This window comes from Ruditapes philippinarum, unplaced genomic scaffold (assembly GCF_026571515.1).
Source record: "Ruditapes philippinarum isolate M1 unplaced genomic scaffold, ASM2657151v2 ctg684_1_1_1_1, whole genome shotgun sequence".
NCBI classification, from domain to species: domain Eukaryota; kingdom Metazoa; phylum Mollusca; class Bivalvia; order Venerida; family Veneridae; genus Ruditapes; species Ruditapes philippinarum.
Window position 1 is genome coordinate 60,372 of NW_026855648.1, and position 72,089 is coordinate 132,460.

The 72,089-nt window shown below is 32.2% G+C and overlaps 3 protein-coding genes across 3 annotated transcripts; 1 reads left to right on the plus strand and 2 right to left on the minus strand.

The window, feature by feature from the left end:
* Positions 1-212: 212 nt before the first annotated feature.
* LOC132744005 (uncharacterized) lies at positions 213-37,358 on the minus strand. Its single transcript, XM_060732605.1, has 7 exons — positions 36,973-37,358; positions 33,708-34,085; positions 15,471-15,851; positions 11,596-11,739; positions 8,642-8,725; positions 4,663-4,750; positions 213-2,302 (listed from the first exon to the last, which is right to left on the minus strand). Exons 1-7 carry the CDS (start codon positions 37,055-37,057, stop codon positions 1,387-1,389), a joined length of 2,076 nt encoding a protein of 691 aa, XP_060588588.1. The 5' UTR covers positions 37,058-37,358; the 3' UTR covers positions 213-1,386.
* An 11,082-nt stretch (positions 37,359-48,440) lies between these two features.
* On the minus strand, positions 48,441-53,610 carry LOC132744006 (alpha-(1,3)-fucosyltransferase C-like). Its single transcript, XM_060732606.1, has 3 exons — positions 52,353-53,610; positions 49,950-50,040; positions 48,441-49,505 (listed from the first exon to the last, which is right to left on the minus strand). The coding sequence occupies exons 1-2, from the start codon at positions 53,550-53,552 to the stop codon at positions 49,981-49,983; spliced, it is 1,260 nt and encodes a 419-aa protein (XP_060588589.1). The 5' UTR covers positions 53,553-53,610; the 3' UTR covers positions 48,441-49,505; positions 49,950-49,980.
* Positions 53,611-59,431: 5,821 nt separating this feature from the next.
* On the plus strand, positions 59,432-70,329 carry LOC132744007 (probable flavin-containing monoamine oxidase A). The gene is made up of 10 exons (XM_060732607.1): positions 59,432-59,702; positions 59,896-59,983; positions 60,910-61,087; positions 61,387-61,501; positions 62,178-62,335; positions 65,780-65,957; positions 66,450-66,550; positions 67,240-67,419; positions 68,152-68,339; positions 68,966-70,329. Exons 1-10 carry the CDS (start codon positions 59,585-59,587, stop codon positions 69,237-69,239), a joined length of 1,578 nt encoding a protein of 525 aa, XP_060588590.1. The 5' UTR covers positions 59,432-59,584; the 3' UTR covers positions 69,240-70,329.
* Positions 70,330-72,089: the final 1,760 nt, after the last annotated feature.

Consider the following 72,089-nt stretch of genomic DNA (forward strand, 5'->3'; position numbering starts at 1 on the left):
CAAAACCAACATAATGGGTTTGCGACCAGCATGGATCCAGACCAGCCTGCGCATCCGTGCAGTCTGATCAGGATCCATGTTGTTCGCTATCAGTTTATTTACTTGTTATAGAGTATGTAAGCGAACAGCATGGATCCTGATCAGACTGCGCGGAAGCGCAGGCTGGTCTGGATCCATGCTGGTCGCAAACCCATTATGTTGGTTTTGTCGTTTTGTCTCTCTTCGCTGATTCAGAAATCATGTAGGATAAGTAGTTAGTTACTTGTTGTGACATTGGTAGTTACTGGTTAGTTATCCAGGCAAGTTGGTTAGGTGGATCAACCACTAAGATATGATCGAAAAAATTTAAAATTGCCTTAAAAATCAGATAAACAAATAAACATGTATATATGTACATAAAGTGCTCACTATTGGCAAGTTTATCTGTGCATCATATTATATAAGTGAAAAGTTTTTACAGTAAAATGTTGTAAAATTTCAAACATTCCTGGATTTAAATGAAAATACCTTTCTTTCATTATAGCTAAAATATACTACAATAAATTACTATCAAGTAGTGGCCTTAAATACTTTGTTACCTTTATTGATAAGGAAAGAGATCACTTTAATATGACTTATATTTAATCAAGAAGAGCAAAAAAATCATTACTGGAAGAAAGCAATAAACCTTTCACTAATCTTGTCTTAAATGTTTCAATTATATGTGACAAAATAGTGTATAGAGCAATTTCTTAGATTAGATTATTAAAGTTAAAGGGTATTTCTACAGTATGTAATTCAATAAAATGCCATAAACTGCAAAACATCAGTGCTAACTTCTAATAAAATTTTCAAAAGATAAACAACAACTGAACTATAATACTGTGTAGAATCCGATCTTATATAACAAAATATAAAAACACAACCACCAAAAATATAAGATATGCTTTTAATTTTCTGCTTATTATAAAATGGTAAGTTTCTATTCATTATGTACATGTACACTGGTACACCTGTAATTAGCTGTTTTTAGTTGAGTATCTTTAAAGAAAACATTAATGACTAAAAGTTTATCATTAAAAAATAAAGAATGATTTATAATAAATTAACATCTTTATGCAAGAGGATCTTCTCCTGTAAGTTCCACTTAAATCAAGTTCAGATAAAAAACCTACATTATCAAAAATGTCAATTCAATGATATATAATCACTCTGAATTTCTTTACTAAAAATATTCACAACATTATTAACAATATACAATATTCTTAAAAGAAAACAACAGCTTTGAAGAAAATCATTAATTGACAATTGGCAATATGCTTTCATAATATCAATAAAAAAGTTCAATAAAACATAAATAATCTAACAAGTAAAACAATTCACAACACAAAAAAAATCAATTACAAATCACAATTTTGTGTTTTCTTTGATTTCATCATACACAGGACTGTAAGGGTGATCACTCTTTGTGTCCTTTTCTGAATCAGTGTCCATAAATAGAAACTCATTACTTCCCTTTGGTTCTCTATAACCACCTAGAGTTACTTTCCCATCACTATCAGTGCCGGACTGACTTTTAACAGCTTCAGAAACAGGTGGGGCGTATTCTTCTGGAATGTCCAAATCAGACTGGCTGTCTTCTAATATAACAGCTTCTGGATGATAGACATAATTCTGAAACTCTGACGGAACACTCGATCGCACGCTCGTCCTAACAGACTCAGTGGCATCTGATGGTTGACAACTGCTGACTCTTGGAGACTCGTACCCATCGTATGTTGCTGACACAGTCTCAGACTCTGCCTTATGGCATTCTGTATCAGAATCTATTCCCCTATCTGCTTCAACTTTCGAGTCTTCAGATTCTAATTTCTCTGTTCCACAATTTTCTGAAGCAACAGATTCTGTTTCGCTTTCATTTTTACTTTTTTGTTCTATAGCACCTTGACCGTCTGGAGAATCCTTCCCATGTGGTTTGAAAGAAAATGTACTTATATGTCTGTAGTAGGTGGGGTCTGGTTCAGAGTAATGTTCATCGCAACCATCTACTATACTTTGCCGATCTTTTTCCATTTTTTCTATAAGAACTTTAATTTCTTCGCTTGTAGCGTAGGCAAGATCGGCAGGTTTGGCACGATTCTGGACATTGACTCCAGGCTGGTTCCCCCACGGTTGATGATATATCACATGTTTACCGGTTTCTGGTGTAGCGACAGTAGACTTGTCATTAATCTGCTCGTAGTAATTTACTTGATGACTTTCCTCCACATAAGGATGACATTCTTTGGCACTTGGTAAACCCTGGTGATCCTTGTTCTTTTTCCTTCAAACAGAAGAAAATAACTTTTATTTAAACACTATGTACTTATTCCACAGGAATACATATACTATACTTTAAGATAACAGACTGTATTTAACAGGTATGTGAGAGGCCATGCTGATATTTCTCAAAAAATGATGTCATAGCTAAAAACACCTTCAAACATGACAAAAATTTATAACAGAAACTCTCAGAAGAAAGCAAGAGTAGCTTTGGTTTTATGATATTACCCGATAAAGTTTAGAAATATCTCTTTTATTTATTGTCACAAAAATTATTTCTAAGTTTATTTAGAACATGTTTTATCTGATCATATTTTCATTAGCTTTGTAAAATTGTTAGAATCTATTTTAATCCCTGACCCTCTGATTCTGATGACTTTAACTTAAAGAAATACCAATGTCCAACTGAGTATTATCTAACAGAATTAACCTCAGAAACAAATCTAACACATCTTTGTTCTACATCATTTCTGTTTATCATGCATGTAGTAGTCACATGTTCTAACATCAATAAAAAGTTTACATATTCAGAGATAGGGAAAGCGAACATTTTAAATATTTAATATCATTTTAACATTTTCATAGCCAATATCCTTGCTAACAAATTTAATCAAATTCAAAATTTTATTCAAACAGCAAGCACCGTTAAAACTGTCATCCCTACTTAAAATAGAAGTATGATCCTGACAAAATGAAAACCATATTACATTTCATATTTATTATGTTATTTAAGCAGTCACTTTTCCCAGAATACTTGCATTTTCATATATATGTATGTGTGTGTTAGATTTTGTAATGTAATTACTACAAAGTGTGTTCCAATAATATAAAACAATATAAAAATGTAAGCTGCTAAGACAGGTGGTCTAAAATAACTTGTAACAAATTAAAACAAAGGCACAGGCAATCTCCTGGACTATACCCTCAGTTTTATAATTCAGGAGAAAAACTTGTATGTAATAAACTAAAGAAAATAAACTAAAGAATCATTATGAGCCCTATATATACTGGTTTAAACCCTGTCATGCTTTGTTATTTAACGTTCCACATTAACATTATTGTATTAAGTCTAATATTACTTTAATGAATTATCATAAAGAGTACTTCGATATAATATTAAAAACATTTTTTCTGCCCTACACATTTTACAATAATTTTAAAAAAAAATGTTTCAGCAGTTTTAAAACCTTAAGATTTACTTCTATCACTTACTCACCAAAGTTTTCAACATTCACATTTCTGGCTAGAAATTAAAATAATGCAACAATCAGTTATAAGTTATAACCATTGAGCCAGGAAGTGGCAGAAACTTGATTCCTCAAAACCCCTGGTGAAGGCCCTACACTGCAGAGACTTTCAGATTGTAAAATTGTAAAAAAACAAAACCATCTCATTGACATGGCAGTGTGAGACAGACAAAAAGGTAAAAAAACCAGTTTATTTCCTTCCTATTCAGAGATTAAAAATTCCACTTGTCTACTGGTAATGATGCGTAGAATTTATAAGAATTGATGCAGGGCGAGTAGAAAAATGTTGCCTGCACATTGGATTTAGAAGTAGTTTTTTTTAGTACTCATCCTGCAGGATGAGTGACTCTGAAAATGTTTTTTTATGCCTGCTATTTACACCACCATTCTGCAGGGGTAAGAGTTGTGTTTACAAACAGTCATGATGCGCCACAAAAAATTCTTTTGTCATTACAGTCTTTACTTATCTTTTCAGTAACATGTCAGGCAATGTTCAGCCACAGGCTGTAGTCTTAACTCTCATACATGCACATGCTTTCATTCTCAAAAACACATGCTTGACTCTAGTAAATTTCTGAACATTTATAAATTAAAATTTGGGTCCAAGGGTAATTTTTTAAACAAATGCTTTTATAAACATCAAAATAAACACAAATGTATCACCCATGCACTTGCATGTTAAACTTTAACTTAGACACCTACCAACCAGGATTTACAACTTATATATGTAAGGAACTCTTCTGAAATATCAAAGTTTTTTAAAATTATTTCTTCAAATCAAGGGAGGCAATTTTTGTGAACTACTTTTATCTTGTTAATGGCAGTTGTTTCCCTTTAGTAGGTTCAAAATTTTCAAACTGTTAGAATTCGGATTGCTATATAGTTTAAATGCGAAATGGTTATAGCACAAAAATCAATTCTACTCACTGAATTCTAATCTTAAAGATGACATATTAAATTCTCTTATATTTATTTTCAGACAAAGATTTCTACTCTCATCTAAATAAAATGACATCAAATTTATCAAACACACTTTTGCAATATCAGTGATAAATTGGAAAATATAAAATGTAAGTGAATAAAGAGACAATAATAAATAAAAAATATATTTTACTTTTTCCTGATGATGAGACAGACCAGTACAAGTAGGAGTATAAGAACCACCACACCTGCCACGATACCACCTATAATAGCCGCCATAGCTGTAAATATAAAATATACACATTGTATCACCTTACTGAACATCAGTATATATTTCCCAGGAGTGTAACTTAAGTAAGTAAAATTGTTTACAATTAACAATAATTTAAGTTTAGACCATTTAGAACATGAATAATACAACAAAAATATTTTACCATTTATTGAGTCTGACATGTTGGTCTTTTAAAATGCAGTAAATTCTTTACTTTCACTTATATTCACTTATTTTCATACTATGAACTATGAATTATGTTAACCAAGAGTTTATCTAGGTATTCAAACCTTCAACTTTCACGTTTCACTTTTTGGATACAGTTACAGTTTATATAAATTATTCTTTTGAATGAAGTAACTTAACCTCTAACTGTACCCAGTTATCTTATCTGACATTTAACAAAACTTTTCCTACAGTTAAACCCTAAAAAACATACATCTTAATAACATCTGCCAAGGCAATTATAGATTTTAAAGATTTCATAAAATTAAGTTTGTTTTAATGGCACGCTAATAGCATTTACTTCTTTGAAAATATGAAGTTAAAGTAGGCAAAGAAAAAGAAAAGGTTAAGTACATCAATAAATTACAAACTTCCATAAAGTCACTTCATTTTAACTGAAATCAATGAAAAATCACAATTTGAAAATAAATCATGAAGTCTTAGAAAAGAGATTGTTGCCATGTTTTACATTTATCCTCAATTTAGAATTTTTTGTGACTGTTCCTGGCAAATGCAGAGAAATATTCAAATTGCGCTATTTTACTTAAACCATGTATTTATATTGTTTCCAAGTTGAATCAAATATGGACCTCTGAGTGCTAGTAGGAATAAGAAGAAACCAATACCAGGCCATCCTTCACATGTATGTAGTGTGACCCCAGCTGTGCCATTTTTGTATTTTGATAATGAAACCCCTTAAACACTAATGGACTGTTCTAAATTTAAAGCTGGGCAAGTCCATTATACAAAGTTATAAAGTAGGGGTTATCAAAGTCCTTGCTTGTTTGTTTCATTTTACGCCTTTTCCCAACAGTATTTCAGTCATATAGGCGGGTAGTTTCCTAACCATTGTTCCTGGAGAGTTAACCCAGAACTAGACTACCTTCCTTCGCGCTAAACTGCCAAAGCATCTCCCTAGGATCGAACCCACGCCAGAGAGGTAACTGGATTAAAAGTCATCGACTCTAACCCTTGACCACGGAGGCGGTTACTATCAAAGTCCTACTACATAAACAAGGCAAGTTAAACTTTACTGAAATACTGTAAAACCTGTACAGTAATGTAACACCTCTGTTATGTGCATATGCATGTACTGAGTTATTGTGCCAATATTAGCGTCATGTTAGCTTGACGCTCCTTTTTATATGTTATTGACGTCATTATACGGGTTGACTTCCGGTAATGGGAAATTAAACAACGTTATTGAAGAACCAGTGCAATCGTTTCATTATTTAGTCTTTACACAACAAGCTCAATGGATATCAAAACATCTAAACAATATGTAAATTCATCATTTTCAGTCCTGTTTTCAATATATTTAAATTGATATGCATTGTAAGACTACATATTGACACAGACTTTCATTTACAGACCAATGGTCTTTGAAGATTAAGATTGGAATGTATTTACTTTACAACTACTGTCGTCCACAGTTTTAGCAAGGGAAGTATTGGGGTGACAGGAAACACTTATCATATGATCAATTAGGCTGTAGACAAGCTGTGAAAATACAGCAGATATGACAATTACACAAATGCACCATTAAATATTTAGAGAAGTAATGCACTCAATACATGTCTATCACATTAGCTGTGAGTGCAGCCATTAACAATCAATGATGATTAAACTACCACATCTCATGATTTATAGATACTATAATATTTCTTAAGCCAAATGCAATTCATGAAATTTGCCTGTTAAAGGCAGGAACTATGCTCTAATTCAATTCATAAACATTAATGATTACTATAAATGAGCAATGTTTTTATTTCAAACACATGCAAAAATTCTTTAACATTACTCTAAACTAGTTCATAAACATGACCATACATTTAGGAACTTACCAAACCATAACCATTGTGTTTAATGTAAACACTACACCAGTTCATGAACATAACTATAGATGTAGAACCAAATTTAGTAAGTGTAATCAGTTAATAAATTTCAGTAATTTAATTCATAAACTTTACTGTAAATGTAGAACCAAATTAAGTAAATGATCTTTAAATGTAGACCCTAATTTTTTAATTCTAGTTCAAAAACTTTACTGTACATGAAGATATAATTTAGTTCATACATTTTGCTGTAAATGGAGATCTTATTTAGTTCATAAATTTTGCTGTAAATGAAGATCTAATTTAGTTCATTCATTTTGCTGTAAATGGAGTTCTTATTTGGTTCATGAATTTTGCTGTAAATGTTGATCTAATTTAGTTCATAAATTTTGCTGTAAATGGAGGTCTTATTTAGTTCATAAATTATGCTGTAAATGTTGATCTAATTTAGTTAATAAATTTTGCTGTAAATGGAATCTTACTTAGTTCATAAATTTTGCTGCAAATGGAGATCTTATTTAGTTAATAAATTTTGCTGTAAATGTTGATCTAATTTAGTTCATAATTTTGCTGTAAATGGAAATCTTATTTAGTTAATAAATTTTGCTGTAAATGTTGATCTTATTTAGTTCATAAATTTTGCTGTAAATGGAGATCTTATTTAGTTCATAAATTTTGCTGTAACTGGAGATATAATTTTAGTTCAAAAACTTTACTGTAAATGGAGATCTTATTTTGATCATAAACTTTACTATAAATGTAGGTACTTAGTTCATAAACTTTACTCTATATGTAGAACTAATGCAGTTCATAAACTTTACTAATTGTAGCTGAAAACATTTTCAATTGCATGATTAATACTTTAAATATGCAAATACCTTATACAGTAAAACCTGGCACATTAAAGGCCATAGTTTATTTCATAAAATGAACCTCTACATATTAATTACTTGTTGTGGTACAAAGACCTATTGACTTCTATAAGATGGTCTTTATCAACAAGTTGTACTGTATATTATTTTAATGTTGTAAATTGGTGCCAAATATTTTGCCAATTAAAATAACAATATATACAATCAGGTGTTATTTATATCTAATTAAGAAATAAACAGTGATTTCAAGGTAAAATCTCTAGTGTGCACACATGCCCAATAACTTGAGTTACTTGACTGACTTTATTCATAATTTAGTATGAAAACTATCCCACAATTGTCTTCTGTATTGTCAAATAAAAATATAAACTTGAAGAAAAAAACAATACAAATGTCTGTTTTAATTTGTCTATAAGTGCTTTTAGCTTAGTTCATTTCATATCAAACCTTCATTTTAAAATAAATTGACAATCAATTTCTCTCAAAACTGCAATTTAAAACAAAACATCATAAAGCATCTGTAGGGGTTTTTATTTCAAAGACAGACTCTGTCAATTACTTCAAGAGAGGGTCACCTTGGTAGAGTCACCCATAAAGCTATATCTCATTATTGAAATATTTCTATAAAGTTTAATATTAATATAAATAAATGTTTTTCAGATTCTTGAATAGAATGTCTGTGTTATTCAACACACATAAAAACTGTACATGAACAGCATAAAATGTTCTGATGATGCTATGATTTCCTGCATGTGTCATTGGCCCCTCAGGGATATATTTCATAAGGTATTTTGGAATTATTCATTGTCAATGATAAAACAAAACAACAATTATTGTAAACTATAGACAACAGATACACAGCTTTATAAACTTAATTCATATATTAAATATTCAAGCTTTAATTTAAATAATAGTGTAGAGATGACATGTACACAATGTTGTATAACATTAGTGATATCATGAACGTACCAGGATTTTGTTTCTCCCTAGGTTCATCCTTTTCTGGTCTACCAATGTCATGGTCAATGTCATCAGGATCTAAATGTATTATAGCTGTAATATATAAATACATACTCTTATATATACACACAAGTATTATAACGTAAACATGATGTAAATATTGTGTATAATATTATGTTGAAAAATATAGAATTATAAAACAAGGACAAAGGAGCAATGACAACAAGCAATTATCATAGTATTGCAAGCAATCCATAAGTCCCCTACCGGTTAGAACCCCATCAACATTCTGAAGGGCCATTGGCCATTCACTAATGTTTCAATTTTTCTCTATTTTAAGTAAATTTGTTGGAAAAGTTCTTTAAAAGTGATCACAGGAAATAGTTTTTATGAACAGACAGACAGACGGACTGAAGGACACTCTAAAGTTAATATTTGAAACATCCCTGTTACCAAAATATAACATTTTAAAAGCAAAATTCTTAAAGAGGAGATAACTCTTGAATTAAAGATGCAATTTCATAAAAAAATTTCATCTCTTTTTTACTTATCACAAATATTGTTATATTTGCCATGTTTTAAGCCTATTTGTTGCCAAGGCAACTGATATTTTTTCAAAATAGGAAAAACAGATAAGACATGCATAATCTCAAGACTGCTATCTACCCATATGTCAAGTTTCATAAAAATATTTCCAGTACTTTTTGAGTTATCACTGGATTCAGTTTATGTGTAAAATTTGCCATATTTTCAGTCTATGTGTTGCCATAGCAACCAGAATTTTCAACATAGGAAGAAAAGAAAAAGACGTGCATAATCTCAAGACCGCCATCTACCCATATGTCAAGTTTCATAAAAATATTTCCAGTACTTTTTGCGTTATCACTGGATCCAGTTTATGTGTAAAATTTGCCATAATTTCAGCCTATTTGTTCCCATAGCAACCAGAATTTTCAACATAGTAAATAAAGAAAAAATGTGCATAATCTCAAGACTGCCATCTACCCATATGTCAAGTTTCATAAAAATATTTCCAGTACTTTTTGCGTTATCACTGGATCCAGTTTATGTGTAAAATTTGCCATATTTTCAGCCTATTTGTTGCCATAGCAACCAGAATTTTCAACATAGGAAGAAAAGAAAAAGACGTGCATAATCTCCATACTGCCATCTATCCATATACCAAGTTTCATAAAAATATTTTCAGTACTTTTCAAGTTATCGCGGGATCCAGTTTTGTGGACGGACGGACTGACGGACGGACAGACGGACGTCCGGCCGAAATGGAATAAGGGGCCATTTCTTTTGTTATTTTCTATTGTTTAATAGAGGGCCAATGGCCCCTTACTCTATTGTTACGGAATGAACTCTATTGTTCTCTTTTGTTATGTTTACAGTTAGATGGCCCCCTATCCCTTTTCGGTAGTGCGGACGGACTGACGGACGGACGGACAGACGGACGGAGGCGGTAAACCGGTAGGGGACTAAAAAGTGGAGGTGGGGTATACACATGGGTGCAAGTTCAAAATATAAGAAAACCCTGAATAAGGCATTTCTTTATTTGGTTTGTATGCAATGTATATATTCAATTATATGAAAAAGAGCACTTTCAGGATGCCTGAAAACTTGTACCCATGTATACATCATGTATATGAAATATAATAAAAACAACCTGTTGTATAATGTGTCAGTAAGCCTAAACCATTCTTATAGATAGAATCAAGCACTCAAAAACATTATGCAAAATAATTTCTCATTAATTTCCCAGCATACAATTTTTGTTACATGGATGCTGACAAATATCAGGTTAAATGGTCCTTATGTTAACTTTATCTTCTGTTTAAAATAAGATTTTTTTTCTAATAATACCATTTAAAAAATTCTAATTTGCATGATTGCATGACTAGAATCACAAACTTGTTATTTATCTAAACCAGCTGACAGATAGAAACAACTTTAACTAAATGAAAACAGTCTGATAGTGAACATTTGCTATAATAAATTGTTATGTAACTGTCACTTTGTCTACAGAGGACTGTAAATTGCTGTAATCACAGTAAAATGGTTTCCCCTCCATTAATTGAATTACTTTCTCCATCATATTGAATACTTTTAGTTTTAAAATACAAATGGAAAATGTCCCTATGTATACAAACATTACTGATATTCTATTACACATCCTAATATTATAGGTTCCAACCTAAATTGATTTTCCTCTAAAATATGGACTTGCTTCTATCAAAGGTACATGTATGTTGTTTATAGTCTGATAAAATAAGGAAATATAACAGACTGATTGTTTTGTTTAAATGATCTGTAATACATGTAGCTAATGTAACACAATCAACAACCATTATCACTAGCACAATGATTAATGTCCTTAACTAGAAGAATTTCAATCTACAAAACTGAATGTTTGGTTTGATTTTGTTCGTTTTAAATCACAAATATAACTGTAATGGTAATATGGCAAACTTTAAGCTTTAATGGTGGAGTAAGACCTCAGGTGCTCCTCTCTGTGCATTATTTCAGTCACAAGTCAGCACCCGGGTAGAACAACGACCTTTCATTAGCTAACAAAATACATGTAGGTTCCTAAAATGAAAGAATCCAAAGTCTCTGGGCAAATTAAATCCTTAATTAATGAGGGGAAAGTTATTCACAGCAAGTGACATCAACCACTTAGCCACTGAGGCCCTGCAGAAAAACAAGTTGCTTTCAATAGGGTGATTTGGAGTATTCTCACCACCAGTTAAGTTATATGTCAATTATCAAGATTGCATAGGTTGTCGAGGACAATTTAAGATGGCTGTCTATTAACATTTTGTGAATTCCCATTTTAAGAACAATCAGCAGCATATGAATGACTTAAAATCAGAAGCTACAATCAAAAACACACAGAAGACCCTATTACTACTATTATTTTTCTAACAAACAAACAGGTACAAATTTCAGTATCATACTTGGTTTATTATTTTTCCGTTCTGGGACATCCTCCACTGTGTCTATGGTTTCTGATTGGCTAATTGGTATGGCAGGACAACGAGGGGCAGTCTCCACACTCCGAGGGCCACATGTCACCCTGACCTTCACATCCGAAAGAGAAGCTGAAATTTAACATCTTCCCGACATTAATATGACAAACAAAACAACTTAGAATATTTGTATACATGTAAAAGCACATAATTTTCATCAAAATTTAAGCTCTATGCTCAATATATATATTCTAGTCATATGTATAATATTGACATTTATCTTAGAATTTGTTTATACAGAAATATATATATCTTTTTTGTATATAAATGAAATAAAAATACAAATTTAGTGATCTAAATATATATAGGGGTTTGGGGGCAGAAGGATAACATTTTTACCTTGTAGAATAAACCTATGAATTACAGTGAGTATCTATTTTCAATAAATAACTGACCCCATTCTTAACCTCAATATCATTTTTTCATACTCATCATCTAAACATACTATACTTTATATATACAATATATATTTTAACCTAGGACAGTAACTCCTAGTTTATATGGTTAGAAATAAAAAAGCTGCACCTCTGATAAGATATTTAGTGAGATATTAGTTTAATTTGGTTGATAAACAATCATAATTATGGGGAAGATATTTTCCTACAGATAACAATCTGCTTTATTTAAAGCATATACCAGTACCTTATTCTTTAAAGTATTGTTTATCTAAATAATTACCTACTCTAATGTCATTTTAATTGTTTTGATATTTTACTATTACCTGTATAACCTATTTTATTTATATATGATATATCAAAATGAATGAGTAAATAGATATATATCACTGTGACCTCGAGGCGAACTATTTAAAATTACTAATCTGTACACTAGATCTATACATTATGATGTGACGTTAAATAAATCTGATAAGTAATGTCTTACAATGTTTCGTAATTTTCTTAACCATTTACTGACAATAACATAATTTGACAGCTTAGAAAGTATCAAGTATTGACACCAGTTTAAAAGTCACTAGTGTAAGTCCTATTCAAGCAGGTAAAATTATTTGAATTTCACATTCAGTTGGATTATAAGACTAACTTGTTCTGTTCAAGCATATAAAAGTCTTTATAAAAACATACTTCTTAAAAAGAACTTATAAGGGAAATGACCAGTGAATTGACATATCCAATACCAGAAGAATTGATATAAAAACTTACAGCAAAATGCCTCAAGACAAGTAAACAAATTTCTTAAAAAAAAATCAAACTTAAGAAATATACTAGTATATAACAAGTTTGAAAAAGGTATTATAAATAACAATAAGTTCTGTGATATTTTGTAAAGTCAATGTAACATGTTTTATATCCAAATTTACTATTATTATCATCATCTTTTTAACACCATACACACTGATGACATTTTTGCATACTCGCACACATTAAAAATGTAAATTTTGAGAATAGTAACTGCCTTTAAAAGACTAGCTCACATGACAACAGCTTCAACATTTTTTTACATTAAATTTTTCTCAATTTTTATGAAATTCAGCATGACTCTTGATGCATGCAGCTTAAAATTTAGCTTTATAAAAAGTCCTGATTCCTATGAAATTAAGATTTCACAATCTGTAAAAAATGTGTCTAAATCAGATATAATCTTATTAAAGATTTCACAAATTGACAAACAGTTATAATATTAGCCTCTAGATTATCTTGTTCACATTTTTTTTTGTCAGTTTTGATCTTCTGTAAAATTACATTGATTTATGATAACGCAAACCCTGTAGTTGTGCAAGATGTATAATAATGTATTCCAGCATTTCAGTAAAGACATTAATTTTATCTATTTGTTCAGGCACACACATACATTTATTGAACCAGACAGTTTAAACATATATTTTTTTTTCAATGTAAACAACACCCTGGTCTGTTTCTATCTAAATTCTCGTTAGCATCTTAAGACCTTTACTGGTTTTAGCATAGTGAAATGTTTGCCAACAAGATTTTCTCCCAACATCTTAATATTATGTCTGGTTACATGATCATTTTTCATATTCAAAACTTTTCCTTTCCTGCAGCTAGTGATATAAATAGAATTGATTTTTGGAAGTTTTTTCTTTTGAAACTACATTATCTGTCTTATGCTTTTAAGAGAAATTCATAAATTACATTAAGGTTTGTCATAAATTACATTTAAAGTTTTAAGCATCAGCGTTTTTCCCAAAATATCTGCCAAGCTTTTATAAGGAATCCTTAATATTGATAAGAAATTACTTTATAATAAAAAAACATCTTTGCTACTTTAGTGAATCAAACTTCAAAATATATAACGTTGGCTAGTTTAAAAACATGAAAAATAGGATTCATTTATACTCAATGTTGAATCTCTCAATTTGGATAGAATGTCACTTCTTTGAAAATAGTAATGTTGTTTTGAATAAACATTTAAAATAAACATTTAATTTTCCAATTTCAACCTGACATCATGGAAATATAATGACAAATCTACATTTACAGAAATTTACTCAAGACTCCTCATACATTACAATTGAAGGAAAGATTACTCTTACCTTATTTTATAAAAAATAAATGACAATTTTTTTTAAATGCTGCCATTAAGATTGGAGCAATTAATATAAATCATCGCATTCTTCCCAAGATCTCATAATTATTCAAATATTTTGTTTTTTCTCCTAATGCCAGGGATTATTATAAGATACCTTCAGAGACAAATACTTGAAGACATGGAGGAAAAATTTACTGTTCATAGATACTGAAAAATTCAAGCCTAGAGCTACTGGCATTGTATTGTGTATACTACTGTAGAATGACTCACTCCAGTATGCTAATGAATTAAATTATAGTATAATTATGACAGAAGGTGTTTCCTAACACAGTTAAAACATCATAAAATCAAGAATTTAAGAATTTAAATTATGCTTTCAAGGCAGATGCTGAATGAGGAGATTTCCTTTTAACCCAATTAGAGAAACTTTGAAAATTATTTAACACAACTAATTTGCAAGTTTTGACAGATGGGGTGTACTTCTAAGGGGCATACTTCTTAGAAACATTTACAAATTTTACTGAGAATGTGCAAGATAATTGACAATAAACTATGTGTAAAAAAACTAGTATTTCTTTCCTCTTGGAATAACTTTTCAGAACTTCTGAGCTAAAAGATGGATTCACCAATCTAAAATTTTCTAATATGCCTTTTTGTCTTCTAGCCTATCCTTACATGATGTTAAAACACCACAATGTTGTGTATTTCTCAAACTGAATTTTGTTGTCACAGGACCAGACATTTGTCCGTGATTAACTTTTATATATTAAATTGTTTTACTCAGAAATATGACATTATATTGTCCATCATTTATAAATGGAAACACGTTTATACAAAAAAATCATTCGTGTTCATAATTTATATAAGACAATTACAGATACAAGCTGTCATAAGGTGACAATAATTATTATCAAATTAATTATGAAAAAATAAATTTATCTTTACATCTGTTACACAACATAGTTACTTACATTGAATATATGTATATTTGAATATATAAACATATAAAAAGACAACGTTTCTGGAGAATCGAGTACATAAATACAACATTATTTCAAATTTACATTTCTTCTGCAAGCTCTTTCAGAATAAATACAAATTTAAAATAACTATATTTATGTACTAGCTTGCCCAAAAATGCCCTATATTTAGTCCCATATTTGGTACTTATGTCTGGCTACGAAATTCATCAGGACACAGGTGGCAACAAGATTGAATTTTTCAGCAAGTTGTACAATTTGTTTATATATTTGACCTTTATGTATTTTCATGTAATGTTTAACATTAAAATATACCTTGAACTTCAAGCCAGACTTTTGTTGGATAAACTCTTGGCATTTTATGGAGAAACAGCACCATGTTGTTTTCGCTGCTAATATGAAAATCTTCAAAACCGTGCAGAAATTTGCCCGACTCGCAGCTATACAGTTTCTTATCCCATTGTCCAATCAGTTCCATCCTGCTGTCAAGTGAACATTTGGTCAAGTTGTCTTTATCTTGTAACCTTATATCTACAGCTCGGAATTTCAGCTTCGCGGTGGTGTTGCAGACGTCGGGCGAGATGAGACACGAACATTGGTTATAGTTATATATACTAGGAGGAATAGCCGAGTGATGAATGTGTACAGATTTTGCCGTCACCGTATGCTGGGAACAGATGTCTATGAACGAACGATCTAAAAATAGAAAAATAATGATTATTTATTATTTTGCTATACCCTATCTCCAAAAATATAAAAAGAAAATTCATATTTATAATAAAGGAAATGGTAGACCAATTGAAGTTTTTCATGCCGGAACTTAGGCACATTCAAGATCTTGGTTTAAATGAATTACATGCTGAACAGTTGACATCTTGTATGAAATAATTTCTCTGTTTCTTCTTAAATTTAAATCATTCTGTAAATTAGTGATTTTTTGTGTGTGATTAATACATCCTGACAAATACTCCAATGATTTATGTTTATTTATAGTGGCAACCGGAAATCCAAATGGGCCACTGACACTTCAAAAGACTGTTAGATATAGTAATTCTATATTTTGGAGCTAACAGCTACAGAAATCACTCTATTTCAGGAGGAAGCAACATTTGGACCTTTTTACATGCAAGGAGTAAAGCATCATTACAAAGGGCCTCTGTTTTTTATAGCCTTATTTGAGAGACTTGTTAATAACTTAAGTTGGAGTAAATGTAGATCATTCCCACAATCCTTTATTCTCAAAATTTCTAAGCTCAGCAAATATCCATCATATTACTTTTAAGTAGCCGTACTCATTACAGTCAATTACTGAATTTATTCTTTACAGAAACATTAAATTTAATACTTGATCTTTGAACAAAATATAACCTCATAAGAAGTATAATTATAAAAGTATTTAAAATGAATATAAAATGCTCATTTCATAAAGGGAGGATTTAAAGTCCTCAATCTCTAGTTGGCCACATATTTAAAAGATTTGCTAAAATTTGAGATACACTAAAAATATATGACATCTATAGATACATTTCAGTAATCTATATGTAACAGATTACTTGTTCATATTATAATATAAGCTGGATTTTACAGTCAATTGTTGTATCTGTATTCTACGAATTAAACAGAACTTTATAATATCTTCAACTACAGGCACATTGTCAACATTTTCTTTAATAAAGCTAAACTAAATCGAAGTTCTTCCTGCAAATTTCATGCAGTATAAACATGTACTGATGTTAATTCTGGGTAAAACTGATTGCCTCTAGAATACATTATTTGAAAACCACAAGCTAATTTGATAACACGACAAGAAAACTGACAATAAATTGGATATAACTACAGCTTAATTAGCAAAATGAGATAATCAAATGAGATGTTTAAATAATTCAATTTATCCACCTTTGTTTGTTCTTGAAATAAACATCAACAAAAAAAATGGTGATAAATTATACACAGCCCCCTTGCATCACAGTCAATCCATTTCCTAATTGTCAGATTATTTTTTTTCACATTTCACAGATTAGTATTGATGTTTTAATAATGCAAATGGAGATATTTCTGGTACATTTCAGAATCCTGAACTCTGCTGAGAAATATGCAAAATTGAATTTCACTTGATCATGGATCTATTTTCTCGCTGACGATTTCCCAAGGGTGAGCGCGTATGAATGAAGTTTTCACAAAATGCACAGCTCAGCACTTTTTCCCTACTTTAACAACAGTTCTGCAGATAACTGATTTTACAGATTTTATTTCCCATAGAAATTTGAAATCTGGCTTATGAGACTAAAATCAGTGCAAAAGAAAAGTCCAGACTAAATTAGTAAAATTATATTATGTCCCGTTATTATCTCCCCTTCCCGGGTGAAACATACATAACAACATTTATATAGTACAATAACTGAGAGACCAGTGAGAAAATCCAACAAAATTTTTCAAACAAGAAAGTCATATAATGATCACCTTTACCATGTTGTATCTAGTTTTTTTGTTGTTGTTTTTTAAAATTCAACAGAACAATTGATACTGTAATGAGAAGTAACTCTGATTGCTCTTCATTTACCACTTGTGAAAAATTATCAATTTCATATTTTCATGATTTTTATTTTCTATGTTGACTATACAGCATTTGAACTGTAAAGCATACTTTTAAACAGTTTACTTTTTATCTTCACATTTACCTACTGATATTATAAAGAGAAAATTTCAGGTGTACTTGTAAACAAGAGCTGTCCGTAAGACAGCGCGCTCGACTTTTTTATTGCTTGCCAATAAAAAAAGTTTTTGCAGTAAAAGGCAATACAAGAATCTCTGTATTTTTAAAGTGAACTAGTTGTTTGATACCCTTGAATATTACAGCAATGTTTATATGACATAATTTATGGTAAAGTGAACAAGTGGATAGGAATGAATTTTTTTAGATTTTTTAAGTTTTTTAGTGCTTGCCTATAATACAAAACATTGACAGTTAAGGGCCATAATTCAAATAAAATCTTTGACAGAATTACCTTCTCCTGGACATGTTTGGGAATCATATTGTAAACAAGTATTCCAACTTTCAAATTAATATCTCAAACAGTTCAGTCAAAAAGTGGACTGGTACTAAAAACTTAACCAAGATTCTAAGTCGATAAAAGGCCTTAATTTTTAAAACAAATCCTTGACAGAGTTACCTTCTCTTGCGTACAGATGGGGGTAATGATGTGAAATAGCATTAAAAGTTTCAAAGCAATATCTCAAAGGGTTAAGGCAATAAGTGGATTTTACCCATATTCAATGTATTTTCTAAGTCAAAAAGGGGCATAATTCTGTCAAAAACCTTGACAGAGTTATGTCCTCTTGTCTGTTGATGAAGGTCGTGATGGTAAACAAGTATGGTCAGTTTCAAAGCAATACCTCCAATGGTTTTGAAATAAAGTGAGGTGGTACAAAAAACTTAACCAAGCTCAATACACTTTCTAAGTCAAAAAAGGGCCATAATTCTGTCAAAAACCTTGACAGAGTTATGTACTCTTGTCTGTAGATGGAGGTTATGATGGTGAACAAGTATGGTAAGTTTCAAAGCCATACTTGTAATACTTCTGAAATAAAGTGGGGTGGTACGAAAAACTTAACCAAGGTGTGACGCCAACGCTAACGCCGACGCCGACGCCGACGCCGGGGCGAGTAGGATAGCTCCCCTTTTCATAGAAAAGTCGAGCTAAAAATTACAGTTTCCATGTCAACTCATTATCTAATCACTGTTTTATGAATTCACCAGGAAATTTTATGTATTTCAGGACATGAAATGATGTTACAAGGTTATTTTAAATTGTTTCACACTGTTTCAGTGTATAACATGTAAAGATATACATGATGTTGAGATATATTCTGTATGGGAATATACCAGTATATTATAATATTATTATTACAGCTTAATTCATCATTTAAATAAAGTTTAAGGCCCATGAGACTTATATCAAATCCATTTTAATCATGATTCCGCATTGCACAAGATTTTCAACATTTCACATTTTTACAATTCTACAGAAATTTAGCTACTCAAGAGGAAGCTGTAGTATCTGCTATAATTAACCTCCAGACTTTCTTTAAGTATTTGTCCAGCTTACATTTTTGGAACTGCATGTCCATTATTAATTTTTAGAAAATATCAAGATTAATATTTAAATTAAGAAAGTCAATAATATATAACCTAGACAGACTACAAGGAAAAGCAGGCCTGGCCTGGCTCTATACTCAGGTGATAAATGATAATCACTTTTGGTTCCTGCAGTAGATTAAGGTTTATCTGTATAGATTGCTAAAACATTGCCAAAATCTAACAAATTTCCTTGTTACGACAAAGTAAACTTTAGAAGACTTTCACTGGGCTAAACCAGGTTATAATAAGGTTAGTTTCATATTGTCAGAGATAATAATTCTATATATAGTTATAAAATATTAATGTTTACATTATATTTTATTTTATTGTTATATCAATCCCACACAGGGCAATTTAAAGAATATCAATAAATGACACAATAATCTAATCTATATTTATTAAATGAATATTTTATAACCATTATGATATAGCTTTCACGACTAACTTAAATAATTAATCAATTTGTTTCAGCCAAACAAAAACATAAAGTAAATTTGCAAATTAATATATTCAAATAAAATTTCACTCGTTCAATATGAAACTGAAAAATCAGCATTTACTTATTATAAATTGATTAAATAAAAAAAACACAAATTTAAAAATGAAAAGAAAATCAACACTAATTTAAAAAGAAATGTTGGCACTCATTTAAAATAAAATTGAAATATGATAATTTAAAGCATCAAGTTTAAATTAAAGAATCATTCCCCTATAGTGTACAACAGCAAACACTTCTTTTCTGAGCAGTTATTATCTGACTGTATTCATTATCTCAATTAAGTCAATTTTCAGACTAGCAAAACAAACTACAATCTGCCCCATAAATCACATCAACAAAACCAAACTCCTTATAATAAATAATACGACCAACCATTAATTATTTAAATCAATTAGTTTGAGTATAATGAAGTTATTCTAGAACAGCAAACATCTGTACAACGTAGAAATGACCGTTGCTACGACAATCTTCTAATTCATCATCTTAATTAAAGGATATTTTGTTCCTTAGAAAACATTTCCAGCTTCTTGCTGTCTTAATTTTTGTCATGTCAATACATGTATATATTCCAGGGGCCAGGGAGACTCTTATCTGTTACTATTGTCTTATGATATAATAAAGAATACTACATTCTTAAATTCTGTAAAGAAAAAGCTACTGATTCTAAATTCATACTTTTTTTCTGATGCCATATATAGAAAGTACATAACACTCCCAATTAAGCAACAAATAATTATTTCAGTAACTGTATCATCAGGGTTTGTTTTCATTATTTAAATGATGATTACAATGAAATGAATAAACATACAACAAACATACAACAAACATGATCATGTTGACCTTTCCTCCATTCTGTCTTTTCTCTAAAATTTTCCTGGTACACATTAAATACATTTCTCATTAAATTTCACTCTTGTATTTGATTAATTCACTTGTGATTTAAATGAGGGAGATAATATCCCACGCTTTCAGACATTCTGTAACATAAATAAAACTAAGTTAGGATTAATACAGGATCAAGTGGTCCCATTATTTCTATAATGAAATCCTGACATTCAGCTACATGTACATTTCCTTTCTATATTACCATATAAAGTTTCCTAAGGGAACAAAAAACATGGAGTAAACAAATTTTGCTTTAAGCATATTCTAAGCAGAGAAAAGCCATTACATTCAATCAGTGATGGAAGGGGTTACAGAAATAATGCTGGAATTAGGCAAAATGTCCCAAGTTAATACAGCATGTCAATTTATCCTTGTATTATATTACTGATTTACTACAATTTATGTTACTACACATGTAATTTGGTGTGTACAACAAAAGCTTACACATGCTGACCGGCCTGAACCTTAATCCTTTTTGGAAGAAAAAAAACCAACCCCAATTATTATCTTCCTGCCAAGTTTCTTTGCATAATGGCTCCTTGATACGTCAACTAATTTGTTCTTAATTAGAAGAAAATCAAACTGCCAATGGGCAATTTTCAAACCCTTTCAATGGGACATCCTTTCTTAAAATTACATGAGTGGGAGCTGGGATAATGAATTAGGGACTGAGCAAGCTATATAAGATTATGCTAGTACTACAAGAGTAGGAATATGGGCAAGTTTAAAATGGTAACATGGATATATAGCAGTGATCATGAAGTAGAATCAAGTATGAAAATCAGATATAAATTCATATACTGTATTGTCTAGATATTCTATCTATAATTTACTAACTATCAGGAAATCCACTTTAGAATCACAGTTATGACTACACTAAATCTTATTATTATGACATTTAAAGCATGTCTAACTCAGCTTCTATAAAACAAATAATCTACAAACATCATTATCCCACATCCATGCAGCCACTTTATGCCATGTAATAACACCCAAAATTTCATAAAAATAAATCAACTTGTATATACTATTGATTTACAAAGCTAAATTTAGCCTATTACTTATTCAAAGTTCTGGAATAATATGAAATATGTAAATTCATCTTTATTTATATCCAACAAATTGAACCATTATAGTGAACTATAAATATAATGCATTGTAGCATATCATCTAAAATCTGTTGCAACATGAAATACGGGGTAACAACAAGATGATATTAATACACATCTTATTTAATGATTATGTATATATTTTCCATGGAAAGTATGTAATATTGTATCTTTAACTGTTCCTCAATCTCATTGAAGAAGTGGCCCCGATAACAATTTGCTTGCACCAGTGACTGTGAAGGGCATAAACAGCTTACTTAAACATTGGTCACTAGGGCTTCCACATAATCCACCTTCAACTTGTTTAAATTTCCAGGATAATATTTAATTTTCCAACTTTCTTTTTTGAAACAGCCCAGTATCCTCATAGTGATGTTCTAAAGAAAATATGGAAGTTCACCAGGTGAGCCCACAGAACAGAACAAGTACAAAGGCTGGTAAATTAAGACTAAATGGATGTGAAGAATGGTTACCCCTTCAGAGGTTTTCTCACTAAATTGGAAAGAGGGCTTTGCCTCTTGATTTTGGGAAAAAACATTGCTAAAATTTGCTAATTTGGGAAGTAAAACAGCTGGTGAAGATAAGAGTTTTGGGAAAGCTGCAACATTTTTAAGAAAATTCAATTGGGAAGAGGCCTTTTATATATGGTGAAAAATCACTGTCATTCACAATTAACTTACATCTTTATAGTAAACTTATCAGCAATGAGAGAGTTAAAGTGTAACAAACTGTAATCTAATACTTACTGGTTATTCAATCAATTTGCAAAATTATCAAAATATTGATGTCAAAATAGAAATGGTGTATGTTTCCTGCAGATTGCAAATTGTCACATGATACAGATTTTATCAGATTTAAAAATGAAAGAAATTATTGACTAAACACAAATTGAACCTATAATTAAATGATTTAAATTACTTGCATTGTTATGAAAGAGCACCTGGTATACTTGGACTCTAGTTGAAGGCTGAGTCAATCATGAATTGTCAAAGGCAATTTAGCATCTAGTTAACTGCACCCAAAGACAAGGTGTATACAATATAAGAACTTTCACATTCTTTACAAATATATTGACTGGAGATATAATTATTCCATTTATAGGAAACAGCATTTTCTCGATTTTATAACATTGATTCCATGTATCAGCTCATTGATGTAATTGCTGTAACTAGCCTACCAGTCTAGACAGAATATTATACAGAATATGATAAATTACAGGGGTTTCTATACAACATGCATACAGCAATTCAATCAAATATCTCCGAAACATCATCTCTATGATAATGTGGTATATTAAAATATCCCACTGGGGATGTACAAATCATTATAACATTTGACCAGGACAATTTGTAGCATATCAATATACATAAGACAGTCTGACAAACTTGCATAAACACTGTCAGCTAACAAGTGGTAGCTATGAACATATGGTTTAAGATGTCCATATGGAAACATATGGTTCAAGATGTCCATTAGAAACATATGGTTTGAGATGTCCATGTGGAAATGTAAGGTTTAAAAATGTCCATATGGAAACATATGGTTTAAAATGTCCACATGGAAACATATGGTTCAAGATGTACGTGTGGAAACATATGGTTTAAGATGTCCACATGGAAACATAAGGTTTAAGATGTCCACAGGGAAACGTAAGGTTTAAGATATCCACAGGGAAACATAAGGTTTAAGATGTCCACAGGGAAACGTAAGGTTTAAGATGTCCACATGGAAACATAAGGTTTAAGATATCCACATGGAAACATAAGGTTTAAGATGTCCACATGGAAACATATGGTTTAAGATGTCCACATGGAAACATATGGTTTAAGATGTCCACATGGAAACATAAGGTTTAAGATGTCCACATGGAAACATACGGTTTAAGATGTCCACATGGAAACATATGGTTTAAGATGTCCATGTGGAAACATATGGTTTGAGATGTCCACGTGAAAACATAAGGTTTAAGATATCCACATGGAAACATAAGGTTTAAGATGTCCACATGGAAACATAAGGTTTAAGATATCCACATGGAAACATAAGGTTTAAGATGTTCACAGGGAAACATAAGGTTTAAGATGTCCACATGGAAACATAAGGTTTAAGATGTCCACATGGAAACGTAAGGTTTAAGATGTTCACATGGAAACATAAGGTTTAAGATATCCACATGGAAACATAAGGTTTAAGATATCCACGAGGAAACATATGGTTTAAGATGTCCACATGGAAACATAAGGTTTAAGATGTCCACATGGAACATAAGGTTTAAGATATCCACATGGAAACATGGTTTAAGATGTCCACATGGAAACATAAGGTTTAAGATATCCACATGGAAACATAAGGTTTAAGATGTCCACATGGAAACATAAGGTTTTAGATGTCCACATGGAAACACATGGTTTAAGATGTCCACATGGAAACATAAGATGTCCACATGGAAACATATGGTTTAAGATGTCCACATGGAAACATATGGTTTAAGATATCCACGTGGAAACATATGGTTTAAGATGTCCACATGGAACATAAGGTTTAAGATATCCACATGGAAACATGGTTTAAGATGTCCACATGGAAACATAAGGTTTTAGATGTCCACATGGAAACATATGGTTTAAGATGTCCACATGGAAACATAAGGTTTTAGATGTCCACATGGAAACACATGGTTTAAGATGTCCACATGGAAACATAAGGTTTAAGATGTCCACATGGGAACATGGTTTAAGATGTCCACATGGAAATGTAAGGTTTAAGATGTCCACATGGAAACATAAGGTTTTAGATGTCCACATGGAAACAAATGGTTTAAGATGTCCACATGGAAACATATGGTTTAAGATATCCACGTGGAAACATATGGTTTAAGATGTCCACATGGAAACATAAGGTTTAAGATGTCCACATGGAAACATAAGGTTTTAGATGTCCACATGGAAACATATGGTATAAGAACTGATGTCCACATGGAAACTGGCATGCAATAATGAAGTCAATAAATATGTATTTTTTTCTAAACCAAAAGCCCTCTTGTACAGGATTTTATTAAAAAGATCATTTTATAAATAATATTCTTTAAGGTTTTGTACTGGTTTTAACTAGTACTATAAAAGATAATACTACTGTGTTTAATGCCCACTGACCATTTATTTTAAACCTTGTATTACTATAATGAAAGTTAATAGCAAGAAAGACATATCTCATTCAAGATGGTAATTGAGTTAAAACATTACAGTAAAATAGCCAAGAACATTATTATTAGAGAGCAGTGGGGGAGGGCGCTCACTGTAGGTAAAGCTTGTGTCATATTACATTAGAAGATTACATGTCATACAAATTTACTTAATGCGGTCATGTTTAGACACTTAAATTACTCCTGATTTGATATATCACATTTATATATAAAATGTCATAGGCTTCAAATATCAGTTTATTTACCTATAACCACACACAACCAGAAGTGTTAATTACATAAAAACATGATTCAATCTTGCATAAAAATAGAAATAGAAACTTCAAAGACTTGATATTTCACAAATGTTTTTACAAATTATAGAACAATGCATGCATTATCATATAGATCAATTAAGGCAATCAGTGAGTGCACTAATGGATTTCAATTAGGCTAAATAAACAATTTACAGTATATATAAAATGTTTTGTTAAAATAAATCTGTTTTTGGAATGAACAAAACATAAAAATTTACTTTCTTTTACAAAGAACTAGAATTATATTAATCTGAAGGGTAAATTATAAAAATACACATTATGTATAGGTTAAAGTTTATTTGTACGTATTTACAAAATTAAATTAGTCAGGCGCGGCACAGCTGTGCGGCCAATTTAATTTTGTGAACACATATTAATAAAACCAGCCACACTAATAAACAGGCCATATATAAAACAGGTCACATATTAATAAACAGGCCATATACTTCCACAATCTATGAAGTAATGAATCAAGAATTTGACATTTGTCCTTCAAGTAAACTTTGACATTGAAAATACATCATTAGTATTTCATACAAGACATCATTTACTTATTATAATCTTGTGTATAGAATTATTTGAAAACCCCATTTTATAATGCATGAAGGTGTTATGGACCAGTCCACAAACTCAAGCTGTGTTTAAGACAAAACATTATAGGTGGCCTTGACCTTTGAGCTAGGGACTGGGCCTTGCACACAACACATTCTCAATTTATGGTAATTATTGTATCATTTTATTTTGAAATCCTATTGTGCATGTTCCAACTTATTGACCTTGCACAAACTATACAATTTTTTGTAATTATTTCTAAAGCCACACCTTTCTAAATAATTTCTGTAAAACATTTTCAGGCACTCATCATTTAGCAGCACAAAAAATGATGACATGACAGCCTAATTCTACAGACTTAAGTCAATCAAAGAGATGTTCATAAAAGCTGAGCTAGTTTCTAGTTAATTATATAATTAGGTGAAGAGAGTTAATTATTTTGCCTTGAGCACAGAAAACATAAAAACAAGCAAAATATTTACAAGAATGTTGAACTTCTGAGAAACATTAATGAGGCCATCAAGATAACAGCTTTGGCAATCATAAAATTTACCCCCTGCAATTGCTTTATAAAATACATAAGCACTTACTACAATTCATTTAATAAAAGCATTTTATATTGACTGCTATGAAATGCTTTTATTACATTTAAAGTCTTAGAATTGTTCCTTTAGTTTGGCCTAAATATTGATTCATCTCTTAAACTGATTGTGTCACTGTGTTAAAACAACTTCTTCAAATAATAGTTTTTCAGTATTTATTGCTTTCTCTATTTCAAACATTTTTGCCCACACAACCCCAACATTTTTGCGCTCAAACAAAAAATGGAAAGGCATTGTAGAATGAAGAAGATACTTTTGTACTTACTGCGGTACTGGAATAAACTTTGCATTGCAAATTGAAAAGACAGATTTGTTATCCTTGTCTTAGTTCTACTACCTCTCTCAAAGTATAAATGAAATACAATCATTGTCATTTATTCTGACAATATACACTCTTTGTATGCTATGAATTTTAAGCTGTCCTTTGTCATTTAAGGGATTTATATAATTAAATAAGATGCTTCAAAAATTCAGCAGCAAACAGGATAGAGTTTGGCAAGAATGCAATAATTGTTTGACTGTGATATTAGCACCATCTTAGCAAGCATTCATTTATCTTGATGGGATTTTTTTAAGTCAAAATGGCACTGTAAAAGACATAAGACTGCTTACCAACTCAAGTGGTGAGGAAATACCTTATATAACCTTCCCTGCATTATTTCATAACCACATACATAAATAAACCATAGACATAACATAGGGTGCACAAGTTCTTGGTTTAAAAACAAAAAAGTTGGACTGTATTAAGTCAGCAGAATTTAAGAAATATAAAAATCAATTAGTACTGTAGACAGATTAATCATCCACATTTTTGTGAAGAAATGCGTGCTAGGTAAATAGTGTCTCTCCCTGTAGAATTATATGTGACTGAGATATAGCAATTTTAGTTTTATACAGAATATATAAAATGTTTATATATTAGAATTGATGCCCACATGGGATATAATATTCTTTAGTCTTATTCCTCAAACAGTTGCAAAGGTCTAAATAAATTAGTAGGGTACTGAATGATGTTATAGGGGACTAAATGAGAATTCATAGAGGACTTACTGGTCACAAAATGACCACTGACATTGATCAATGACCCTTCTAGTCTGCTTTCAGATTATCCTATTTTCCCCAGTCTACATCTGTTTCATTCTAGGCTATCTTATCTAATACATTTTGGTCTGTCATGCCCCTCATGAGAATATATATACAAAAAGTCAGACATCCTTAAATACCAGACATTAAATTTTACAGTGACTTATTAATTCCATTCCTACTATTTGCATATCATTAAAACAAATATTCATTTCCCGAGTAGGTCAACAGGTTGTTAGTTTAGGTACAACATCTTCATTCTACTATGGGAAGTTATATAATAATTTATTCTACATGTCAACAAGAACTTTAATATGAAGAGAAATAAAAAAATTGTCATAACATGAGATGACATGGGTGAAACATTTATGCAATAAAACACAACACTGACAGCCTCAAAGAATAATACTGACCAAACAGTCAGTCCGCTAACATTTAACGGACTGAGGTTTAACCTCAAGTTATGTCCTTTCTATTAAGAAAACATACATGTAGTTATAACATTTAGAGGATGAGAGGCCATAACATTACATGTACATGTAGTTATATACATGTAGTTATAGGAGGGGACATAACTTGAGGGCGTCACTTGTACGTGCTTGTAAGGTGACTGACCACTAGTTGAGTTATCTTCCCACTCATACACTATCAATATCAACAAACAGCACACTATAATCATGAAGGTTTTATATCTATTTTTCCATATTTCACAGTAATATTTTGCAACCCTTGAGACAAAGGCATACTTCACGCTATTATCAAAGGAGTCTATGAATAAAATCCAGCTTAAAATTATCGTATTTATCCTGTGGTTTTCTGTGTGAACACCCGCTGCTGGCTACAGACAATACTAGACAATACAGTTATAACAAGAGTCCTTTCATAAATGTGTGAAACTGATCTTAATGCCTACAAGATAAAATGTTAAGACCAATAATATTTCTTTTGTTACATTATAAAATAACAACACTTTACATTGTAAATCTATAGAGGTAAAGAACAACTTAAAACAAGTGTGACCTACCTGGGAGCCATAAATTACCCACCATATAACATTATACAATGTTGAATAAAAAGATTTTATTTAAAACCTTGGAAATGGCAAAAAAATAAAAATATAGCTGATTAAAAAACAAGCTAAACAAGAAATAAAGTTCTCAGCTTACTGCCTAAAATTCATTATTTGTTAACCATGGATTTAACCCAATTCTGGTACTTTGTATAAACAATAACAATAAATTTTGACTAAATATAAATGAAAATAAAATACTGATTTAGAGTTAAACACTGATTTAAAGTTTTACAATGGTCAACTTTTTCCAATGGTGACTAATTTGTTTTAAAAATGCAATAAATTTTTTATTTGATATTTTTAAGCATTGACAAATGCTAACATAACCTCTGTAGTAACAAAACAATAACCTGACATATATACTTAAATTAGTCATATAATTTATGCTCCCTCACAATAATACATTATATCTCACAACCTTTAAACGCTTTGATATATATATAATAATCTAGTCAAATTTATCTCTTTGTAAAAACATAATGATATTTAATGCATGTACATTACATTGAGAAAAACAATATCATGTTGAAAATGTCACATCCTTCAATTGTCTGTTCTAAAACAATGTTTATTATAAAATGTTAAAGTACATGTTAAAGTTGTTATGTTCTAGTTTGAGCATATGTTTTATAATACCATATATTGTTACCATTACAATATTGTGAATAAAATCACGAATGATGACATTTGATTTTAAACATTTCACAAGGAACATAAAAAATATTATTTTCATTTAATATTCACAAGAAAGACATATTTTAATCTGGGATTTGAACACTTAATTTAACATACAATCAAAATTAAGCAGTCCATGGAAGCCTATTTTCAATATGTTAAACTTAACCCCCCCATCATCACAAATATTACCTAACTCATACAGTCATATTGCATGTATATACAGTTGCCAGAACAGATAATAGTCAGTTTGCATGATTTAGCACCTGCCAGTGCAGAGTGTGGTCAGATTGTATAATTTAGCAGCTGACAGTACAGAATGAGGTCAGGTTGCATGATTTTTAGCAGCTGACAGTACAGAGTGTAGTCAGCTTGCATGATTTAGCAGCTGACAGTACAGATTGTGGTCAGATTGCATGATTTAGCAGCTGACAGTACAGAATGAGGTCAGGTTGCATGATTTAGCAGCTACCAGTACATATTAAAGTCAGAGAGCATGATTTTAGCAGCTGACAGTACAGAGTGTGGTCAGCTTGCATGATTTAGCAGCTGCCAGTGCAGAGTGTGGTCAGATTGTATAATTTAGCAGCTTACAGTACAGAATGAGGTCAGGTTGCATGATTTAGCAGCTGCCAGTACATATTAAAGTCAGAGTGCATGATTTTTAGCAGCTGACTGTACAGAGTGTGGTCAGCTTGCATGATTAAGCAGCTGATAGTACAGAGTGTGCTCAGATTGCATGATTAAGCAGCTGACAGGATAGAATATGGTCAGACTTTATGATTTAGCAGCTGACATTACAGAGTGTGGTCAGATTGAATGATTTAGCAGCTGACAGCATGGATTACAGTGAGATTCCATTATTTAGTAGCTGACAGTATAGAGTAAGGTCGATTGCACAATTTAGCAGCTGACAGTACAGAGAGTATCAGATTTATGATTTAGCAGCTGACAGTACAGATTATAGACAGATTGCATGATTTAGCAGCTGACAGTACAGATTATAGACAGATTGCCTGATTTAGCAGCTGACAGTGTCAGATTGAATGATTAAGCAGCTGACAGCGGTCAGATTGCATGATTTAGCAGCTGACAGTGGTCAGATTGAATGATTTAGCAGCTGACAGTGGTCAGATTGAATAATTTAGCAGCTGACAGTGGTCAGATTGCATGATTTAGCAGCTGACAGTGTCAGATTGAATGATTAAGCAGCTGACAGCGGTCAGATTGCAAGATTTACAGCTGACAGTAGTCAGATTGCATGTTTTTTAGCAGCTGACAGTACAGATTGTGGTCAGATTGCATGATTTAGCAGCTGACAGTACAGATTGTGGTCAGTTTGCATGATTTAGCAGCTGACAGTGGTCAGATTGAATGATTTAGCAGCTGACATTGGTCAGATTGCATGATTTAGCAGCTGACAGCGGTCAGGTTGAATGATTTAGCTGCTGACAGTGGTCAGATTGCATGATTTTTAGTAGCTGACAGTACAGAGTGAGGTCAGATTGCATGATTTAGCAGTTGACAGTACAGTTAGTGTGGACAAATTGCTTTTAACAGTGTGGTCATGAATATGCAAGTATTAGCAATATTTAGGTTTTACAGACCCTTTAATAAGCAGCTGTAAGCTACACATTTTATTTAAAGATGTACTGTCTGACCCAGCTTTAGTGTGTTACTGTGTGTACTTTAATATCTTACTACCATATCATATGCATCAAATTACATTTCATACACTTAAAATGTCATCACCATAAAAATTCAAATGAAAGAAAATATTTTGTCATGGGAAACTATCCCTCTGCATACAGTTACATAAATTCATATGGTGACAAAAACCTTGCAAAACTATCAAAATGTTAAGTATAGATAATAAAGGTTTTTTTTGTTTAAACACAATGCAGTAATTGTCTTTCTTCATTTTTTGTTTGTAAAATATCTAAAGCTTCAATATGCATTTAATTGTAAATCACAGTTTATAAATATTGCCTTGGAAACATTACAGGTTGTGCATTAATTTGTAAGTTTTACATTAATACAAAAGTACTGTTTTCAGTGAATGCTACACAGGCAGTATGTATCACTTGCATTACATAATTATGTAATTTATTAAGGTAATGTAATATTGCTATAAAATTATATTCGACACCTGTTTTACTGGTGCATATTAAAAGAGATACACGAATCAGAATATGTCGTGTAAAGGATTATAATTATTTTTGTTGTGAAATATTTCAAAATTAAGTTGTAACAAATGATTTAAACTACACAAAACACAAACATTTGTAGTATTTTTCTTTAAATGTAGGGGATTTTACTTGTGTTAAAGGCACTATTTTAATAGATTTTAGAACATGTTAAATAATAACCATAGCATCCCAGTGTGCTTTCTATATTATTTCAATCATACTTTTTTGTATCTTCGGTAAAAAAGACCATGTGATATATTGAGAATATGCAGTAGAGATAAACTGTGTGTACTGAAGTTACCTGAAGCCTTGTGAACTTATCTATCTACCTATATAGATCAGTATCAAAATATAATACTTGAGATTCTAACATTACAGAGCACTATACTGGTGGCAGAGGTTAATCATAATAGTTTCCAACCAGGGAAAGTTAGTAACAAACCACAATACAACAGAAAAGTAAAAAAAATGGCATATGACTCTATTACTGGCATCATCAATGCCAGATCTGAGAGTTACTATTATGTAACCTACATTGCTGTGTGTTTTGAACTATGTTCCTATATTAAACCATACTTATATCTGCATTTCTTCACTGAGATAATATTTTGACCTACATGTAGCTTTAAACATTTCACTATCAAACTTTCACACAGTAACATTAGAATTATTTATCATTTACTGACATGAAAAGACTATATGCTGCAGTTATATATAAAAATCTTGCAGTATAACTGCCTTAGATTCATCACTTTAAACGCAACTGTTGCAAAAACAACCTGACAATTAATAACCAGAAAAATAGACACCTGCAGCACCAATTTTCTACTTATATAGTTACTGATCTGTATAACTGTGAATGGCATATACATAATCTGTTTACTTTAAATCTAAACTTAGTGTAGCTGTAACTCTATTTACATTAATCATGGAAAGTGGCGTATCAACCATGAAAATAATGAGCGGGCAAGGCGAGGGATTTTTATTTCGGTCTTTACATTTAGATCTTTATCTGTATGGCCATTATTGTTAGAAGCATTTTTTGCTTGTTATATATCATTACTACTTGATGTATTTTTTTAATTTTGCGACCATTTGTCCTTTCTTTCCGGACGAGTAGTCAAGATATTGCAAAAACTCTAGAGCTGTCAAAATGGTTTAGGGTTAAACACTTTGTTACACAAGATTTGTAAATCATATTTAGTAATGGGAAACATATACATGTATGATATAAAATTTCAAAAAAGTAACTGGAAGAAAACCCTGACATGTATCAGTATCAAAGCTTTACTCACTTTAATTTATGGGAAATTTTCACATCTGAAGCCACTTTAATAAAATGTTCAGTGGTAATAAAGTGCTCTTATAAATCATCAAAATGTGAATAATGTAAAATCAAGTCAACTGCATAACTCATTTTTATAGAATTTATGTAAAATAACATTATAAATAACAAAACAGTAGCAATATATAAAAGAAGGAGCAACCTATTTACATAGCAAACAATGTTTGTAATAAATGATTTAAATTCTTTTCTCATTCTCAATTTTGATAGAAAATATAAGATAAAAAAATTATGTCAGCCATCTGTTGAATATAATTTTTATGAGCCGATTTTTATTATAGGTAAAATTTAAACTCATTCTGTGCAGATTTTCAGTGAAACATTTAGAGCAATATTTGAGAAATAAGCTTTACAAACTTCAATCTAATTAAGTTATCTAATTATTTAATGTAAGCTTTCAATATACCAAATTCTGGGAAACAAATCTGCTGTACAACAGGTTTAAAATATAAAAGAAAATTTCATCCTGGTTAATTTTAACAAAAAATCTTAATCCTCTCTTTAAAGTTCAACAAGATTGAATACACCCCACGTCAGGGAAGATTTCAGGCATCATTAATAGCATCTGTATGTTGTAAAATTTCAAGAAAAAAAAAAATATTATGAAACAGTAGAATTGAGGTGTATCCTGTAATCTCAGAACACTCAAGCTAACTAGATATTAGAGTGGTGGTGTGGCTGCTTTGTTAATTCGTTTGACTAGTATTCTAAGGATTGCTGGCCGCATGGGTTCAAACCTTGTCAGGGGCACACCGCTGTTTCAGTGAGCAATAAACTTTACACTCATTGCTAAGTACTGGTTGGTTCCATGAACAGATTTTAGAGATTTTCAATTCTAACACAATCAAACTAAAATAAATTCATATAAACTAACCTAACTAGATATATAAACAGTTCTTACTTACCATGAATACAATGGTAGTCAGCTTTTATATAGTTGGATCTGTCACGTATTTTACAATTGGCCTCTAGTTCTGTTGATGAAGCAAACAACCAACCACACTGAGTCGTATGTGAACACTCTCTGTATATCTCAACTAACGCAGAATCATTCATGGGTACCAGACAGTCTCCTGGCTCATGTCTGCAGCACAAGTTTTTATTCAAGCACATTTGTGTTTTAGGGCAGTATGAGGTATAAGGTTTGGCTCCGTAACTTACTCCGTGCATGGCAATTTTCTCCTCTGAGGAACATTCGATGGAATAGAGGTTTGAATGGCAGTGGTCCGGGCTGTAACATGCATACTTATGTCGAGTCATAGATGCGTAAGGGTCTGCCAAAACTGAAACATTCAAGAAATACAATGTCATGTTAAAAGTTATATTAACAAGGTGGTTTTCTGAATCACATTCATGACCAGGCTTCCATTAGTGGAAATCAGAGAGTCATTTACTTCTGATTTCACCTTGTTACTTCCAAACATAACCCTCTTCCTTCTTTACCTATATAATGGACCTTTCCGGTGTTTACAGTTTTATGTAAATTGGCTAACTTGTTATCCAATCGCTACACTGAGATAATACAAAGTCACTGGTTGACCTGGTTTGCACGAAAGAGCACGTGCTTATGTTTGTGATACTGTTTGTGAGCAGTTGACCTAGCAATGAATGGAAAAGGTGTGGCTAAATGTTCCGCTACGAAAAACCGGAAAGGTCCATGTGACTTCCAGTGTTAGATTAATGGAAGCCCAGTCAGCCGTGACAACAATTTATTTCTTCATTACAATAAGGTACTTGGTGACTCAATATGTTAAAACAGTCATTTTATATAATATCTACCTTAGTATGTAAACAAAACAGAATAAAACATAAGTTAACTTTACATAAAAAAATATAATGAAACATTGTAGGTCACATTAAGTTGTAACAAATGCAATTTTTTTGTGACTTCAATGACCTTGTACAAATTTCTTTTTGCAAATATATATTTATATAATATATAATATATTTTTGTATATTGTTAATGCTACCAGATTCCCAAATTATGAGTGTATTTTAAACTCACATATCTCTTCAATATATGTTTTATTTCATAATTACTTTTTTTACCGAGAGTAAAGGAATAAAGTATTAAGACACACAGTTTCAAATTCTAGTGCCAACATGTGGGAGCATATCTAAGTATATGTGACCACTAAAAGATGAAAGTAAATTTACTGTCAGATCAATGAAGTGTTACATGTAGGTTATATAACACAAAACACAACACACTTGCATGCTATAAATGGCAGTTGTACATTAATGACCAGTGTAATTTTGTTCTCAAGTTACAATTCCTAAAAGGGAAAAAGTTTCTGTTACTAATAAATATGTGCCTGACTGATTGCATACTTGTTTTTATCCATCAGTCTGGGTGTAAGAATGATTAATAATATCAAAATATAATACAGGGTTCTCATTAGGACTTCACAACATGGAGTCCATGGACTCCCAAGCCTGAAAAAGTTGGAGTCCAAAAGCTCGTCGCAATTAATATGTTTACAGATTAGTCATTTTATGCTGACAATAGCATTGCTGATATTTTGAATCTTCAAGAGACTTTAAAAGTTTATAGTAATTCAAAACAAACTCTGAACTACATAGTATAAGTATTGTTTTGTTGTTAATATTTATTATATGAAACAATAAAATTATAATGCATCAACTTCACTTTTATACCAAATCAAATTTTATTCTGGTAAAAAAGTTCCACTCTTAAGACCAAAAGTTTATATTTGTAAAAAAAACAAAAAAAAACAAAACGTTAATGTATATAGGCAGCGTTTAGCAGAATGAATAGGAAAATCGTGTACAGCTTCACACAGTGCGTAAGAGATTCATCCGATCGACAATTATTTTAGCAAATATCTTCCAAAGGGGGCAAATTGAAGATCGATATTTAAGATTTAATATTGATTAAATAACAAAGGAACAATTCATTCACATATTTAGCTTGGAAACTGAGAATTTTTGTGCCCTTTGCGAAATTTGAGGGTTTCTAGCTAACGTGAAATCGCCGATGTTCGGGATCAATTTTCGGATAGAATCTAAAAATCAAAGAAAAGCGTATGTGTATTTTGGTTTGTTGTCTTGGCATTTCGGCACGCTATCTATCTTAAATTCTTAATACTCTTATAGAACTTTTTGCAAGAATGAAACTAAAGCAAAGTTGTGCCTAGAGAATGCCGAAAATATTCGACAATAATTCAAAATTACACTCATTTGTAATGTGAGAAAACAGTTTTAAAACTTGCGGCGTAAATAGTCAATAGTTAATTCTTTTGTCGGTAAAATTTGCTAATTTCCAATCAACTGTTGATCAAAGATAAAAAATTATCACCTCGTGTTATATCTGGTAATTACGTGTAAAGTGCGTGTATACATTAGTCTGATCTCTATCTTGTGATAATGATCGAAAGCGTTATCGCTGATTGGATAATCGCTTCACTGGTCGATGTGCATAGGACCGCCTACCTTTAGACTGACACGCGCTGACGTATTTGTGTATTTTATGGTTGTAAACAATCGGTTATGTTTATGCGTCCCCAGGCAAAATTAAGCTTACGCGGAATCCTTGCTCTGAAATATTTGCGTCCAGCTGTAATAAACATGCATACCGGGACGCCGAAATAAGCGTCCACGAGAACCCTGTAATAAATGACCTATTTACTTGATTTAAACTTAAAGTATTTTTTAGATTCAGCTCTTTATCACTTGAAACAAATAATCTTTTAGACTTTTTTTCAATGGTATCTTATTTATTTTATAGAAGACAACCTCTAAAGTATTATACAATGTGAATGGAATGCCATTTAATTCTACTGACTTTGACTTTTAGATAACCAAGGACCTCTCCTTTGGGGATTATCAGATGGTAAAATATCTGCTAAATGTCCCTACATAGTGAGTTTGACATATCCCTTCCTATTTCTTGTATTTAGTGCTAATACAAAAGCATTGCTATGACAGGCAAAAGTAATAGATGGAAACGGAAAAATGTGGCTCATTTTCACCACACTACACTAGGGGTGGGATCCAAATTTTAAAATACCTGGTTCATAAATGACCAAAAAGGCTACTATGTTCATTACATACATCTTTTAAATTTTGTATCAACCACAATTAACCTTGTTTTAGCATTTATAATTAATTTAATTAGCATACCTGTTACACCTGTGACTGTAAACTTACCTGTATGAAGTAAAATTAAATACACAAACTTTCTAGTTTGCTGCATCCTTCCTGATGATTTCAGTGTAAATTCCGGAGAATCCATTAAAAAATTTCATCAGTATCATAAATGTTGACAAGTATAAATTCGAGATCAAAATTCCGTTAGTTGCGACATTTTTTTTTCTATTTTTTTTTAAATATTTTCTTTTTCTTGCTCAAAAGAACTGCTTCTGAAAACTTAGCACTTAGAAAGTTATGAAAATAAATCCCATATATCGAATCTTTAAATATCTAATAGCAAACTATTGTACCACACGACTTTTTCATTCATATTCATGTCAAAGTTGATTCATTTCTTTCGTTCGACTTTTCCTCCATTGCTATCGGTGACGCTGTGATAATGGCACGTCGTAAAATTAGTTTACATTTATTGAGGCCCGTACATGCGTTCCTCCTAAATTATATTAGATGCCAGTTTGAACAGTATAATTATCAGTCACAAAATAATAACACATCCATTGATGCAAAACTAAATTGTTCTTTTTAATAAAAATTAAAACGAAATCTAGCTTAGAAAGCTATTAAAGTCGGTACTCTGCAAATAAATCAGTCCTACTTACATTATTAAATTCATCAATAATATTGTTTTATTATTTATGACTTTTTCCAAATAACAAATAATGGTTTGACTATTTTTGATAGCATTGTTCATTAAATGAGTCACATTTTCAAAACCCAATCAAATACATGTAGCTAGACTAGTTCCAAGTGAGGATTCCTGAATATACAGAGAAAGTCTGCCAGATGTTGTACATAATGTATTCACACATTTTATTTTTCAAATATTTATTTTATTATCTTTGTTTTTACCAAAATACACTATCCTGTATCAGTGAGATACATTATATAGTATTTGAGGTTCTGCTTGGGGCATTATCATATGGTAAATCATATATAAGACTTCTACAAGTTAAATGTTGATGCTGCATATCAAAGACGCCGCCAAATGATGTGAACAGTCACAGGTAATGTACAAAATCTGAATTGAAAATCGTTCTCTATTACAGTTGAATATCCGAAGCACTAATCAATTTTTTCTCCATGTTCTTGTTATGTGTCTGAAGTCTGAAATGTTTGTCTTTTGCAACAATGATTGAAACGTCTGGTCGAAGCAAAATAAATTAGATAACAAGAAAAATTGAAATGATTGGTAAACTCAAAATGAATTCAAGACAATATGTGCCGATATGCACCAATTGGTGCGAATTGCATAATGTTCGTTTGAATGAATTTGAGGACGAACTGTCCCTTTTTTTATAAATAAGAAAACAATACGTAACTAAGAATTGATTATAATATAATATAATTCATAATATAATATAATAATATATAATAATATATAATATAATATAATATAATATAATATGATATGATATGATATGATATGATATGATATGATATGATATGATATGATATGATATGATATGATATGATATAATATAATATAATATAATATAATATAATATAATATAATATAATCAATTCTTAGTTACGTATTTTTTTTTTTTATTTAGTAAAAAATCAAGGTGAAAGAGAACAATCGTCAGTCACAGACTCCTTCAAAATAACCTATTGCAAATATTTGTGATACGTTTTAAAATAAACATACTTTTTTTCAATGTAGATAATCTGTTTTATAACTTAAAGGGCACTGAGGTTTTTTGACATGACGGGACTGGAAATAATTTTTTGAGATTATTACTCCAGTTGATGTAGATCTATACTAATAACATATGTGCAAAATTTTAGATCATTAGCTCCCTTCGTTTTTCCAGAATAATTATTATAATAGTGAAAAATGACCCAAAATTGAAAAGCGTTTCAACGTTTAACACTCAAATCGGACTGAGAATAGCACAAACATATGATTTTCAATGTATTTCTTGTATATTTCTTGGTTATATTTTATTTATATTTCTGTTTTAAGTGCTCATGTTTATCTATGTGAAAAATTAAAATTTTATGTTTTTAGGCTTACAAACCTCAGTGGCGTTCCTTTAAATGTTAATTATTTTTATGAATCACATTTCGAACATGTTTTGCCTGTTTTGCCGCTGAGACCGTATCGCCAATAAAAGCTCCGTTGCGTATTTTAATGATACCTCTTGTTCCCTGCCAGAATTTAGTTCCCGTCATTAGACTAGACCGATCGACTATAGACTGGCTCATTGGCGCGTTATTTATTAGGTAGATAAAATTAGATAATTATAAAAAGAATACGATATTTAAACATGGCACTATCACTTCAGATAAACGTTTATTTTAATCCCTGTAAGCTCTGTGACATGTTGAACATCAGAAAAGCTATTTTTATTAGAAAATTTGAAAACAATGTGATTTTGTTAAACCCAAAAGAAATGCACAAAATCAAGTCTAACATTTTCCCCATTGCTGTATGAACAAATGCATGTCTACTAGACGGCGCGTGCATGCGCCGTCGAATAAATTGTGACTGAAAAATCATATTTCTGTCAAATATTAGGCAGCACTCTGTTTCTATCAAATTTGAAATCACATTCTGTTTCTGGTAAAAATAAGGGAGCAATTCTTATTTATATCAAATAATACGTGTAATCCTGTTTCTGCCAAAATCACAAGGTAGCATCTGCCAAATATGAGGTAGCATATTGTTTCTGCAAAATATCTTGTATGATTTTGATTCTGCCAAACAGGATGCATAATCCAGTTTCTGCAAAAAAAGAAGTGTAATCCTGTTTATGTCAAATATGAGGTAGGATCCTGTTGCTGTTTAATATGAGAAAGCATTGTGTTTCTGACAAATATGAAGTGTGATTCGGTTTCTGACCATTTTTTGTATTCTTTTTTTATAAGGGAGATAACTAGATTAGAAGGTATGAAATAGAAGACATTTTGAGTAAGAGTTGTCTTCCTTTGATCAAACACTATTTCATACTGTCATTGAGTACACTTTTCTGTCTGTCTAAAGTTTCACAATGAGATGTAACTGTACAAATGTGAAATATTAGATTTTATAAGTGAAATAAAATCCCTATCACTTACTGCAGCTTCACTGTGAGTGATACAAAGCTTAAGTTTTCCCTAACATTTTTTTTATTTGGCATGCATATTAATTACTTAACATAAAACTTTTGTTTTGTTTTCTTTGAAGCATACTAGTACTTATTGATTCAAGTATTTATACTTCACCAAAATTTAAGATGTACAATGATGAGTATAAACTTGAATTACTTTTTTCTTAGCAACTGTTGCACAGTCATTGAATGTCTGATAATGTTGATCTTTATTCAATTTCTCATTTTTTACCCACAGACAATTGGGGTGTGGAGCTTAAAACGCCTTTAAAATCCAAATAAAATATATATTTGTCAATCCCAGCACATGTACTGATCATATATATCAAAAAAAACTAATAAAAGCCGTTTTGAAAAAATTTCAACGTCTATAATAATATATATGATCAGTACATGTGCTGGGATTGACAAATATATATTTTATTTGGATTTTAAAGGCGTTTTAAGCTCCACACCCCAAGTGTCTGTGTTTTTACCTGTATCTGTTTCCCATGTATCAACCAACAGTTGAAAACAGACTGTGTTTTTTAGTTATTGCAATGTTATCACTTCTCAGCAACCATAGACATTCTATAAGCTGTCTGGTTGACACTTTGGTGCAACCATTGACATTCTATAAGCTGTCTGGTTCACTTTGGTGCAACCATTGAACTCAATAAGCTGTCTGGTTCACTTTGGTGCAACCATTGACATTCTATAAGCTATCTGGTTCACTTTGGTGCAACCATTGACATTCTATAACCTAACTGGTTCACTTTGGTGCAACCATTGACATTCTATAAGCTATCTGGTTCACTTTGGTGCAACCATTGACATTCTATAACCTAACCGGTTCACTTTGGTGCAACCATGGACAGTCTATAAGCTATCTGGTTCACTTTGGTGCAACCATTGACATTCTATAAGCTAACTGGTTCACTTTGGTGCAACCATTGACATTCTATAAGCTAACTGGTTCACTTTGGTGCAACCATTGACATTCTATAAGCTGTCTGGTTCACTTTGGTGCAACCATTGACATTCTATAAGCTGTCTGGCTCTTTTTGGTGCAACCATTGACATTCTATAAGCTGTCTGGCTCTTTTTGGTGCAACCATTGACATTCTATAAGCTGTCTGGCTCTTTTTGGTGCCAACATTGACATTCTATAAGCTATCTGGTTCACTTTGGTGCAACCATTGACATTCTATAAGCTATCTGGTTCACTTTGGTGCAACCATTGACATTCTATAAGCTATCTGGTTCACTTTGGTGCAACCATTGACATTCTATAAGCTAACTGGTTCACTTTGGTGCAACCATTGACATTCTGTAAGCTAGCTTGTTCACCTTATTTTAACCATTGATATTCTGTTAGCTGGTGGGTGCATGCACAAGTATGAACCTTTTGTGCTAACATTGACGTTCTGTAAGGGGGCTAGTTAAGGGACAAGTGTGAACCCCAGTGCAATCATTGACATTCTGTAAGCTGGCTGGTTCAGGGACAGGTGGGAACCTTTGTGCAGTAAGCTAGCTGATTCACCTTGGTGCAACCATTGACATTCCATTAGCTATCTGATTCACTTTGGTGCAACTATTGACATTTTATAAGCTATCAGGTTCACTTTTGTGCAACCATTTTCATTCTATAAGCTGTCTGGTTCACTTTGGTGCAACCATTGACATTCTATAAGCTGTCTGGCTCTTTTTGGTGCAACCATTGACATTCTATAAGCTGTCTGGCTCTTTTTGGTGCAACCATTGACATTATATAAGCTATCTGGTTCACTTTGGTGCAACCATTGACATTCAATAAGCAATCTGGTTCACTTTGGTGCAACCATTGACATTCTATAAGCTATCTGATTCACTTTGGTACAACCATTGACATTCTATAAGCTAACTGGTTCACTTTGGTGCAACCATTGACATTCTGTAAGCTAGCTGGTTCACCTTGTAGCAATCATTGACATTCTGTAAGCTAGCTGATTCCCTTTGGTGCAACCATTGACATTCTGTAAGCTTACTGGTTCACCTTGGTGCCATCATTGACATTCTGTAAGTTAGCTGATTCCCTTTGGTGCAACCATTGACATTCTGTAAGCTTACTGGTTCACCTTGGTGCCATCATTGACATTCTATAAGCTAACTGGTTCACTTTGGTGCAACCATTGACATTCTATAAGCTGTCTGGCTCTTTTTGGTGCAATCATTGACATTCTATAAGCTGCCTGGCTCTTTTTGGTGCAACCATTGACATTATATAAGCTATCTGGTTCACTTTGGTGCAACCATTGACATTCTATAGCTATCTGGTTCACTTTGGTGCAACCATTGACATTCTATAAGCCGTCTGGCTCTTTTTGGTGCAACCATTGACATTCTATAAGCTGTCTGGCTCTTTTTGGTGCAACCATTGGCATTCTATAAGCTATCTGGTTCACTTTGGTGCAACCATTGACATTCAATAAGATATCTGGTTCATTTTGGTGCAACCATTGACATTCTATAAGCTATCTGATTCACTTTGGTGCAACCATTGACATTCTATAAGCTAACTGGTTCACTTTGGTGCAACCATTGACATTCTATAAGCTATCTGGTTCACTTTGGTGCAACCATTGACATTCAATAAGCTATCTGGTTCACTTTGGTGCAACCATTGACATTCTATAAGCTATCTGATTCACTTTGGTGCAACCATTGACATTCTATAAGCTAACTGGTTCACTTTGGTGCAACCATTGACATTCTATAAGCTATCTGGTTCACTTTGGTGCAACCATTGACATTCTATAAGCTATCTGGTTCACTTTGGTGCAACCATTGACATTCTATAAGCTATCTGGTTCACTTTGGTGCAACCATTGACATTCTATAAGCTATCTGGTTCACTTTGATGCAACCATTGACATTCTATAAGCTATCTGGTTCACTTTGGTGCAACCATTTACATTCTATAAGCTGTCTGGTTCACTTTGGTGCAACTATTGACATTCTATAAGCTATCTGGTTCACTTTGGTGCAACTGTTGACATTCTATAAGCTGTCTGGTTCATTTTGGTGCAACCATTGACATTCTATAACCTAACTGGTTCACTTTGGTGCAACCATTGACATTCTGTAAGCTAGCTTGTTCACCTTAGTTTAACCATTGATATTCTGTTAGCTGGTGGGTGCAGGCACAAGTATGAACCTTTGGTGCTAACATTGACATTCTGTAAGGGGGCTAGTTAAGGGACAAGTGTGAACCCCAGTGCAATCATTGACATTCTGTAAGCTGGCTGGTTCAGGGACAGGTGGGAACCTTTGTGCAACCACTACTGACATTCTGTATTTGAGATTTTAAGTTTAAACATATATATGTGTGGAAGACACAGCATACATTATTGTTGGTAACATACACAGCATTTGGAATAACATATATCAGCCCAGGGGACATATACATATATCAGTGTGGGGGAGGCGAAATAAAATTCATTAGTGTTGGGAAATAACATATATTCCTATAGTGGGATTACATATATATCAGCATGCAGGATATGACATATTTCAGCATTGGGGATAATTAATTATACCATTGTTGGGGAAATAATTTAAGGTCAGCTAACAGAGCCAATTTAAGACAAGCACACTCAATTTTTCTCAATGCTTGTAAAACTAGGGCCAGGAAGAGATCACAGTGGGCATTAATTTAGTCAAAATCCATACTAGAGTTATAGGTCTTGGTCAGTGACCTAAATAATTATGACCCAAAAAACATGTTTGAAGTCTCAATTACATATATAATACCTTCTGAGGTTGAGTAGAAAGATCTTGCAAACAAAACCTTAAACCATATATTTTTAAAAGTGCAAGGTTCAGACAAAATCCATGCTACAGTATATGCAGTAAGAAATAAAGTAACTGCACCTAAAACAAGAGCTGTCGGTAGGACAGCACGCTCGACTATTCTAAGTGCTTGATAGTAAAAGAGACTTGATAATGTTAAATTTTTTAAGATCACAAAAGGTCTAATTTTTTTTAATAAATTCATGTTATAGGCCTTAGAGAGAGTGTAATTATACAGTATTGGCTTGACTATTTGGAAGGTAATGTCACAAGGTTGTTTTATTGAGTATAATAATACTAATTACCTATGAATACATAAATTTGACAGAAAAGGTACAAAGGCTTCTAATTAAGATGTTTTATCAAGTAAATCACTGCTTTATTATTATGAATGCATAAAATTGTCCCAAAAAAAGGCACAAACCTTTCAGTAGTAATTGAGATAACAGCTTACAAGCAAAACTTTACCATGAATTTCTAAGTTGAAAAAGGGGAGAAAAATCAGCCTAAATGCAAGATAGAATTATGGATCTTTGTCAGTGACCTAGAATTATGACCCTAAATGCATATGTGAAGTTTTAAATAAATATCTTTAATAGTTATTGAGATATGTAAAACTTGCATGTAAACATTAACCAAGAGACTAAGTAGAATCAGCCTTAATGCAAGATAGAGTTATGGAACTTGGTCAGTGACATACAATTATGACCCTCCAATTATGAGTGCATGTGTAAAGTTTCAAGTAAATATCTTTGAAGACCTTTAACCTTTAACCAAAATTTCTAAGTTTCAAAGGGGCAAATAATTCTTCAAATTTTGTAGGCAGAGTTATGCAATTTTGCAAACTGATGAACATTGTTACTATAAAAAAGTATTTTAAATTTCAATTGAATATCTCAAGCAATAATTGAGATATTTGACTTTACAAAAAAACTTTAACAAAAATTTCTAAGTTCCAAAGGGGCATAATTCTGTCAATATTGTAGGCATAGTTATCCAACTTGTCAATCTGATGTACCTTGTTACTATAAATAAGTATTGTAAGTTTCAATTGAATATCTCAAGCAATAATTGAGATATTTGACTTTACAAAAAACTTTAACCAAAATTTCTAAGTTAAAAAGGGGCATTATTCTGTCAATATTGTAGGCAGAGTTATCTAACTTGTCAATCTGATGAACCTTGTTACTATAAATAAGTAGTGTAAGTTTCAATTGAATATCTCAAGTAATTTTTGAGATATTTGACTTTACAAAAAACTTTAACCAAAATTTCTAAGTTAAAAAGGGGCATAATTCTGTCAATATTGTAGGAAGAGTTATCCAACTTGTCAGTCTGATGTACCTTGTTACTATAAATAAGTATTGCAAGTTTCAATTGAATATCTCAAGTAATGATTGAGATATTTGACTTTACAAAAAACTTTAACCAACGCCGACGCGGACGCTGACGCCAGGGCGACTACAATAGCTTTCATATTCTTCGAATAGTCGAGCTAAAAAGTGTTAAGTCATCAACATCAGGGTGAATGGGATTGCCCCACTATTCTTCAAGTAATCAAACTAAAACACAAGGTTTTATTGTATAAAAATTTAATGGTTTTAATCATTGTATATAATTAGCATTACAAAATTGGTGGAATTTCACTTCATACAGTGCAAGTAAAAACAACAATTAATACTGAATAAATCAATGTACAAAAGTACATACATGTACATGTACAAACTAGCAAACTTTACAGTATATAACAAACTGATTATAAAAAACATGTAAAAGCAAATTCCTTGAGCACAGTGTTGCAATAATTTAGCGCCTGCATCATACTATATAATAGTATATATGGCAATAAGTGTACGGCATTAAGGCAAGTTTTATACAGTGACTGAACAGTATATGTAAAACCTTAGCTTAGTTTGATTTACGGTCACAACACAACACTATCATACGTTCAACACAACAGAATACAGTAAAATAAGATGTTATATGTTTTATTGAGTTTTTTGTTTCAACATGGAGAAAATTGAAGTAGAAGATAAAGTTCTGTGTAATTGCAGTTTATAAAATCAAAACCAAAAATTCTGTAAACATAATGGTGTTGTGTTGTTGTAAAATCATATGCTTAAATAACAATATTTTTTTCAAATAATAACCACCATAGTAAACAAAATGATAGCTTAATGCAAAGAAAATTAAAAATGCATTTGTATTTGTCAAAAAATACCCAAACTAATAATATTGATTATACAACACATTTCTAACAAACATTTGTATATAATCAGTTCAATAAAAACAAACACTTTTTATGTAGTTTTTTTTATAACATTTGTATAGAAAGATTCTACTACCTTAGAATCAAGCCTACTTTGTGTGGGATTTAACACAAAGTTCCGTACTATTGAGGGAAAGAATTGATCCAGTGACACATATGAAATGAAGTGAAGGTAGAGGCAGAAAAATTCTATAATGAAATTAATCTAACTACATGACAGTATACTAAAAATAGTTGACTTGAAAAAAAAACAACATTTATTTTCAAAAAAGTTCAAAAAAACTTATTTCTGACTATAATGTATATGTATGAAAACAATTATTGCATCAAAGTTATTTGGTATCATGTAATAAAGGTATAACTAGAACACTTTATAGACTAGGGGGAAAAAGGGACTGGTTTTCTTGTGGCAACAAAGATACGATAATCATATATAAAGTGAAAAACAATAAAAACAATACAGAAAATACAATATACTAAATCATACACACAATAAGATCACCGACCTACTGTTCTAAATCATCTTTCTAAATTTTAGCTACATTTGAGGTAAGTCAAAAGTTTGTACCATGTATTGTTGTACAAGTTAGCAAAAATATATAAACAGCAATACCAGATATTATTTCAGAACTTCAAAAGAAAATAAATTACATTGTAATAGGAAACAACATTCAAATATTGACAGGACTTTCTAAATCAGAATTAAGGCCATTTTTTTTTTCAGAATTATTACAATTAACAAATTTCTAAGCCTACTATGCAGTGAAAATTTTTCTAACATTATGCCTTATATTCTATTAATCGTCTATTAAACTTTGACTTTATCTAAACTAAGCCTACAACTGAAACACCTGTTCTACCTGTGATGGCAAGTGGGTGGAGGCAGATACAACCTTAACCTATAAAGGTTGACAACAATATCTAAACAGTTAATATTGTATTTAGAATTGACAAGAAAGGGGTCTTTAAAATGACCAATCTACTGTCATAAGAAAATTCTATATCACATGTCTTATAGATAACATGCATCACAGAAATATGGAATGTGCAAATATAGTAAACATCAAGGTATATTAAAGTGTAATAAAAAGATCAGTTAAAATATCAGAATACACTAAATATCATATTGAATAACATCCCACTAAACTTCTTTACCTTCTGTCATATACATATATATTATTAAACAGCACTTTAGATATACTGGTAGTCATAATTATACAGTAAACTCCACACATATCAATATCACCTGTATCAATATGTTAATTAAATTAATGCATCTGCCTTGGTCCATTCCAGTTATCATTATACATGTGAACTCTCCCACTTTAAGTAGAGACTCCCACTTTCTGTAGCCATATTTTCAAAGATTTTTTTTCTAAAATAAGGGGTATTTTCACAAATCAAAGAAATCTCCCTCTTTTTGCTATCAGAACTTTCTTCTGTGTTTATTGCAAATTCTAAAATCTCCCTCTTTTTGAAGAAAAATCTCCCACTTGATCATCGAAAAAAGTTCCCATGTATGCATCATTATAATCTATGTAAGCAGCTGCACACACTAATATATTTTATATTAATATCTATGCCGTTATTTTGGAGATATTGATGAAAATTTTCCAACCCCAACTACTGCTCAATGTGATACTCTCTTGAAACACAAACGACCATTTTGTGTAATTCACCAAATTACACAACTTTTATGTCTTATATATGTTGAACAAAACAGAACAATACATGTGTTGATTAACCAGAATTTTGTAAAGAAGTTCAGTTATGTATGGATACTGCTTTGCAAGTCCCCGAAATATCAATATCAGCAGAGTTTACTGTATACTGGTTACACATACATTGATTTCGTTTTTAAACAAAAGCATAATTACATATATTTTTATATATATTTTTTTAAATGAATGCAAGTTAAAACAAAAATTTACCTATAAAAGCATACAATGCTAGTGTCAGAATTAAGTAACTTGAGGCATATCATAATAATTATATAATATTTGGATAGCATAGAAGGTATTTATTATTACACAGTTAGTGCCTGCTATCATTGAATATTTGTGAAATTAATTAAATACATGTAATAATAATGGATATCAAAGAATATAAAATTTGTTCTTGCTAGTTTAGAAAATTCATCAAAACACTGATCACATCTCAATAAGCATGTTTTATATATGTTCTAATTAAACTTTTGGCGGTAATGGAAGATAAATAGATCATATTAACTCTTTGAACACCAGCAGCAACAGATTAACTTTATTGAACCAGGCCAGCAAACACGTTCAAGCAAACACGTTCAATCAACAGCAAGGCAAATACATTACATTACATGAGACTAGAAAAGAATAGATAAAAATACAAGTTACAGTAAAGTCATCATGAATAAAAAAAAATTTGTTCCTTTCAAATTATTTGTTATACAATTCAACTTAAATTCAGATGGCAAAGAAAATAGTTTGAGCAAAAAATGTGTTTATTATTATTATGTTTACAGTTAAAAAATTGTATTTTACAGGGGACAATAGGGGTGAAAGTTGTATCATTCAAACACAATTCTTGTCAAGTGTGTCAGTTTCTCAAATAGAACTTAATTGTCTTTATAAGGATCACTAGGTGTATTCAGAAGATGTTACAAAACATGTGACATCAACTGTCACTAATCAAAAGCAAATCCACTTGCAAATTTGTTATCTTTTTGTCTTTGAAAAGTAGTGAATTTCACTATATTTTGCTGAAAGGATCAAAGATAAGTTTCAAAACTTCAAGCAATCAGTGTTTGAGCCATATGAGGTAGATGGATATAAATCGTAAAAGGATTTTGTCAGACCAGACCATAAGTTCAGGCAGAGGTGATGCTTTCGAGGTATCAGAGTTCAAAGGAACAAAGTTTAACTGTACCGAGAATATGGGAATTTCAGTTAACTTTAATCAATATAACATAATTATATAGGATATTTAAAGAATGTAAAATTTATGTTTTATACACTTACACTCACTTTCTTCATTACAATCATTTTTGATTTACTGGTTACTAAATATGTTATGTTATAATGAGAGGTAATAATTACCTTACATAACATACTGTTATACAACTGATATGTTAATATTCAATAAATATCCATTAAAAATACATAAAATACCTTAAGTAATATTCTCTCAAACACATTTTTCTTGAATTTCTAACTATTACATATTAATTTTGATAATGAGGTATTTACAAGAATCAACAGGTGCATTTCATCTTTCCTTAAAATATCCTAAAAACCCATATAAATTGCTAGAGTTTTTTTTTTCCATCCAATTGTTGTCAAAACTATATTCTTAAAACCATCAATATACATGTATACTGCCAAATCCTGAAATAAAGTAAAATCATATATCATTTTATTTACATGTATATCATTGAAGATAAACTTTTAAGTGCTTTTTTTACAAAGGCAAAGAAGGAAAATTTTAACTTTTACAGATAATTTCCTTAAACTTTGCTTGTTGAGAACCATAATAGCAACAAATTCATGAAAAAAGGAAAGTGTCACCATCCTGCTTTTTGAGTTATCAGCCCCTGAAAATGATTTTTTTTACTCATTGTAAATAAAATCCTAAACAGTAGCTAAACATTCTCCTGTCTATTCTCCTGATTTGATGTCATACAGGTCATTTTATCTAATTTTTTTTTAAAGCATACCATTATACTTTATTTGTGAAGTTCAGGCATCATAATTATATAATACATTATCTCACACTCATATATTAAAATCTGACATGTTATAATCCAATAATGAATTTATAACTAACTATACCTTGTTAGAGGCACCTACATATGGCACTTTACTACATCAATCCCAAATCAAACAGTTTCCTTTCGAAATACCCTGACACTAGTGACCATGTCTGCAATGTAAAAAAATGGTGATATGTTGAATATAAAGATACATCTGTTAAATACATCCACAATGTAATTCACAAACTTGTCTTATATCCTTCGCACAATGACATGTACATGTATTTATATAAATAATTAATCAAAAGTTGCTAGTAACACAAGCATTGCCAAATTGAAATATTAAGAAATTGCTAACACCTGTTCCTGAAGACCTGTATAAAGTTTCAAGTGAATACTTAAGTATTTTGAATACTGCTGTTCCATGCTTTTATCAACAAGAGGGCCATGATGGCCCTAGATCGCTCACCTGAATTATCAAACTCATCCAAACAATTACCTAGACAAGCATTCTGACCAAGTCTCATGACAGGTGAGTCAAAAATGTGACCACTACAGTGTTAACAAGGATTATCCATATTTGAGCAGTGCGACCTAGTTTTTTACCCAGGTGACACATATTCAAACTTGACCTAGAAATCATCAAAACAAACTTTCAGACCAATTTCCAGGATACTTGGATCAAAACAGTGGCAACTAGAGTGTTAACAAGATTTTTCTATTTTTAGCTCCGGTGACCTAGTTTCACATGCGATTTCGAACTCATCCAAGCAATTACCTAGACAAGCATCCTGACCAAGTTTGATGATAATTGAGTCGAAAATGTGACCACTAGAATGTTAACAAGGTTTTTCCATATTTGGGCGGTGTGACCTAGTTTTTCATCCAAGATGACCCATGTTCGATCTTGACTTAGAAATCATCAAAACAAACTTTCAGACCAATTAACAGAATATTTGGATCACAACAGTAGCCACTAGAGTGTTAACAAGATTTTTCTATTTTTAGCTCCTGTGACCTAGTTTTTCATCCGAGATGTCCCATGTTCGATTTATTCCCAGCAATGACCTAGACAAGTTTCCTGACCAAGTTTGATGACAATTGAGTCAAAATTGTGACCACTAGTGTTAACAAGGTTTTTCTATTTTTAGCTCCTGTGACCTAGTTTTTCATCTGAGATGACCCATGTTCGAACTCATCCGAGCTTTCACCTAGACAAGCATCTTGATCAAGTTTGATGATGATTGATGCAAAAATGTGACCGCTAAAGTGTTAACAAGGTTTTTCTATTTTTAGCTCCGGTGACCTACTTTTTCATCCGAGATGACCCATGTTCGAACTCATCCAAGCTATTAACTAGATAAGCATCCTGACCAAGTTTGATGATGATTGATGCAAAAATGTGACCGCTAGAGTGTTAACAAGGTTTTTCTATTTATAGCTCCAGTGACCTAGTTTTTCATCCCAGATGACCCATATTCTAACTCATTCGAGCTATTATCTAAACAAGCATCCTGACAAAGTTTGATGATGATTGGGTCAAAAATGTGACCACTAGAGTGTTCACAAGGTTTTTCTATTTTTAGCTCCTGTGACCTAGTTTTTCATCAGAGATGACCCATGTTCGAACTCATCCAAGCAATTGACTAGACAAGCATTCTGACCAAGTTTGATGATGATTGGTTCAAAAATGTGACCACTAGAGTGTTCACAAGGTTTTTCTATTTATAGCTCCTGTGACCTACTTTTTCATCCGAGATGACCCATGTTCAAACTCATCCGAGCTATCACCTAGACAAACATCCTGACCAAGTTTGATGATGATTGGGTCAAAAATGTGACCTCTAGAGTGTTCACAAGGTTTTTCTATTTTTAGCTCTTGTGACCTAGTTTTTCATCCGAGATGACCCATGTTCGAACTCATCCGAGCTTTCAACTAGATAAGCATCCTGACCAAGTTTGATGATGATTGAGGCAAAAATGCTACCGCTAGAGTGTTCACAAGCAATTGTGGACGGCCGGACGGACGACGGACATTCACCGATCCTAAAAGCTCACCCTGAGCAAGCTCAGGTGAGCTAAAAAGTTCACAAAGAAAGTTTATTCAGTGCAATCTGTGTTAAATATATGGGCCTTGAACAGTGATCTCCAATAATAGTCACAAAGACAAGTTTCAAGGGAATACCTTATGGCTTCAGAAGATTTTATGAAAATACATTTTCAAAGTCCTCAAAGGGCCATAATTCAGTCAAAACTCATACATGTCAGAGTAATATATCCTAAATAGTGACCTCTAGTTATGGTCTTGAATAAGTGTGTGGAGTTATACAAGCAAATATCTTAAGTAGTTGAAGAGATATGATGTTGTTCATGTACATGAAAATGCACATAAAATATTAATTAAAGTGTTATGCTGATGCCTGGGTGAGTAGGATAGCCCCAATATTAAATAATAGTTAAGCTAAAAATCAAGACTAATTACCGTGCTTTTGTAGCACATGTCATCACTGATCCATGCTTCTATATCCCTGTAACTTTGTGCTGGCTTATTAGCATGTAGTCCTTTACACATTTTACAATGAATATCATCTTCGTTACTTTTGTAGTATCTCATCCAATCAAAAAAGCTGTTATATAAGGTCTCATTGTTCCCTATTTCAATCATTCTCTCAGCTAATGCTTTAATACTTGGGAAATCAAACACATTAAGGTAAGAATTAGGCGGAAGAAGTTCTAAATTATATTTTGGAGCAGCTATAAGTGGTATTTGATGTCTATTCAATGCATTCCAAAACTTTTCACTAACATAGTCTCGACAAAAACTGTTTTCAAAAGCTAAATAAAACTTGTACTTTTTCAAATATTTCTTTCCACACTCAGCGGTAGGAACTCCATGAGGGCAAACCATTTTTCCAGTACAAGATCCAAAATTATCAACATCAACATAACGCTGTAACTCTCGTATTATTTTGTAACGTTTTGCTTGATCATAACAATTGCTTACCATTGTTGTGGCAAATTTGGTTTTCTCTCGTAAAAACATTTCAGTATTTTTTGGTATCTTGCTAGCTTTAATTTCTTCTGGAGACATTTTATATAATGGCGTAAATGGATTGTATATTGTCGACTCTCTGCGGTATAACATTGTCCAATTAAAGGTATTTGGTTTTATATTTCCCCACATGTACGTCATTGGTTCCCAGCTTACCATTGCCCACACTTGATTTGGTGTTCTATACTCTGGCATTGTGATATCACTTCTAAATAATGTTGCAAGTAAACCTTTATGTGGCCATAAATCATTGGCATGGAACAATACGGCATCTGCCGTCTTTATTGCAGCTTTTTCTTTGGTATATGAACATGCTACAGAACATTTCTTTATTGACTGTTGAGCATCTTCAACCCAACCCCACCTACCAAAGAATGGTGTCCAAATTAAAACCTGTTTAACAGGCGCTTCTTTCCAGTAGTTACTCTCATATTTTACCAAATATTTATCAAAGTCTCTATTAACTTGCTCAACAGGCTTTTCCGGCATATATCCATTTATTTCAGCATAAAGTCTTTTAATGATTAACAGAAGAATTATACAGCATATAAGCATTGAAAACTGTAAACAAATTTTCTGATACTTTCGTCTGCTTCCCTGCATCATCTTGTTGAACACTTTATAGATCATAGAGAATAATCTGTCAAATACCTCAAGTTATCAAACAACAGTTATCTGCTCATGTCGCTGAAACAAACAAAAAAATTATAAAGTTTTATATATTGCAAATAAATACACCAACTACTATCCATGAAAAATAACCATGCCAATTTTTTTGTTTTTTCTTTGTTAAATTCTATTTGATTCTATTCATATCTATGACAGGTAAACTAGTCAGGTCAGGACAAATAAATCATCTAAGAAGATATTTATTTTCAAATTTCAGCAATCAAAACCTAACACTGAATTTATTTGTACAAAGCAACATCTTCTTTCCATTTCATTGAAAGAAACATCCAAACTGACAATAAGCAGGTCAAAACTGCAGCCTTATACACCTATATCCATCATCAATCTGGAATACTGTTCAAGCATCGGGCATCCCTGGCAAAAGTAGATAATTACTCAGCTAACAAGCCCCTTTGGTGTGGTAATGTTAATGGATTATCGATTATAAGTAAAATTAGATCTCATTTTTTAATTCAAATAATATCTCTAGGTGAAATAAATAACAAAAAAGTCAAAATCTAATTTTAAAAATATCTGTAACATGATGAAAATTCACTGTATCCCACTGTAACCTTATGTAACCCTGTATCCCTTGTCATGTGGGGGTGAAAAATAATTGTGTTTTTGTGCCATATATGTAGATATGTCCTAAAAACAAAATATCTGTAACATGATGAAAATTCACTGTATCCCACTGTAACCTTATGTAACCCTGTATCCCTTGTCATGTGGGGGTGAAAAATAATTGTGTTTTTGTGCCATATATGGGCAAAAGACCGTTTTAGACAGGAGTTTTGTTGTTATCCATTTTAATAAAAAAAACTTTTATAATTAACTTAATTTAAGGTAGTATTGAAAACATACAAAGGTCAGCAGTCTGTTATGTTACACTACAATTTCATAAGCAGTGTCACTCAAATGCTCAACATTTTGGATTGAGAATCTCTATATCAACATAGGTTACAAATTTCCCTCATCATATTCTACAAAATTTGAAAACAAACAATTGCAGACAGTTGACAATAGCTGCTGTATCCTGACCAAACCTCTTCTGGAACTAAGTTCTACTCCAACTCATTTTTCCCACAGACAATAACACTTTGGATCTCCTAACCCCTATTGGTCAAATAACCAGCCCACTAAGTTTCAGAATATTCTCAGAGTCTGATGGTGGTTAGTGGACACCCAGCACTTTTACATTTAAACTGGTGCATACTGAACTTCTACTTTTTACTCCTTCCTATAACATGTTTCACTTCTAAAGAAACTTTTCTCCAACTAGTGCTGTACAATCATTTTCTGTAATTGATCGCTGGATTGAACCATGTCGAACATATTTTTTTTACTGTGGTATGCTGTGTTTGTAAGTATACAAAACATGCTTGCATAACACAAAGATCATGAAGATGACAGTTTTAAGATACAGTCGAAATTCGTTTGCTCAAACTCGTAGGGTCTGTGCAAATTTGTTCGAGAGATCAGTAGTTCGAGCCAACCAAGGTTGAAGTATTATCATGTACGACATAGGCCTAAAGTTTTACATCAATCAAATGATAAATATGTCAATTTAATTGTTTATTAGTACATCATTCTGTCGAATATGTCATTTCTTTTAAATATTAAGAATTATTATCCCAGTGTTTTCAAATGAGTATTAAAGGTACACTGTGTTAATCTATATTCATGCATATTCAACATTGTAAATGGTTGAGTTAGGTTTATGGTAACGCGAGTACCTGCTAGATAATGATGGTTTTGAAAGCTTTCGTACGACGTACTGAATTGACACATCGCAACTTTTCGAATTACAAGATAACGATAAAAGCCGAGGTATTCTGATTGAAAACCCAAGCATAGACTGGTCACCCTGTGTCCTGCGCACTTATATGGGAGCCATAATAGGACAGGGAACCAGAACAAACGGATCGAAGCAGTGTATAAAATACCGAATGACAATTTTAAAACTGAAAAAGTAACTTAAAATGAACAATTATTTTATAATATGTTACGGTAAAAGTAAATCGAGCTCATTATGAGGCTTTGGCTTTTTCATATTATATGGCTTTTAATAGGTTGATACAAATTTTGCCATCAATGTCAGCCCTAAAAATATTGCAATGCACATTGTCAAACAGTTCAACAGCTAAACTCAAGCTGTTATTGTTAAGGAACAAATATCATTTCCCATGATTTAAATACATGGGGATGAAGTGAATAAATCAACGAAAACTAAATCTGCTAATATACAATATACTTAGATCTATAAAAAAAATTTGGGGATACAAAACCTGAAACGTGACAAAAAAAGTTCACTTTTTGGCGTGTCCAATGTAAACAGAAAGCTTGCAAAACTCAAGCTTCTGTCTACACTGATACGGTATCGTGTATTAAAACACAAGAAAGATTTTAAAGAACAAAAAAGTGAACTTTTAATGATCAAGGGGCACCACTAAAATACGCAATGGAGATTTTTTGGCGCAACGGATGCAACGGGCGCAATGGAGATATTTTTTTAGAAAAACCGGCACAACGACTTTTTTTAAAGTCAATGTGCTATATTTAAGCATCTAAAATGATTGTTTAGCACTATTAAGTAAGTATGTTTTAAAATGTTTCATAAATTGTATATGTTTAATTGCACTGAAGGGTTATATGCCTGGCGAAATGGAAATTTCATGGCGCAACGGAGATATTTTTTAGCAAAAACTGACACAACGCCTTTTTTAAAGTCAATATGCTATATTTGAGCAGCTAAAATGATTGTTTAGCACTTTTAAGTAAGTATGTTTTAAAATGTTTTATAAATTGTATATGTACAAGCAAAGAAAGCTATGTTCTCTCTAGAAAATTGATACTATCTGTAGATCTACAGATCCACTTGTCCAATATAATGATTGTTCCTATTCTTTGTTATGGCTCTGCAGTTTGGGGAATAGAAAATTTAAACTGTATTGTTCAGTTTCAGCTTGAATTTTACAAAATTATACTTAATTTGTAATGTTAAAACTACCGTTTATATAAATCAGAGTTTGTATTCGAACAAACTTCCTCAGCAATTGTCTTCATCTTTGTTAAAGATCCTGTAACACAATTTTTTTGTGGTTTTATTTCATAAATATCGTATCGATTTATTCAGGGAATAGACATATACACACATATATCAATTTGCATACAAATGTATATATAAAAACACACACATAAATGCAACAAATATAATTATAAGATTAATTAATGAGTATGTTCCCTAGGATTGCCCATTAAGCTAAAAGCTTATTTCCAATGGGGTCCATTTACTGTAAAATTGTTACACTAACTTACATAATAATAAATGAATTATAAAGAAGTTAAAATAATGAAAATTTTCAACAATCAAGACACATTTTTCAATATATAATACGACAAGTACATTGTACACAAACAAAATGAAATAAATTTCGTTTAAACTAAAACATATCAAGTACAACATAAACAAGTTACAAAAGCTTATCATATGTTATACATCAATTTAATAATAAATAAACATATTATTCGCTTGTTTATCATTTTCATTCTGACTCAATTCCTATTACGTGTGGGGTCCCTCAGGGCAGTATTTTGGGTCCTCTTCTATTTCTCTGCTATGTTAATGACATGGTAACTAGTATCGATTCTGATTGCAAGTTAATTTTATATGCAGATGATAGCACAATATTATTTTCGCATAAGGATCCAAAAATTATAGCCCAAAAACTTGGAAAGGTCTTGGAACGATGCTCAGATTGGTTAGTTGATAATAAATTATCTCTACACCTGGGCAAGACTGAATGTATGCTATTTGGTTCTAAATCCAAAATTAATAAACTGATATAATATGATGCTCAAATTAAGATTTATCAATATTGTAAGTACCAATAAGCATTATTTATAAAGATATTACCCAATTTAACATTTCATGTAAATAAAGGGAGGTAATTAGAAATTTATTTTCTATAAATTCTAAGTCGAATTTTCCAATAAGAAAAGAGTGCATGTAATTTATTGATTAAATATAATAATGTGCACAAATATTTGCAGTACACATTTTACATATTATCCGATGTTTGAAAATTGTTTTATTTGCATAAATATATACATATATGATTTTTTGCAAGTGTGGTATACACACAGTAACAATATCAATCACAAAACATACAGGATCTTTAAAATTTAGATGTATGAATCAGAAAATGCCAATTGAGAAATGTAGATTCCTAAAGAGCGAGAAACTACATATATGTACTTAATATGTGCGTCAAACGAACTGGGTGACGAATTTCACTATCATTTTATTGCTCATATTTTGTTAATAGTAGACGTGAATTTATTACACGTATTATTACAGGTATCCTAATGCATTGAAGTTTAAAGATCTTATGAACAGTTAAAACAAATCACATTAAAACAAAAGAAACTTTTATTTTTATAATGAAATAATTAAAAACATGCAAATAATAAGTATAATTTTGTATCATTAGAAATTTTGTTAATTAAGCAAAGATTTCGGTTATTATTAAGAATCTAGTCATATCTTTATTCTTTTTAGGGTACAATATAACTGTCACTCTTTCTCTGTTTTTATGTATATTTTTATGTTCTGGTTGTTATCGTTTTTAAGTTTTAAAATGAAATAAAAGAAATAATTCAAATTATCTTTTAAAACACATCACCTTTATTATTAAGAATTCTGGCTTCAATAAAATGACTTGTTAGCACGTTATGTATGTACTTTCGCATCATGCATACAGTACTTTACATGTTTTTATAAACAAGGGAGAATAACAGATTTGATTTGTAGTTTAGATTTAAGGAATCTAACGAGACAATACTTGTTTGACCACTCTTTTGTTCTCTCTGTTGTTCTTTTTACCCACATTTAGGAAAATCGCCACATAAATGGATAAATGAATGGGCGGGTGGCTGGGTGGACGGATGAACGGAAGGACGGATGGATTTCAGAATTTATATACATGTAATGGAATGATATGGCACAACTGTTGAACATATAAACCCACAAAACAACTGGAACAAGTTGTTTGAATTTATAGATATCCATGTCAAACAACATGGATCACACTGAAAGAATTAATTCTATTTTGGACCTTAAAATATAGTATCGAGACAAAGTAAGCTACTATTCAGTACAAATTAAAAATATCTCAGAAAATGCATGTGTACATTCGAAATATAAATAAGAAAAGAACAGAAATATCAAATTATTTCAAAAAGGAATTTATTATGATCTTGACCTACGACGGGACTAAATATACTGTTAGGAAACTCAAACAATAAATATCAACGTTAAAGTTTTTATAAAAAACATTTGACCCTATGTCAAATGGTAGCAACCACTGTCCGAGAAAGACACATTTGCCTGATCAATTGAGTTTGAAGACTTAGCCAAAATCTTGTGCTAATTGTGAACAAAAAATGCTAGAATGAAATTTTCACTGAAATAAGCAGGGGCATAAGCTGTGTGACTTTTCAGACAATATGAAATATAATGAAGATGTTGCAGATAATTTAGCAAAGTTCCCGTAACGGTTTAATCATGCTATGCTGCTTTCATCACTGCCATCACAATAACATGTGATGATAGGTAGTATCATGTGACAAAATATCCCAATACATTTACTCCTTGTCTGCAACTGTCAGTCTGTCACCTATTGATTTATTTTTGCTTTATTGTTCCCGATGCTTGTCTCTTTTCCCGAATATTTTTATTCATAGACAATAGTTTATTTCAGTAATTCCTACCGCCTACCTGTTTCCCTCTCCTTCCAGTGTATTAATCTTTTTGGTATTTGAATCGAATTGGGTTTATGTATGCATCATATTGTAGTACCAGTCTATCTGTCAAAATTGTGAGTAAAAGTGAACTTGAAAATGTTTACTAAATTTAAGTCTTTTGTAAACATATAAGAAGTAAATATATTTTTAATGAATAGCATTTGATACTTTTAAGTATATTTAAGAGAATGGCCACCAGAGAAACAGATGTCATTATTATTGGTGCGGGTATTTCGGGTTTAACTGCGGCAAAATTTCTACTTTCTAAGGATCCAAATTTGCATGTTTTAGTTTTGGAAGCTAAAGGTAAGTATCTTTTAGATTTCATTAACTTTTGTAAAAGTGATTAAATTTATAAAGATTTTTTTTCTCCAAAAATGAAGCGCTGTTTTATAAAATTGATGTACATATACCCTGATAGCATGACTCTTATCACGTAGTCAAATTTCTGTCCCATTTACACGTAACTTTTAAATATGTAAATTGACGTGGTTTTCAGATAGGGTAGGTGGAAGAACATTAAGTGTAGAGATGAAGAGTAACAGTGGTACAGAGACATGGGATCTAGGAGGTCAGTGGGTGGGAATGTAAGTATCTGTAAGGTAAACATTTTTGTCATTATTCTATGATTGTGTGCCAGTGGCAGTTTTATAACATGCCCAGGCTAATATAGAGCTGGATATACCTTACAGTACCTGTTGACAAAACTTAAAGCAGAGTGCATCCAGTACTAAGCTAGTATATGGATTTTGGTAGATTTTGGGCTAAGGTGTGTATTTCTTGTTCAAACTTAATATATATTAAATAATATTTAATGGCTGGCCTTCAATTCATCACACTTTTGTCCAGAGAGCAACTTTAAAATTATAGAATTGTTTCTGGGTAAAACTTCACAAACAGATGCAGACTAGTAAGAGGAATTGAAATGTCCAAGAAGCATAACTCTACCATGCATAATTGTTTATAATCTCCCCTTATAATACTAATTAATATTTGTTACACTTCCTGATACAGCCTTTATTTATTGGCTGTTGTCTGGTGTATAACTCATAAATTATTGATAATATCACATAAAACATTTCTGCACTTGTGCACCATAACTTTACATACTTTTATTATCTCCCTTTATAATCCTTAATAATGCTTGTCTAAAGAATAACTTGAAATGCCTGGAAGGAATTTGATTAAAGCTTCATAATATGATAGATGTGATAGAGACAAGTGTCCAAGAACCATAATTCTGTCCTGCTTAAATTTTGAATTATCTCTCTTAGTGATACTTAAAAATATTGAATAATGCTTGTCTTGAGTATCACTTCTATAAACTGTCAATAATATCTCATCAAAACTTCATAAAGTTACAGTGACCAGTTCAAGAAAGTTAAATGTTGAAGAACCATAATTGTACCTTACTTATATTTGACATTTGAAATTTTGACAGGTCTTATGCAAAATATCAAAGTCATGAAGTACCAGTAACAATATTTATATTTTGTTGATTGTTGTTTTACAGGTGTCAGCCTCACATAATGGCCCTGTTAAAAGAGCTTGGTATAGAAACATATAAACAGTATATCACTGGTACAAAGTTTATGCAGGTTGGCAGTAAGAATAAAATCTCAACATATCAAAGTGATATACCTTCATTACCATTGCTAGGTTTGCTGGACATGAATAAACTTATAAAACTGGTAGGTGTATATTTAGAATTATGATATACTAATGTGTAACACAATTTCAAAGTATCTTTGGAGAATTATATTAATTCTGGGAAATACTAAGCAATGATGAACTATTTCAACATCTTTTAATAATTTTTATTCATTTTATTTCTTTTAATTAAATGATTTTAGAAGATTACTGTTAAATGTACATAATATATAATTAGTATTGATCATTATAATTAAACAGTGTTAGATAAGCCATAAAGGAAAGTAAAATAAATGAGACATAATTTGATGAGTATAAGTTTTATAGGGTATAATTATAGACAGACAAGCTGGCAGACAAGGTGGATCCTGAGGACCCATTCTCTTGTCCCAATGCTGAACTCTATGATGCTCTAACATTAGAACAATTTGTTGACAGTCATATCTGGACACATGGTAAACATAGATATAATCTAACCTTCATGTTACATTAGTATCACATTTAGTCTTCAAAACTTCTCATATACAGTTGTTAAGGTCATCCTGTGGTTCTTGTTCATTATATATTGTAAATACTTTCATGGTTTAAGTTGATGGTGTTGGAAGTTTAACCTCTGGATAATGACAGTAAGCCACATTGAATTTACCAGAGGACAGGTCAACCACTGCACTATTCCTGGGCAGACTGTTAAGCTTTTTATCTGTACTAGTTGCTATCACTTCCACAAGGAACTGATAACTTCAGTACATGCCAGAGCAGAGGTACAGTGTGAATGACCATAGAAAGGATTTGATGATCAATTACAACGGAAGTGACCTGCACCGTAAATTCACAATGCATAGCTCTACCTATTGAGCTAACCAGGTGAACATAGTGATGTCTTGTGAAATAGTGTGGGCATAGTGTGGTCTTAAAAGAAATCCAAGAATCATTTATAATGTCATCAGCAAAAAAGTTAATTTGAACATCTTTTTAAATCTGATTTAAAGATAATTTCACAGCTCTGTGTGATTTGTTATCTTGTAATTTTCAACATGAGAACATGTTTGTTTGTAAATAAATAAAACTTTTAACCACTCTTATAATGATTCTGGTAGACAGATATAATTGTAAGTATTATATATAATTTAGATGTAAAGGACCTGTTGAGAGCAGCCCTGAGAACCATGTTTGGTACAGAACTCTCACAAATATCTCTCCTCTATTACCTGACATATGTAGCCTCAGCTGGTAACTTGAAAAATCTCCTAGAGGCCACACAAAATACAGGACAGGAATATCGTATTAAGGTAAGTAATGTAGAAAATATGTCTGTATTTAGGCTTGAGTTTCATTATTTTTGAAGACCATGATATACTTCTCACTTAAATAATGTACCTCTCACTGAACTGATGTACTTCTCACTGAACCGATGTACCTCTCACTAAACTGATGTACTTCTCACTGAACTGATGTACCTCTCACTGAACTGATGTACCTCTCACTGAACTGATGTACCTCTCACTAAACTGATGTACCTCTCACTGAACTGATGTACCTCTCACTAAACTGATTTACTTCTTACTGAACTGATGTACCTCTCACTGGACTGATGTACCTCTTACTGAACTGATGTACCTCTCACTGAACTGATGTACCTCTCACTGAACTGATGTACTTCTCACTAAACTGATGTACTTCTCACTGAACTGATGTACCTCTTACTGAACTGATGTACCTCTCACTGAACTGATATACCTCTCACTGAACAGATGTACCTCTCACTGAACTGATGTACCGCTCACTGAACTGATGTACCTCTTACTGAACTAATGTACCTCTCACTAAACCAATGTACCTCTCACAAAACTGATGTACCTCTCACTGAACTGATGTACCTCTTACTGAACTGATGTACCTCTCACTGAACCAATGTACCTCTCACTAAACTGATGTACCTCTCACTGAACAGATGTACCTCTCACTGAACTGATGTACCTCTCACTGAACTGATGTACCTCTTACTGAACTAATGTACCTCTCACTAAACCAATGTACCTCTCACAAAACTGATGTACCTCTCACTGAACTGATGTACCTCTCACTGAACAGATTTACCTCTCACTGAACTGATGTACCTCTCACTGAACTGATGTACCTCTTACTGAACTAATGTACCTCTCACTAAACCAATGTACCTCTCAAAAAAATGATGTACCTCTCACTGAACTGATGTACCTCTTACTGAACTGATGTACCTCTCACTGAACCAATGTACCTCTCACTAAACTGATGTACCTCTCACTGAACTGATGTACCTCTTACTGAACTGAAGTACCTCTCACTGAACCAAATACCTCTCACTAAACTGATGTTCCTCTCATTGAACTGATGTACCTCTCACTGAACGGATGTACCTCTCATTGAACTGATTTACCTCTCACTAAACTGATGTACCTCTCACTGAACTGATGTACCTCTCACTAAACTGATGTACCTCTCACTGAACTGATGTACCTCTTACTGAACTGATGTACCTCTCACTGAACCAATGTACCTCACACTAAACTGATGTACCTCTCACTGAACTGATGTACCTCTTACTGAACTGATGTACCTCTCACTGAACCAATGTACCTCTCACTAAACTGATGTACCTCTCATTGAACTGATGTACCTCTCACTTAACCGATGTACCTCTCACTGAACTGATGTACCTCTTACTGAACTGATGTACCTCTCACTGAACCGTTGTACCTCTCATTGAACTGATGTACCTCTCACTAAACTGATGTACCTCTTACTGAACTGATGTACCTCTCACTGAACCAATGTACCTCTCACTAAACTGATGTACCTATCATTGAACTGATGTACCTCTCACTTAACTGATGTACCTCTCACTGAACTGATGTACCTCTTACTGAACTGATGTACCTCTCACTGAACCAATGTACCTCTCACTAAACTGATGTACCTATCATTGAACTGATGTACCTCTCACTTAACTGATGTACCTCTCACTGAACTGATGTACCTCTTACTGAACTGATGTACCTCTCACTAAACTGATGTACCTGTCATTGAACTGATGTACCTCTCACTGAACTGATGTACCTCTTACTGAACTGATGTACCTCTCACTGAACCGTTGTACCTCTCATTGAACTGATGTACCTCTCACTATACTGATGTACCTCTCACTGAACCAATGTACCTCACACTAAACTGATGTACCTCTCACTGAACTGATGTACCTCTTACTGAACTGATGTACCTCTCACTGAACCATTGTACCTCTCACTGAACTGATGTACCTCTCACTGAACTGATGTACCTCTCACTGACATGATGTAACTCTCACTGACATGATGTATCTCTCATTGACACATAATATAACTCTCACTGACATTGTATACCTCTCACTGACAGACCTCTCACTGATATGATGGCCCTCTCACTGAAACATGATATGCCTCTTACTGACATGATGTACACCTCAATGACATGATGATCCTGTAAAAACATAATGACCCTCTACCTGACACAATTTATCTGTCACTGGCATGATGTACCTCTCATTACATGATGTATCTTTAAATGAAACGATGAATCTCTCACTGACATGAAGACCATCTCATTGACATTGTTCGCTTTTCACTGACACATGATATGGCATTATGTACCTCTAACCAACATGATGTACCTTTCACTGACATGATGTACTCTAACCAACATGATGTTCCTCTCACAAACATGATGTACCTCTAACCAACATGATGTACCTCTAACCAACATGATGTACCTCTAACCAACATGATGTACTTCTAACCAACATGACATACCACTAACCAACATGATGTACCTCAAACCAACATGATGTACTTCTAACCAACATGATGTACCACTAACCAACATGATGTACCTCTAACCAACATGACATACCACTAACCAACATGATGTACCTCTAACCAACATGATGAACCACACACCAACATGATGTACCTCTAACCAACATGATGTACCTCTTACCAACATGATGTACCACTAACCAACATGATGTACCTCTAACCAACATGATGTACCTCTAACAAACATGATGTACCTCTAACCAACATGATGTACCTCTAACCAACATGATGTACCTCTAACCAACATGATGAACCGCACACCAACATGACATACCACTAACCAACATGATGTACCTCTAACCAACATGATGTACCTCTAACCAACATGATGTACCACTAACCAACATGATGTACCTCTAACCAACATGATGTACCTCTAACAAACATGATGTACCTCTAACAAACATGATGTACCTCTAACCAACATGATGTACCACTAACCAACATGATGTACCTCTAACCAACATGATGTACCTCTAACCAACATGATGTACCTCTAACCAACATGATGTACCTCTAACAAACATGATGTACCTCTAACCAACATGATGTACCACTTACCAACATGATGTACCTCTAACCAACATGATGTACCTCTAACCAACATGATGTACCTCTAACCAACATGATGTACCTCTAACCAACATGATGTACCTCTAACCAACATGTTGTACCTCTAACCAACATGACGTACCTCTCACCAACATGACGTACCTCTAACCAACATGATGTACCTTTCACTGATATGATACATCTCTATCTGACTCACTGTCTGACTGACATGTTGAAATGCCTTAAATAAATTTTTTTGTATTGTATTTGAATGATAACTATATTTTACAGGGTGGTTCCCAGCAGGTGTCATTAAAGCTATTGGAGTCTATAGGAAGCTCAAGAGTGTTACTGAATGAGCCGGTAACCAGGGTTGAACAAAACCAAGATGGAGTCATAGTCTGGTCAAAAAATGGATGCAATTATAAGTGTCAGAAACTTATAGTATCCATTCCTCCATTTCAGATAGGTTAGTTGATATGTATAAATTCTCCTTTATATTGTTGAACGTAACTTCATAATAACCACTCAACTTTTGCTAAGCACTAAAGTTACTCCCTAATATAAATATTCCATTTTTATGAGTTGCAATATTGTTGAACAGTAACTGTTGTCATACATGTAATATAAGCTCAACTTCAGCTCAATACCAAAAGATTCTCACTATTTTATAAAAGTATAAAAAAGATTCCAGTATTTATTTTGGCATAGTATGATTCAGCAATTTTTTTAGGTGGTGCCCAACCTAATTATAGGTTAGATCTCGCCATGTTGTCACAGAAAACACGCACCCCTCGTTTTTCTGTTGTTTGTTGCTTTTAAGTCACATACTTTAACATTGAAAATTATTTCTTTCTTACCATGCTAAAGGAATGTGTTTATCCGGGATGTAAATTTTGAGTGTAGTTTATAAGTTTATCTAGCAGAGGAATTTGATGATGTTTTACATTTCAATTTTCAGGTAAAATTCAGTTTAGTCCAGTTCTACCAGTTGAAACTAGAGAAATTATCAAGAGGATGCCACCATCTAGTATCATCAAATTTGTTGTTACATACCCTGAGGTAATATATGTTTATATAATTAGAAAAACGGTTGTATGTAAAAATAGGTTATGTAAGTCGGGGAGTTGGGTGTGCATGGCTGTGTGGATAATTTGAAATTTAGGGATTACTGGCTGGGAGGGTTTAAAACCCTGTCAGGGGCAAGCTGTTGGTTTCCAGAGAAAGAAATTGAACACTATTTGCTTAGAACTGGTTGGTTTCAGGATTGGATTTTAGAGTGTGTCTATAAGCTTATTATTTCCTTCATAATCAAAGGAAAATAACTAACTGGTAAGTATATTAATCAAACAAATATTCAAAAAGATGAGAATAAAAATGTATTCTAAAATGATTATACAGTATGTAATTAATTTTTATCCAAAATAACATTGATGTATGTTTTAGAAAATAAACATTTGTATTAAAAAGATATAAATATTCATAACATGGTAACATGTACTTGAATAATAAAAAACCTATATACAGACACACAGGTAAAAAGACAATAAAGGATTGTAACCTGTCATAAAAATATTACAATAAAACCATTAAATTTGTGATTTGAAAACAATATTTCCTCTTCTTGAGTATCATCAGAATATAACTTTTTTTTTTGTTTGGTAAGTTTTCAATGATAATCGCTAATAAAATTATAAGTAATACATATAATATTTAAGTTACAACAAGATACAGTATATTTTTACATTCAGGCGTTTTGGCGTACAGCTGGGTGTTCAGGAGAAGTTGTAAGTAATGGTGGAGAGAGTAGTGTGATGAGTTGTGATATAGGACCAGTAGGAGTGGTTTATGATGCTACATCATGCACCGGGGAACCAGCATTACTGGGCTTTATAGGTGGGATCCAGGCTGTACAATGGCAAAGTCAAAATGTAAGTTCTTATACAGAAATAAGTTAGAGTATCAGTAGAACAGTACTTCCATTAACTTAGTTAAGCTTTTTAGAAAAACTGTTGGTTTATTAGTTACCTTAAAATAAGTAAAAAATTGATATATATCTTGTTAACATAAGTGATGAAATTTGAAATTTGTTTTTTAGGCAGTTTATTAACATCATACCTGATTTAAATATATGTAAACGTCATGATAATCCAATGAAAAGCGATGTTACAAACATGCAGTATTATAAATTGTGTTATAATGGACTGGACTGTACTACTTCTCCAAATCCCTCCAGAGGCGTGCACGTGGCGGAGAAGGCACACAGCAGGTCAAGGTCAAGTCATCTTAAGTACCAGAGGTGATTGGTTGACCTGTCGTGACTAACTCTGGAGGGTTGGCGCTAATGAGAGCCGTTTTTGTTATCGTCAGTATGGAACATGATGCCTGGACAGTATTGTCGTCTCCTCTACCACCAACGAACGAAGAATGGGCTTCAGGAAGATTCAGCTTGACAAAGACGTCCCCGATGAGACTACCGTAGTGGACCTGCAAGGATGCTAAATTCTCGGACATATGGTTATTATAAATAAACTGAACTTGACTGACTGACTGGACTGTCCTACATGTATCTGCTTGATAGGGGAATAGTGTGAAGTGTGTTAGAATTGTCTACATACATCCTATTAACATAATTATCATGTATGAATTTAATTTTATTTTAGGCAGAAAGCAGGCAATCATCGGTATTAAAATCTCTTGGTGAGTTTTTTGGAGAGAAGGTTTATACATACCTAGACTATAAGGAAAAGGTCTGGGACCAGGAACCATACAATGAAGGGGGACCAGTGAGCTGTGTGGGTACCGGTGCTATGAGATACTATGCCAAGGGTTTACGCCAACCGTTTGATAAGTTAGTAAATATATCATATTAGTGTCTTCTCTGTCTGTATTAAATAATATGATATTTTGATTAAATAAAAAGAAGCAACAAAAAAAACCCCCAAAAAAACCAGCTTTAATGGATTTTAATATGATTTGATAGTAGTAATGTGTTGTGATGGGATAGAAAAAACTTGTGCTTCAAATACTGCCAGGTCATTCCATTGAAAAGTGATAAAAGTGGTACAATGATTTCTGTAGAGTCCTTTCTGTAACATTTCTGATTTGTTCTTTTGAAATTATGGCGGTCTCTAGATCTGTCTTGTAGCAAATATAAAATGCTCTAAGATTTTCTACAAGACAGTTGTATATTACAATATAAAAACAAAATGAAACAAACTCACATACTTGTGCTTGAATGAGACATAGAAATATCTGTTTCTTTACTTTTTGGGAAGTGCCTCGAAGTTATGAGATTATTTTCTCCCTATCTTAAAAATGTGAGCAAGTGATGCTGGCAGCTGTAAGTTGGGACTTGGACTTAAAATATAAGCTATTTTTAGTCCCAGTATGGGAATCGTACAAAAACATTACAGTAATAAATACATTTTCTAATACAGTAGAGTATAATAGTTTGTAATCATATTGTATTTGCAGTATACATTTTGCTGGCACAGAGTCAGCTACTGTATGGTGTGGGTTTATGAATGGTGCTGTTCAAGCTGGGAACCGTGCTGCTATAGAAGTATTGTATGATCTCCGGCCTCAACTTGTTAGTGCACAAGATCTTAAAGGAATAAAAAGACCAAGGAAACAGTTGGCCAAAGTTGAGACTACAGGGAGGAAAGTTATAAGGTGGACATTTAGACTTGGTGCATTGACAGTTTTAATGTTCACAGTGAGGAAAGTTTATCAACAGATCTCAAATTAACTATTCGTGTTAATATTGTACTGAAAAAAAGAACATAGTCAAGTGCTTTTGCAGGGACAGCTTAGTGCTAGTTTACATGATTTACCATTTGTTGTCTGTAAAGTAAAAATAACAACATGAATATGACATCACATGCTCTGATTAACCAATGGCAATGATGTGCTGCTACTGGTTCTTGAGTGAATTTTTTGCAGTCAACTTAACTTTTTGCAGTCCTAACTTTAAAAAAAAAGTCCTGATAACTTATAGACAAATAAGTGACAGCTAATAATTGTGTGTATTTGAGTTTTTGTGTATTTGAGTTTATTTATACTCGCCCCCGGTTGCCGACATGGGCAGGTCCTCCAGAAGAGTATTAGTCAATTAGCTTATAATTTTAACATGTTAATGATAACAGTTTTACAGGTGTGACACAATGTTTTTTTTTACTTGTTTAAGGAATACAGGTACACAAAAGCAAAGAAGAAAATAGAGTTTGTTCACAACTTCTTATGTTTGTATATATGAATCATTACTAAATTTGCTGTGTATAACACAACATTCATGCATTTTTTCTCAAAGAAATGGGTCTTTCCCTTTCAAAGATATTAAATCTTTGATCATGGTATTTAATATACATGTACATATATGTTTTTTTTCTGAAGTTTATTTCCAGTTGTCCTCTTGACCTTTGTGTGGCTACAACTGCTAAAATGTAACTTTGCATTTTCATTATATGGATAACTGAATAGATCTTTGCCAAAATAGTAAGGGACATTGGATTGACCTTAATTAAGATTGTTCAGATAAATGGAGATGATAGTTTCCTCAAATTAGTATATATTGATGAGTGAATTAATTCTGTAATAGAGATGTCTTGCTATACTTTAATTATGTATTGACAAATCATACATCTATGAGAGGTGTCTCACCTCTTTATTTAACTGTGATATTTTTATGTTTTCCATATAATTATTTCATGGTTGTATTTTACTGGTAAATAATGCTATGATTTATAAATGTATACATTCTGAAGCACATTTATTTCATTGTTTTATTTCAGGTTAATCTTCCTGGGTTTTTTAAAGTCAATAAAATATGAAATATCAGATTATTTTGTTGACTTTTCTGTTGTATTTTATTATTATCTTCTGTGTTATACTCCCACACAACAAAGTTGTAAGGAGGGTATACTTGAATCAGCTTGTCCGTCCATCCAGCCATCCATTGGTTTTCCTTGTCTGCCCAATAACTAAGATTCCTTTGACCCACTGTCTTCATTTGGTATAGAGATTAGTCATGGTAAGTAGATGACCCTTATTGATTTTGATGTCACTTGGTCAAAGGTCAAGGTCACAGGGGCCTTGTCTGATCAAAGATTGTCCACCCAATAACTTTAGATCCCTTTGATCCAGTCTTCATATTTGGCATGGAGGTTAGTCATGACCATTAGATGACCCCTGTTGCTATTGAGGTCACTGGGTCAAAGGTCAAGGTCACAGGGGCCTTGACTTCAAAAAGCTTGTCCGCTTAATTGCTTCAGAATGCTTTGGTCAACAGTCTTCATATTTGGTATTGAGGTTGGTTATAGCTATAGATGACCCCTGTCGATTTTGAGGTCAAAGGTTAAGGTTACAGGGGCTTTTACTACAATAAGCTTGTCTGCTCAAATGTTTAAGAAAGTCAGTCTACAGTGTATTGATTTTGACATTTTCACAATCGAAGCATATAATTATTAACCAGGTTTTCCGAAGGAAAAAACTGGTTATTAGATTGAGGTATGTTGGCGGGCGGTTGGGCGGGTGGGCGGACGTAAACAATTTCTTCTGTGCGCAACTCCTCCTACATTTCTCAACTGATTTTGACCAAACTTTCACAGAAGTTTTGTCATCAAGTGCCCTGGCGCATATTGTCGGGGTTTTGCCATTGGATAATATTTGACCTAATTATGGCCCTTTGTTGTTTTTTTATATTTAGAATATATAGTGAACAATTTGTTCTGTGAGCAACTACTCCTACATTTCTCAACGGATTTTGACCAAACTTTCACAGAAGCTTTGTCATCAAGTGCCCTGGCACATATTGTCGGGGTTTTGCAATTGGATAATATTTGACCAAATTATGGCCCTTTGTTTTTTTTCCTTATATAGAATATATAGTGAACAATTTCTTCTGTGCGCAACTCCTCCTACATTTCTCAACGGATTTTGACCAAACTTTCACAGAAGCTTTGTCATCAAGTGCCCTGGCACATATTGTCCGGGTTTTGCGATTGGATAATATTTGACCTAATTATGGCCCTTTGTTTTTTTTCCTTATATAGAATATATAGTGAACAATTTCTTCTGTGCGCAACTCCTCCTACATTTCTCAACGGATTTTAACCAAACTTTCTCAGAAGCTTTGTTATCAAGTGTCCTGGCACATATTGTCGGGGTTTTGTGATTGGATAATATTTGACCTAATTATGGCCCTTTGTTTTTTTCCTTATACAGAATGTATAGTGATCAATTTCTACCATTCCCAACTTCTCCTACATTTATCAACGGATTTAGATCAATCTTCACAGAAGCTTTGTTATCAAGTGCCCTGGCGCATATTGTCGCGGTTTTGTGATTGGATAATATTTGACCTAATTATGGCCCTTTGTTTTTTTCCTTATACAGAATTATCAATATATAGTGAACAAATTCTTCTGTGCTGAACTAGTCCTACATTTCTCAACAGATTTTGTTCAAACTTTCACAGAAGCTTTGTCATCAAGTGCCCTGGCGCATATTGTAGAGGTTTTGTGATTGGATAATTTTTGACCTAATTATGGCCCTTTGTTTTTTTTCCTTATACAGAATATATTTTTTCCTTATACAGAAT

What these genes read in the sequence shown, in the direction of transcription:
- LOC132744005 (XM_060732605.1), bottom strand. Translation starts at nt 37,057, where the DNA reads ATGGATTCTCCGGAATTTACACTGAAATCATCAGGAAGGATGCAGCAA. An exon ending in AGTCTGGCTTGAAGTTCAAG is followed by an intron (nt 11,740 to 15,470) that starts GTATATTTTAAT and finishes GTTAAATTTCAG; the next exon opens with CTTCTCTTTCGGATGTGAAG. An exon ending in TAGGGAGAAACAAAATCCTG is followed by an intron (nt 4,751 to 8,641) that starts GTACGTTCATGA and finishes TTATATTTACAG; the next exon opens with CTATGGCGGCTATTATAGGT.
- LOC132744006 (XM_060732606.1), bottom strand. Translation starts at nt 53,552, where the DNA reads ATGATCTATAAAGTGTTCAACAAGATGATGCAGGGAAGCAGACGAAAG. An exon ending in ACATGTGCTACAAAAGCACG is followed by an intron (nt 50,041 to 52,352) that starts GTAATTAGTCTT and finishes TTTACATTGCAG; the next exon opens with ACATGGTCACTAGTGTCAGG.
- LOC132744007 (XM_060732607.1), top strand. Translation starts at nt 59,585, where the DNA reads ATGGCCACCAGAGAAACAGATGTCATTATTATTGGTGCGGGTATTTCG. An exon ending in CAGTCATATCTGGACACATG is followed by an intron (nt 61,502 to 62,177) that starts GTAAACATAGAT and finishes TATATAATTTAG; the next exon opens with ATGTAAAGGACCTGTTGAGA. An exon ending in CATTCCTCCATTTCAGATAG is followed by an intron (nt 65,958 to 66,449) that starts GTTAGTTGATAT and finishes TTCAATTTTCAG; the next exon opens with GTAAAATTCAGTTTAGTCCA.